The 72,089-nt window shown below is 39.4% G+C and overlaps 1 protein-coding gene across 2 annotated transcripts; it reads right to left on the bottom strand.

Moving 5' to 3' along the window:
• Positions 1 to 32,552: 32,552 nt before the first annotated feature.
• On the bottom strand, positions 32,553 to 59,266 carry CDC42EP3 (CDC42 effector protein 3). 2 transcript variants are annotated; one of them, XM_066547896.1, is made up of 2 exons: positions 59,120 to 59,266; positions 32,553 to 34,649 (listed from the first exon to the last, which is right to left on the bottom strand). In XM_066547896.1, exon 2 carries the CDS (start codon positions 34,369 to 34,371, stop codon positions 33,610 to 33,612), a length of 762 nt encoding a protein of 253 aa, XP_066403993.1. In that variant the 5' UTR covers positions 34,372 to 34,649; positions 59,120 to 59,266; the 3' UTR covers positions 32,553 to 33,609. The 2 variants fall into 2 exon arrangements, with proteins under 2 accessions (XP_066403993.1, XP_066403992.1); XM_066547895.1 differs by lacking the exon at positions 59,120 to 59,266 and adding an exon at positions 58,593 to 58,758.
• Positions 59,267 to 72,089: the final 12,823 nt, after the last annotated feature.

Genomic DNA, 72,089 nt, shown 5'->3' with positions numbered 1-72,089 from the left:
ATTTCTGCCTCCATTTCTGCCTTCTCCAGGTATTGTGGGATTTTATGGCTTTGGAAATGGAAAACTGAGAGAAGTGCATGACTGAACAATCGCTTAGAAAGCCCAGGGCATGCAGTTCATTATTGCACTAAATACAGTGACCACATCTCACAGCTTGCTTGAAAGAGCCATCCACAAGTGTAAAGTCAGAATGCTTTTAAAACAAGCAAAACCAAAATTGCAGTTTGGGTCAAGAAATGGTGCTATTAAAGAAGCAGGTGCTACTCATTTGTTGAGATTTAGACTGCTAGTGGGATCAACAGCCTTAGATCACAAATAATAAGAAAAAGTAAAATTTATGTCTATCTTGGAAGCCTACTCAGTAAAATATGTGCAATATATGTGAGGTTCTTATTCACAGATTTAGGATGATGCTTCTCATATCCCTTTTGCTTTTGTGGGCTATTCACAAAAGCCCTTCTTATGACCTTGGAAACATGAGAGGACATCCTATATTATGGCATGGAGAACAGGAGAGATTTCCATACATTTTTTTAGATACTATAACAAAACATTGCTTTGCATATTGTTAAATTTCCAAAGCAGAGCCTCTTTCTTACCTGAGATGAAGTTCATGTTTATCTCAAGGGAATGTATATCACAGTTACTGAGTAAAATCAATGACATAAGGCTTAGTAGGTACTAGATTTGACAGACTTAGTAAAATTATGAGACATATAATTATTAGGAGGCTACCTAAGATATGTTACAAATTTAGCATTACTGTGATTTAATTTGGAAAAAAGCAAACTGTTAGTGTCTGTCAGTTGATATCTACAATTGTAGTTGCCTTAAGGTCTGATAGAAAAGAGTTTTTTTGAAAGCTAGGCCAAAAAATATTCTTTATTTGAATAATGAAAAAGATCAGTATGCATGTATGCAGATGAGAATGCAAATGCCTTTATCTTGCTTAAATTGAGCGGGAAATGGCTTGAATGAAGAATGAAGTAATTCTGGAAATTTGATGAAAGCTTGCAGTACATAGGCAATGCCCTCATGAGAAGTAACACTGGATGGGTAATTGTGAAGAAATGGATATCTACAAAATTCTGGAAACAAACCCAGCAAATCAAACAGAGAATTTAAATCCTGCCATCTGTATCTGTTTATATATGGATTGAATCTATCCAGTGCCAAAGTAGTTAGGTCTACATGTTGCAGAGGAGCAGAGGCTACTTTATTTTCATGTTATAACTATTATCCCATTTTAACTCACTAAGAACAGCCCTCAGGGTGCTACTTCAGTGTGTAAAATACAGCACTAACATCAGGACTTCAGGGTTTGAAGTTTGCACACTTCTTGTGGAGTAGCTTTTACAAACAGGGAGTCCCCTCACACTCCATTCTGCCTGTCTCCCTACCAGGTGTCCAGTGCCCTTCATTCAGGCCACCTATTTGTTTAAAGCCAATGGTGATTTAAAGCACAAATTAAGGTTACAGAGGCAGTTGTTTAATCAGAATGCTAAAGAACACTTCTTTCCCCATTTCTGCTGGCAAGATCTGCAACAGCATTTTGTGATTGCGGTGTATTTCTCAGTGCTAAAAAAAATTAAACCTGTTTATTTCTGAAGCCAGTGTCACTTATTTGTAAATGGTCAGCAGAAAAGAAGTCAAAAATTAACCTGTATGAACAGCTGCTAAAATTCAATTCTACCTTCAGGAGGTGATTATTTTCAGTTCCTCAGGGAAAGGTCATCCTGTTGTCAGGCCTCTTCATCACTCTTATAGACCATCCCTAAAGATTCCAGTCACATGGAGTGTATACCAAGCTTGCTGCAGTGGTGCAGTCTGACACCTCCACAAGAGAGTGCAGTCCTGCTCATCAAGTATGATAGAAAATTTCTGCTGCACGTGATCAAGCTTTCACTGCTCCCATCTTTGTGACTAAAGGTGCTACTCATTGTGAACTATGTCTTTTTCAACCTACATTCCTGCAGTTGCTTCATTTAAAATGCTGGGGATAGAATTTTTTTACCAGGGGGAAAAAATTATCTTAGTAAACTGAAAGAATGCTGGAAAGGAATTTGCTCCATGTTTCTCCCCTCACAGCATATATACAGAGTATTAATCTTCAGACAGGCAGAGGATGATAACTGGTGTGAGCAGGCATGCACTACAATCAACAATGATTTAATTCCATTCCAGTTCTAACATTTAAAAACATAATCCCTTCCAAGTATCATTAATCAAGTCCTTGTTTAGGAAATACCAAATTAGTTGCTATTGCTAAAAGGTCATTGATAGATTTCATTTTTCAGAGGAATATTCCACTCCTGGCTTTTTGTTCAGATTTGCTTGTTGGCTACTAGATTTCAGCAGGAATGTTACAAAAGGCTTGTTCAGCACATCTCTATCTTCAAACTTGAGGCAGAAGGGAACCATCTGCAGAGCATAAGTATCCTTGCCACGACCGTGATCCTGCAGGCAGCTTCTATCCCATCCATGAGGGAGGGAGCTGTGATTTCCTCCTAAATTATTAGAAGCTAATGTAGGTTACATGAGTGACTGGGGTGGTTCTGGCATGTAAGTAATCTAATTAAGGTTTGATGGCTAACTGAATAATTGTGGTTTACTAAACAGTCTAGTGGGAAAAAATAAATGGGTTCCATGCTGAGAAAGAATGTGTAACAATAAGACATGATTCTTCAGTTAGGAACTCTACCTTGAGTTACCCCAGTGAGTTCAGTGCAGATTCTCAAGGAAAGGAAGGAAAATTTTGAGCCTGTTTTCTCTCTAATCCCATTTATAGTTAATATACTTACACTCAGTTTATAGTCATTTTCTTCCATTTCTCGTTTTGCAGCTTACTTTCAGAAGGTAATATTACCATGTTTGGACAGACTAGGTACCGCACAACTTTGCTGCCCACTTGGTGGCTTCCTACATAGTAAGTATCCTGCAGTGAATATCACGTGTTTGCACAGTTGAAGGAAAAATGGATTAAATACAAAGCATGGCCATTTGTAAGTGTGGTTCTGTATATGATCAGTAGAAAACTCTGAAGATTTGAATAATTTTGTTAAGATGAGTGAAACAGGAGTGTAAGCAGCTTGATAGCTGCTTCACTAAATGGCTGCTTCATTAAACTTATCTGAAATTGCACTGATTTCCTACAAAAATGTCTGGCACCTGTTTCAAGCTGCATTTTTTGTGGCCTGATCACAATGTTCAGAATGCAGTGGTTCACAGATAGCATCATATTTCTCTAAGTGAACGCTTCAGTCAAGCTTTAAGTTTCTGTCTAATTCATTGCCTGTTAAAGTCAATGTAGAGAACTTGAAAGATTTGAATAGACAGTGAATGTACAGAAATGTTAGAGAGTTCTTAGAAACTCTCCCTTTAACACTGCTCTTACTTAAAAGTTGAATTTTCTTATCTTGTTCCAGGATGAAGCTACTATTTAGGAAAATTTTGCAGCTTTCCTAAGAAATAGGTGGAAATCAAAATATACTGGGTAACCTGAAATGGAAAGTAACTTTCCTGGGGCAATGAATCCAATGGATGGTAAAATCATAATCTGAAGCAATAGAGACATCTGCCTAAATCTCTAGGCTACAATTAAATACCTTTGTCCTTGAACGCCTTTCTAAATCAATTCCTTAATCTGTAACACTGAGGATTACATTACATAGCAATGATTATGTCATGTTTATATCTCTGTCACCTCATATGAACATGCCAGCTCATGCTGGGTGTGTGATCAGGTAAGTTTGGGGAATGGTTTCCTGGAGTAGTTTATAGTGAAAAGGTTCTGACAAAGCAAGTGTCAGTGACTACAATTATAGTACTATTGTAAGGCTGACTAGGAGGCTAAATGGAAATTTTCTAATGCATTTGTGTGCACTTCTATTGATCCTTTGATACAGCTGTGCATCACAAAGTCATCTCTGCAGGAATAACCATGGACACCCAGAAGAGGATTATATTTGCAGCAGCATGCACTGGGGTAACTCTAGTTACTGTGCTGCTTCTGTACTTTGCCAACAGTGTAGAGCCTTTTTCAAAAGAAAAGATTATGTCAAAAATGGATAACTTCATCTCTTTCTCCTACCTTGACAGCTTAAGACAAGGAAGTTGTTAGGGGTTTTTTCTTGACTTATTTTGTCTATGAAGGTTTTTTTCATTATTTTTGCCTGTGCTACTCATCTGCTTTAGAGTATTCTTTACTATCTACTCTTCTTCCCTATGTCGTAATGTCTTCACATCCCTGTTTTCTTTATCATTCCCCAAATGTTTTCCTCATCCTGTGTTTCTGTTTTCTTTCCAACAATGGTTAATTTGAGTCTCCAGTAAAGTCTTCCTTCCTTGCCCATTCCTCATACTTAGTGATGTTTGCCTCGGTCTCTAATCTCTCATAGCTGCCTGTACTTCCTCTATAGTGGTTTTCTATTATGCTACTTCTAACATTGCTTTCATAGTCCTCTCACTCCCCTATGTCTTTTTTTTCCCAGGTTCTACGATCTGTGAATCCCTCCTTCGTATCCTAAACAGGGTGAATAGCTTCTATTCCCTGTTTTCAGTTTCCTACTCCTTGCCTGACATCATTGTTTCCATGGCTTTCCTCCCTTCTTTTGATGTGTCTTAAGGCTGTCATACCTTCTCTTCCCTGCTCTTCCTCACTGTCTCTTCTGGCCCCCCATTCCTCTTTCAAAACTCTGCGTGTCACACTTTTCTCTGCATGGCTGCCATCTCCTGTCAGTTCTGCTTAGGTATTGTGTGTTTTCACAATTGGCACAATGTGGCAAATGAGATATTTTGAAGAGACTGCTGCCATTCAGTTCTGAGACCAGGCACTGGAAAGACAGCACAGCTCTTTCAGTAGGTAAGAGTGGTGCTAGATGTGACAGTTTGATTTAATGAGATGAATATGAGCACATCCCATGAACACATCCCTGTCTTAGAGGTGGTTCTCTTTGTCCTGAACAGTTTCATTCATGTGTCAATATTAAAGAGCTTCCTAGTCTACCAACTTAACTCCAATCCTACAAAATTTCAGGCAGGTTTGAGCCTTGTGTGTGCTGAAATACTGCAATGGCTGCCCTCACACTTCCCATCCATAATTTGTGCTTCTGCATGTCTGATTTTTCTTCAAGCTTTTGAACTTGAAGTTGACAGATTTCTAGAATGAGACCAAGTTTTACACTCTTAATTCTGACAACCAGTTTTTTTTCTTGCAGTCACTAACTAAAGAAATTCAAGGAATGTTGAACCCTTGGTGAAGCATCACAATCCAATTTTAAAAGCAATGACAATCTGATGGCAGAGATTTATATATCTTCATTTTATGTTAAAGACTACAATGTAGCAACATGTACATCAAATTCTGCTCTGATCACCAGCCTCAGCCTGTGTGTTTTCCTGCCTTATGGCAGCAGCAATCTTCAATATACTTAAATACAATATACCTTATTCTGAATAACAGTATGGAGAGAATAATTCTGTTTCTCTTCTTTGAATAAGGTATTTCCCCAGTGACAGATCAGTGGAGCTTCCATAAAGAGAAATGCAAGAGTGTGTGTATGTGTGTGGGCTAAGCTGAAAATTTCCTTTTATCAGTTCATAAGGACAACATATTCCAACACATCTAGCAAAAAGCTGGAATGTTCACACAAAGGCTTGGAAACGCTGTCATCACTGAGTGGAATTAGCCACAAACTGCAGTTAGAGAAACAGTTGCTTGGGTTCTGTGTCCTTTGAATAAATTTAACACAACCTGCCACTGGAAAAAAACTTGGATTTCAGTTATCTTAACAAGGGAAAATTTTCTCAGCTGAAGGGCGCTTCAAAAGGTGAAGCATTTCCCTGCTGCTCATGATGCTTATGACTGCCAGAACTGTTCTTCCCTGAAGATGCTGCTGGCTGAAGTGCTGTTGTATCAGATCTGTGAAGCGTATTATGAGAAGAAAGGCCAAATAAGCACTGATACATTTTTCTAGTGTGCTTGAATGTATCAGTAATAACCATGAGATTGTAACCTGGCGAGCTAGATTTTGTGCAGCTGCCAGATACAGGAAAGTTTCTTCTGTTCAACTTTAGTTTCATTTCATTCTTCTCTCTAGTTTCTAATAAAATCAACACTGCTTTCTTTAACATAATCTTGTTTCACCAGTTGTTAAAGAAGCAGGCTGCTTCAATGCTCCAAATGAACTTTTGACCTCTGGGAGTGATAGCAGGGAGGTAAAAGATACTTGGCTGTTTGCAGCAGATATGAAGCCAGGATATCTCCAAGATGCTGGTGATAGTACACAAAGCAAGTCAAAAAAAGGGAGGGATATGTGAGCCACAGGACCAAATACTGACAGGTGTCAAGAAGAATTCTCTTTTTCAGTGTCAATATTCTTGGTTTACTTTGTAAAAACATTTGCCCACTGCTGTCCTACAAACAGCAATATTAAAAACACATTTTCACATGATACAAAGAATCACAGCCAGAGGTGGTTATTCAATAAAATGTATTTCATTTTATCTGGGCACACGAAATGAGGACAGATGTCTTATTGAAAAAGCTTCTAAAGAATCAATCCATGATAGTGCATAGAAAAATATGTAACTTCATTAGGACAGTAGTCTCAAGTTTTCCTTAATGAGGTGTATTTGGCCACTGCCATGGGTTTACATGGTGTTTAACCAGGTGTTAAACATGTGAAAAATTTAACTTCAATCTTTCCACAGAAAGATTGCCAAACAAAGATTCAAAGAAGCACAATAAATGAAGTTCAAGATTATTATTCTTGTTTCCTTTAGCACTTTATTTCATTCTGAGCCTGCTTCTCCCTTTTGTGTGTGTTTCAGTATCAGGTCTGGGAAACACTATGGATTTTCATTTGTATATGGGAATGTCAACATTATAAAAAATGGTCATTTCCTGAATAAGCTAGAGACCTGGAGGGCAGCAGGCTTCCAGATCTTGGAAAGAACATGTGTCATTCCATTTATATTACTTTAGCTTTAATGTCCCAGTTTCAAACCTCAAATCACTCTGGAGTCCAGAATGTGGAAGCCTGAATTATTCAAAGTTACTGAAACACCATTCAAACAGCTTTTTTCTATCAGTAGATGTTTTGGTATGAGGAATTGGACCACAGCTTTAATTGAAGGAAATTCAGCCCCTGAATTCCTCCCTGGTAACCAAAGAACATGGACACTTTTATTTCCTTCCATGGGAATTCCACCAGAAACTACAGACAGTGCTGGTGAAGTTCAGAGAAGTTCAAGGCCTTCCAAAATTTTAAGCAAGATTTCCCCAAACTGTGAGGTTTTAAAAATAAAGTATTTTAAAAATATTGCATGATATTTACATTCAGAGATCCTATCTACAAAAGAAAGGCATTTCTTCTGTACAGCTTGAGAAGTGAATTTAAAGTGATGTAAACAAAACTTATGCCTTCTGAACACATAATTTTTTCCAATTTCTAATGTGTTATTTATTTTGAGAACAGCTACCTGAAAAGGTGCTCTAAATTTCACTCTCTGTAAAGAAAACAAATATCTTTTGTTTTCAGTCTTGCAAAGGATAGCATGACAAGTTAAAACTTGAGTTCTTATATGTCCTGGTGGCAAAAGCAAGTAAGGTTTGAGAAAATAAAGGCTTTTTAGATGGGAGATGATTCTTCAGCTTTTTGCTTAAGTGCATAAATTTACATCTTTTGCTATCTCTATTCAGAACAGCTTCATTTTAAAGCATTTGGATATCTAAACATAGGGTGTCATTTCCTAAGATAGTTCTGCTGTTGTGTGCTCACCCACAGTGAAATCAGCCCTTGGAAACTGTAAGAGACAGTTAGAAAAAGTCTTTTAAACCCAACACAGTACTGAAGAATGTGACCACATTTACTAGCAAGAAACTAGACTTCCCCAGGTAAGAGCCCTGCTCAAGACATCCACAGAAGACAGCCTCTATCCCTGCCCCATGTAAAGCCCCATGTAGTCTCTACAGCCATCATGGTACACCCACAGAAGAGCCTTCTGTACACACGATTAGGAAGCCTACTCTCAAGGCCTCCCCTCCTCTTTGCTTTTACAAGTTAGATCTTCACCCCTCATCTCAGTTCATCTATAGAAAACACAGCCCTTAATGCCTCTCAAGCTAATACAGAAAACATTTCTATTTGGGCTGCAGCATAACTGCAGGAGTGTCCAACAAAGTGTGCCAGAAATCCATTCATATTTCCTATTTTAACAGTCTGTAATTTGAGTGTTTGTTCTCTCAAGTGCCTTCAAATTATGCCAATTTCTAGAGATTAGAGTCTAGGTTAAGTATTCTCCATGAACAGATAATACAGTGGATCTCTGTTTTAGTTGGAATAAGGTATATATTTGAACTGATTGCTCATTGCCTGAAAGAGCTATTCAGCTGGCTATAAAGATTGTGGTTTTGACATGGGAATGTTCCTGTGGCATTGTTTTACATAGCAGTGGCTGAATCTGAAATTTTAGATTCTCTTTGGACACTTCAACTGTGATGTGGTTTGAACTGGAGTACCCAAGGCTGTCTTTGATTCCCTACCAAGGGAGAAGTAAAATATTATTGCATGTTTTCAATGTCCAAAGAAGTCTACATTACTTTCTATACAGGATCATCTTGCTATGTTGCAGGTACACTTCCTTCCTGGTAAGTAATGATGAGTAATTGATATTTCTGCTTCAGGAAACTGAATTAAAGGAATCAAGCTTATAAACTTGAGCTTAGTCTAAATCACTCACTGGAAAATGTTTCTGTTTGCATACAGAGTAGTGACTAAGTTGGTAAAAGTCTCTTATTAATCTGGTGTTTCATATACTGACTCAAACCAGAATCATGGGAATATCCCAAGACCTCCTCAGCTTCAGGCAATGCAGCTTTCCTTACCTAGAAATTAGGGAAGGAAAAATGCATTGTGGGTGCTGAGTCCCATGTACCACCCAAGTGTACTTACAATAAGTAAAAGTCCTTGACAAACGTGGATGAAATGGGGATGTATTACAAAAGGTAATTTATGCACGTGGGTGGATTATTGCATTCCTTACAATATAATGATGTCTCCTGACAGAAGAAAGATATTAATGAAATTAGCTACTCATGTACATGACCATGCAGAACTAGAAAAACACCGAGGAAGCACACACAACAGAAGATTCCAGATTTTATTATTTAATTCTTTTGATAAATAGATATGTTTCTGATTCAGAGAGACTGGTGTGGTGCAACTGCTGCTGCAGTCACAAGGCACTGAGCACTTTTCAGACCATCTTATTTACTATTAATTGTTAACGAAAATTAGCTTAATTTCAGCTAGTGGGGAAGTTGAAGTTTACTAGGTTTCATCTCACATATAGTTGGAGCTTTATATTGAAAGAATTTCTGATGTATACTTTTTGCTGAGTTTTTGCATTTATAATGAATCAGACATTTTTGAATCATGAATGAGCAACAGCTGCAAAAAGGATTATTTGAGCTTTTCAGAGTACACTGTGAAAAATATGGAACTGCTAAAGTCCATTTCTGATTATTCTTAGATGAATTGAGGAAAAGTTTCTCTTGGAGTTTTGCTTGAGTGTGTGCTGCAGGATTTGGTCTAGTTTTGCTTGTCTTCAGTAAAAACAACAGTGCAACTTGTCTGTTCTTTGCCTGTCACAACACAAATGGCCCTTGAAACAAAGATCTACATTGTCAGCTTCAGTATGCTGTATGAATTAGTATTGACTGTAACTCTGCTTAGTCAAGAACATTATAAAAAGAAAATTCCACATAGATGGAAAAAAAAAGAAGAGACTTAGGAATGAAAAGATTCGGTTGTTTAAAAATAGGTTGGGTCCTACGTGACTATTTTTAAAAAGCTGTAACTGTAATACTTTAATGACTAAAATAGCTCTACTGTGCAACTTTTGCTTTATTCTGACAGAATGGTGTTGTGTTGAATTTCAAGGCTGACCCTGGAAAGCATCTTAGGTGGCAAAGCAGAGATCAAGGCAAATGTCAAATTTTTCTAATTTATATCTCTCCAATCATTTCAGAGTCTGGAGGCAAGATGAAGTCTGACTGGATTTAAGGTATTATTTTCCCACATATGTCTCATGAAGAAATTTTCTTGGAACTAAGATCATAGAAGAAAAATCCCTTATACTTTTTTGGCTTAGTGTAAAATGTGCATATGTGAAGTGTAACTCTGGTGAGGCTTTTCAAAATCTCTTGTTTCAGACAGATACTCATGACTGTGGCAGGTATCCTTAAACAGTGAAACTGCTATCAGCAAATGACCCTCTCTTCCAAGATCACAGGAATGCCACCGTGCTGTGCTGAAAGAAGGAAGTGAGGTTGTGTTTTATTTAAGGACAGAATGAAAGCTGGAACTGGTTTCATATTTTCCCCCATGTTTTCTTTTCCACTCTCAGTCATATCTGTATGGCTGATGGTTAACAGGGTGCTTTGCTTCTGTGTGAGGAAGCATTTGTTATTGCTTGCTTACTATTTTCCGTAGCAACAAAATGTCTCTGTTTAAGATCCACTGGAGATGAGCAAACAGAAAAACCTTTTAAAAGCAGTTTGTAAAAGAAGCTAAATTATACTTAACTCTTTCACTTTAACTGTGAAGTCAGTATTTTTTCTGGTATTAAATGTCTAATCAAGGGCCAGAGTGCCCTCAATCTTTAAGCTCAAGAATGGACATTTTGGGTCAGATCCACTGTCTCCTAAGCACAGAAAGCCATCTCTGCCAGCACAGGGTAGTAGACACCTACAGAAGAACACACAAACAGGAAAAGCATGACATGATAAATGCCCTACTTTACTCTTTTCCTCCTTCCCTCCCCAGCTTCCTTCAAGCTGCAACTGAGAAACTATCTTGACTAAAAGAGGTGTCTGTGTTTTTAAATGCAGGTGTGTAAGTGAGATTGAAAATAATTTTATCCTTTACTTACTCTATTAATAACAAGAGACAAATCACAGTCTCTGTGTTTGGTTACAACCTGCCCTCATGTAAGAAAAAGCAGACACAAATCTAAGATAGGAATCAGAGGCTATTCAAAAGGTCCAAATAATTTACTGAGCCTTTTAAAGCCACAAAATGAATATAAAGTACATAGCATTAAAACATCTATATTGAAGACACTATCTAGGTTCCAAATAACTAGATCAAGTAAATTAAGACTCATGTCAGGCTGCAAAAGATGAAGTTTCCTAGAGACATACTCAGTACATGGAAAAGGCTACAAAAACATGGCTAAGGATACACACAGCAAATGGTTGTGCCCCTGCCCATAAAGTGAAGTATGTATAGGACTTTGTGCACAGGTCCTGCTCTTGCAGTAACATTAGGTAGAAACAGCAGCCATTTACAACCTGCATTTCTTTAGAATCCTTTTCCCCACCATAGACATTACCTACTTGGTGATAGCAATAGCAGCTGAGAACTCAAGCCAGGTAAAGAGCACTACCTGCCCAGCATTTCCTGCAAAGGATTTGGAATTCAACAAACCATTCACCAGCACTGCCAACTCTCATAACTTTTATTGTAAGACCTTCCAAATATGAAGGGTGCTTCCAGCCCTAAGTCCCAGAGTAATTTCCTATATTGTATTAACTGCACTTTTACCTTCCTTTCCCATATGTTTATGTCTGTTATGACTGCAGAGAAAATCTTGAAAACACATACACTAAAGTCTGAGAACTTCACAAATGAAAATAATTACCAATTTCTAGCCCCCATGATTACCAACCCAATCCAGTTTGCATGAGCCTTGTTCAGGCAGGCCTGTCAACACCTCAGAGAGCTCTGACTCTCCATTAACCTGGTCTTTTTCTTCACAGTCTGTCCAGACAAGGGTGCTGTCACTACTTGGAAAACAGAAAATGCCCTAAAGTAGTCATGTTCTCACTCTTCAATTTAGAAAAATAAAAAATTGCTTTGAAATACCATTTAAAATAAATGTTAGCTAATCTCTGTTTGCTCACCAGCTGCTCCTGGGTTTATAATGCTCATTTTTCATTTAACAGAGATAGATTTGGATTTCAAGTATGATGGTCTGGTATTTATACTTTTAAAAATCATTACAAAACATATGGAGGTGGTTTGTAAATACTAGTGGAACATGCACTGTGAGAGCAGCAGTGCTCTGCAGCAAAGGGCACTGAGTACATTAGGATCCAAGGAAGGGTAAAAACTTCAGTCCATAAATAACACCCTATCTTTTTCTCATCTCAGCTGGCATGAGAAGTCTATTGTCTCTCATTTCTGGTTTTAGTCAGCTTTATTTCCATGGTTTGTTTCACCACCAGACCCACAGAGCTGAATAGCGGCCATTTTACACATGACTTAGAGCTACTGTACTGTATCAAAGTATCTATGTAGGATAATTAGGATTTTTCCTCTGCTGAAACAAAACTGTGTTAATAGACAGTTTTAAATATGCCCAGTGATTTATGAAAATATCAAGTGATAGTGAATGATAAGATAGGTTTTTTGCCTCAAAATCATCAAGTTTGTGAAAACAACAGACTGACAAAAAATAAGTAGTAGCACACAAAAAAGAGTAGGGAAGAAATGTAAAATGTCCAGGAATGTACATCTTCCATTTAAGCATACAACAGCAGCAGAACAAAAGCAAGAAGATCCACAGAATTCCACACTGCAATTTGTGTAAATATTTTCTATTTTCAATGTCCAATCCAACAGTCTTTCTGTAACAGCTACATGTATAGCCTGGGATGGTTTTGGAATCATTTATATTATACAACTATGTGTTTCTTGTACTAACTCCTATTTTTTTACCCAGCAGGTCAACATGATAAATATAAGATAAAAATAGCCACCTAAAGTCTGAATCAATTCCCAAAGTTTCTTTACATGTGGCTGGAATCTATCATTAAATCCAGACCCACTGCCCAAGTCCCTCAGATCCTGTGTGATGTTAGGGCTGCCAGCTTTACCACCCATGAGGCCTGAGCACCCTTCATGTCTCACGTGTCCTTTCACAGACCTGATGTGCCTGTGCACAGGAATTTTGGCTTTTTATCACGCAGTAAATCACAGCTTCCCACTGCTGGCACAGCTCAGCCAGGCCCTGGGGCTGCACCCACATGCACCCACATGCAGCTGGGCTGAGGGGGTGCCGGCGCCATGCAGGCCATGCCACAGCTCCTGGTGGCACACAGGACATGCCACAGCTCCTGGTGCCATGCAGGCCATGCCAGAGCCCCCAAGCCCTCCAGGATACCCAGATGCCACAGTGGGACCTGGTGCTTCAGCCCTGTGAGCCATTAGCAGCTGTGGCTCGTCAGCCATGCAGTGAGGTGTGGGCAGACAGCACTCAAAAGCAAATGAAGGAAAGAATGGAAATTCAAATTAATAAGTAAAAAATACCCCAAATCCTCAAACCATTACAATATTCTTACCACTGTGTGTGGGGCTGCTCTGGAGCTCCCTCTGCTTTGCTTGGGAAGAGGTGAGTGCTACAGCCGTGCCCTCACAGAAAGAGCGGGAACCCTGAGGGACACCCTCAGCTCTCCCTGTCTCCTCGCTTCGCACAGCCCTGGCTTCTCCAGGCTCCCACCATGCTGCTGCCTTCTGCATCATAACAGGTCCTTCCCTTTCAAGGTATTACATGTCTTTTTTACATTCTGATTAAAACTGAAGAGTATGGTTTCAAAAGCACAGTTGGTTGATCTATAGCTCAGCGCTGCCAAGGCGGGGTGTGTGTTCACCTGCCTCCTCCCCTCTCCTCACCAACATGCTGGTGCTGGCAATTGCCAGAGCTCTTCTTATGTGCCAACTCCATTAGCTAAAATGGCAAAAAAATCCCACCAGAAAAACACACAATGAAAAATTCAGTACTTCTCTGCCATTCTAGAATTAAATTAGATCACAGCTCCAAAGTGTGCCAGAGCAGGTGTAAGAAAAGGAGGTGTGTAGCCAACAACAGGACAAGTGGGAAGAGGGTGAAGAGATTGCCTCCTCTCAGTTTATTTATTGAATTTCAGTCTTTGTTCTACTTTAACTCTGAAACCCTGCTATATTAGCCTGGCACTGTCAGGCCTTTCCCCTCAGTCACCACTATGTGCCAACCAAGTACTGCTGGCATTTTGGAACCTGGCTCAAGCATCCATCCCTGTGCCTCTCCCTTCTCACAAGGAATACCAACAATGAGCTTCCTCCTCTATAAGACAAAAAAAAGTTCCTAGGACAGGAATTGCTTTAATAAAATTTAGGAACTGATTTTACCATTATGCTACAATGGCTTAAGTGAAGCCTGAGCCTCTTTTGTGAATGAAAACTAGAACCCGCTACAGTGTCTAGATGTGTACATCCCCAAGGTTTTGTTCTAAGAAACATCCTTCTGGAGAGGAATGTTAGCTTCCCCTGTACAAGGCAACACACTGATTTATATGTCAGTGACTTTTCTAATGTAGAATGTGAATATTTTTCTTTCAAATCACTCAAAAACCATCAGGGAAATGCTGTGCAGGAGAAAGCATTATAACCTGCATATGGATTAATCTAATAGAGTGTTCATATTGGCATAGTATCAGAAAGCTCTTTTGGGTGTGATAAAATTTAGCAACTAATTCAGCCTATCTTTTTATGCCTTTCCTGGAAAATTGGAGAAAGCAAGTACATTGCCTTTTAGCATTGCTCTTATCCTTCTTCCCACCCCACAGACAGAACAGGTTTTATCAGTGCTAAAGGCAGATTGAAGAGTTTCTAGTATAAAGGCATAGGGATAGCAAAATGCAGTGGTTGAAGTTTAAAGCAGCAAATTTACAACAGGAAATAAAATACATTTTTAACACTGAGTTATGTAACTACTGGAGCAGTTAACCACAGACATGTAAAACTCAGCATGTTTTGCACTCCTTAAATTTCAGCTGGTTGTCTTCTTAAAAAATATTTTCTTATGAAGTTTTTGGAGTAACCATGGAAATGGCCAGATAGGTTAGGCAGGAGGTCAAGTCAGGCCAAACCATTATAACCATCCCTTTATAGCACAAACTCTCCTCTGTACCTAACAAGCCATAGGCTGATTGCCTTGAATGACTATGAAAACCCATATGTTTTCTAACAAGCTGACTTGAAAACTGAAGCTGGAGTGTGCATTCCCTGATTCCACTGAAGAGCAGAAGGCCCAAAGCAGCCTGCAGAAAACTGTGAATTTGGAAGAAATTCTGCAGCTGAGGCAAAATACATTTAGTTCACCTTACACGACTATGGATTTGCAGAAAGTAATCAGCCCACAATAATGCAAGTGGTAATAGTTATAAATATTTTGCTTTCCAGTTTCATTTAGTATTGGCCACTTCCAAAAGAGTATTTGGAAAATCATTTTTTGCCTCTGTTGGCAATTTTCCCAAAGAGCAAGGACAGAGATGACATTGATTTTAATTTCATTAAGTTTATTCATTGTAATTATCCACTGTCAGAGTCAATGTTACCCAAAAAAAAAATAATGGAAACCTAAATTAAAAAGACCTGACAAGTGTCAAGTCCTATTACCAGTTGACTTGAATAGCTTCACCTGATATGGGGTATTTCTTTTTGTCTAATGTCGAGCTAGAAATAAATGTTCAAAGGGAAAATTTGATAAAACAGAAATAAGAAAATATAGTAAGCTGTAAACATCAATATATAATGTAAAACTATACCAGATCACTTAGCAACAGTAATGGAATTAAATCAATATTCTGGCATCAGCACTGTGTATTTCAGGACTATAAGTTTTGCTATTTTCCAGACTCTTCCACCTTATAGCTTCCCATTAATTACCTTCATTTATCAGCTGGCAGTACAAACAAGGTGCAAATGTTTAGTCTGCTGCTTGTGTTAATATCTAGGAGCTGCAGTAGACAGAAGGTTTCCAGAACTCTGCTGTATAATCACTCTATGAAATTGCTTAGCTCTGATGTTTGTTAGCACTGTTAGCATGTTTTCTTTTTCTTCAAATAAAGTAACAGATGAAAATTACTCAAGTCAACATTGGCTTGTTAGCATTCTTAACAAAACCATTTTAGTGCAGAGCAGTGATTCTGCCTCAATATCAGTTTTAGATGTTCTAACTTACAAGGTACATTTTAGCATGCAGTTTTAGGGCCAGACTGATTTACACAGTGCAAGATTTGCGTAAGCTGCCTTGTGTTCCCACCTCATGAATAATAACAGTGTAGGCAGAAATGGAGGTGAAAGCAGGTCCATAAACTAGACTGCTCTGTTGGTCTTCTCAGGCTGTGAAGCAACAGCATATTGAGACAAGAAGCACATTGAATGTTACTGCTGTGCTCCCACCAAGGGAAACAAACTTGATCCTAGGCATTGGCTCCCTCAGTCACTTGGTGGGGCAGAAAGCAAACCAGGGTAGCAATATCTATATGCACAAGAGCTTTCCATCAAGCCTGGCATTGGATCAGACTTCCTCATTGCCATGTAAACCAGCCAGTGCAATGCATCATCAAAACTGGAGATAGCATATTGTGCCATTCCTTTTCTGAAGTACCATTTATTAGCAGCAGACACTCCAACATTGAGGGAAATCCTAGCAAAAGGCATCAGCATGGACCCCCTCCTCTAAACTTCTACTGATACCTTGTTAGGAGCTACCTTCAGCCTGTTTGGTCACTCAGCCAGGACTGTAATCCTGTCAGCATTCCTTGGACTAGAGCTTTTCTTTGAGCAGCATCATCAACTGCTTTTAGTGCTACTTCTTATTTTTACCATCTGGAAGCTAACTAAATAGATACAGGTGAGATTCAGCCCTGCTCCTTAAAAGGCTTTCCCAGAGCATGACAGTGTGGCTATTTTGATTTACACTTGCTTTCTCAGGCTCTTTGTACACTGCAGCTGCAAAAAAAAAAAAAAAAAAAAAAAGAAAAAAAAAGGAAAAAAAAGGTGGAAATTCAATGACCTAGTAAATCTTTCCACATGAAAGCCAGTGCCAGAACTGGCATATTGACCTAGTTCCTCATGTTGCAGTAGGCTGATGTGGATGTAACAGGCAGATATGCTAGGTACCCTGATCTTGCAATGTTTTACAAATGTCACCTAGTATCAATAGTTAATATTTTCAGGACTGGTCTTGAAGCCAGGTCCAATAAAACGATAAGTCTTCAGAGAAGATAGAATGTAAGTGGCCTTTTCTGTCTGTCCATGTGGAAGTACGTACTTCATCTCATTTATGACAGCTCCTGAAGACAAGCAATATCGCCAGTTTACTTGTCTCTATACATCAAAGGAAAATGATGAAGATTTCTGTCTTCATCTGGCTCTTGCAGAGGCAGCTGGCAGGTTTATACAGCTGAGCTTTCCTCATTCATTTTATACATATTCTTTTTGTTAATATAAACACAGATCAAGGCTAAAATGTTTTACAAATGAAGCTAGAGACAAAAGAGGGCAGCTGGTCCCCAGAGGGAGGGTTCCAGCCTCCAGGTCAGACAGATGGAGAAATTTCCTTTTTGTGTCTCAAAGGTTGTTGCTAAGGAGACCAGTTTTGCTTCAACGAGGCTGTGGGATGGACTGGTTGACATATATGCAATATTTCTGCTACTAAGAAAAAAAGAAGCACAAGCTGTGAAGTCTTTATTGGGATAGAGGACAGAAAGCCACTTACAAGATTTTTTTTTACCGCTGTACTTATTCCTACTGACAAAAATTGGTAACTTTACTATTTGTCTCCTTCTCTTTGCAGTCAACTTCATTTCAGATGAGAAGGAAAGTGTTGCTGTGAATGGCAAGGTGAGACCTTACTACCAGCAGAAATCCAAGGTAAGCACAAACTTTCCCAGGGGCCAGCTCTCTAGGTAGGCACAGTCCTTCCTTTACAAGTTCAGCAGGTAATCATTCCAAACTTAGTTCCATCTGTATACCCTCTATCAATAGTACGCTTTTACAATGACAGGAGGTAGCGTAAATGAACATGAGCTTGTTTCACCCAGATAGTGCTCCTGTCTTACTGAATAGTTTCAACAGTGCTTTTAAGTAGCAGAAGTATTTGGCTTGGTTTAGAGCTTAAACTTTCTATTTTTACATTTAACCTTCCAGCATTCCCAGTCTTGATTTTATTGTTTCATGCTGACATTTGTATCAATAGATTTGACATTCACCTCAGTGTGACTGAGGTTGCAGGACCTCTATTGTCCAATTTATTTTTTCCCTGTGATGATCTTTCTATGAGATAAATTAATCTAGATGAACATTTCCTAAAAAGGAAAACAGAGGAGTTTCCACTGCAGCACTATTGAGAATTAAAAGGTCATTCAAATCTGATATCCTTTTAAAAGTTTTACTATTCTTACTGTTCTGATTAGAAGAGGACTGTTTCACTAAAAAAGTCAGATGCAGGAAAGGCTGTTGGGTGGACACCCAGTCTGTATGTAAATGCTGAGATACCTAACACAGCTTCTCAAATAAATTCTGCTTGAATAAGCATGTTCATCTGCACTAAGGAAATTCTGTCAAAGCTTGTAGCAGTAAAACTAGAGTAGATAAGGCTCCCCTAGCAATCTATGGCTCCTCTAGGAGTAATAAACCATCAGCCCTTCCCCTGTTCCCTGAACCTAACTTTACAAAAGAGTTGTAAAATATTGAGGAAGGGCATGCAGGTTTTATCAATGAGTTTCATTCTCCTACCAAGTGACGTGAGACTCCCTTCCCAGTGACAATGGTCTGTTACTTCCTTCATTTGGCTTTGGTCCTTAAAATTTGGACACACTTCTTGGTTTTAACCTTTAAAATATTATCTCCATCAGAAATATAAAGTGACTTACAATATACACTTAAATAGAACAGATCTTTCACATTTGAAGGAAAATTTAAGCATGGGAAGCAGACAGATGGCAAAAGAGGATTAAGGAGCCTTAATAATTTCTTTTCAGTTCATTTAAGCTCTTTTATTTCACCGTAATAGATAGATACATTGATTCTCAGTCTACAGGGAAGTAAAAATAGAAATGGAATATGGCAAGACCACATAGACTCAATGTGTTTCATTTCAATAATTGTCTATTTGTAATTCTTTTAATAGAGATTAACAAAACTTATCTAAATAACCAATTGATTAAATTATACAAATATATATATATTACATGTATTAATACATTTTACATGTATTTACATTTACATTTTACATATATTTACTGATTATATTGGAAGAATATAAGCATTATAACATTTGAATTACACAGGAGACATAAACTGTTTGGTTCCTTGATGGTCTTTTGCTTTGTACTTTTATGCTTGGAGGGAGGAAAACCTAAATACTAAAGATATGCTAAGAAGGGTGTCAAACTGTGAAAAATGTGTCAGTAGAGGTACTATTCCTACTGCTGAGAAGGAGTAAGTTCCAAAGAAGGCAGGTGAGTGAGGGCTTGTGACAGATGGAAAAAAGTAAGGCTTATGTAGCGTGGTTCTGGCTGTTTTCCTGTGGTTAAAAACTGAAGAAAGAAAACCTGGAAAGACTCTTGAAATCGCTTAATGTGCCAGAATTTACATGTCTTTTGTAAAATAAAAGGTAATTTTGTTGTTGTTGTTGTTACTTTTTATTTGGGGGGGGAGATATAATAATGTTCTGCAATGCATTGTATTTTTATGGAGCATTGTTTCATAAAATCATCACCTCCTCGATGCTGAGCTCGTAGGAAAGAATGGATTTCATTGTAATGTCACTTAGATCTATCACTAACCAGCTCTGGTTTCTTCTCACGTAATTACTCATCTCATCCTCAACTATTTATATCATAGAAATACTTGGTTTATTTTTCCCACTCAGAAAGAATGCAACAAGAACAAATTGAAAACAAAAGGAAAAACCCAAAGTTGCTTCAAAATGAGTGAGCATGGAGTTATTCTTCTGAAAACACTTTTAACTCTTGATAAATTATTAACACTTAAAAAAGAAAATGCCTAAATCATCAGAGATTTAACTACAGCCTTTTTGTGCTGAACCTTTTTTTCCTTTTTAAAGGTTTATAGAGAAAACACTGCTTTGTTCACAGTGCATGAATTCTTACTGCCTATAGAAATTATTTTGGAAGGTGTCATGTTTTAAATAGGAGTTTCCAGTAATTTTGCTGCATTACTTCTTTGCTTGTAGGACTGAGCTTGTAGTCAGTTATATACAACAGGGGCTTCAATTCTTTCAAAGCTGATGTGATTTACACCCTGAGTACGTTGTTCAGTTTCTCTGACAGTTTCTCTGGAGATCTTCTGCAATGCATGAAGCTGGGGCTTCTCAGGTCTCAACCAAAGTGAGTCATGAAGTTGCTTCACACACATTAAAGTTCCTTGCACCTTCCCTATTCATATATCCTAAATGTGTGGGGAACATTCTTTGCTAACAAAATAGTATTGCAACTGAGCCATGGCAGTTCTCAGCAGCTGAAGATCTCCTGCTCAGTCGTCACATATTGCTATAATTCACCTTCTCCATGATAATATTTGCATTGTAGCTATTAAAATCCATTATAATAAACCATGTGCAGAATTTTTTGCTTTACCAAAGAGGATTACAAAAGAAGCTGTGATATTATACTTTATGGTTAATATTGAGATCATCTGACCCCCAGGAAAATCAAAAGGAGTTTGGCCATTACTGTAAATATCAGTGATTTTCACCAGATTTTGCAACTTCATCTGCCTAGATACACTCAAGACAGGCTTTTTTCCCCCCTTCACAAAGGCATGAGAAATGAGAAATTTTGTCATGAAATTAAGATCTCTCAGAAAATGAGAATCATACCCACACAATATGTTCATAGCCACTGCAGAGAGGCTTCATCTCTGATGTATTTCCAGTTCCCCCAGTCCTGAGGAGGGCCATTTAGTGGTGGCTCAGCTGTATCAGATTCCAGCCTTCCCAGATCTCACAACACCTTATCAATAAAGGATGAGATGGAAACTGCATAAAAACTCTCTGAGATTTCATGCTCCCATGGATGTGCAGGTGGGATGTAGCTCAGGTTCATCCTTTTACTTCGTGAGGATTTACAGGAGACAACAGCTTCCATAACAGGAGAAGCAGAGAAGCAACTGCTGCTTCTCAGTCTGGGTCATAGTACCGGAGGGCGTGCAGCAGGGCAGCATCTGTACTAATAGCTGGTGGGTACTAGCCAGGTCTACAAGGTCTTCCTTTCAAATGCACTGCCCTCCAGCTTTCTATCAAAGTAAAATCAACCACTGCTTTGGGAACAGCCAGCTAGAAAAGAGGAGTGCACAAACATGGCTTTGTAGCAAGGAGAGGGAAGTGCTGTGGAAACAAATCTAATTCACATAAATGCTCAGCAACTTTTTGGTTCTTTCAAGCATTTCAGTGCTAGTAGGTTTCCACATAATGTCTCTGTAGGCCTGAGCCTTGACTTCCCTTTCAGAAGTAGGTCTGATCACAGAAATCTGCAAGTTCAGGAGTTCAGGAGCAAATAGGTAGGAAAAAACCCCACACCAGTTATTGTAGCCTCTAACTGGTTCACTACATGACACACTTTCTATTTTGCAACAAAAGTCAGCAGTAGCATCACACTTCACTGCTTTGCAGTCTGTAGAGCCTTCTCACTTCTTGCAAGATACAGGATAGCAAGCTCCAAGGCTCCAGCAGGCTCTACCAGTGCAAATTGGGAAGCTCAAACACTGGTGAAATCTCTTTTAGGAAATTGCATAGTCATCTGTGTACAGGAAGGATGAACTTAAACCGGAATGTTTGCAGAAAAGAGCTGGAAGGATCGTTAGGGAATGAAAGGCCTTTTAAGAGATTGAAATAGAGCAGCTTGTTTAGTCTAGCAAGACTAAGATCAAGGGAGAAGATGAAAACTGATGACAAATACACTGGTGAAGAGGGGTAAACACTAGGAGAAAAAGCTATTTAGGGTAAAAGACAGCACTGGCACAAGGGTACAAACTGAACCTTAATGATTTTAAAATAGAAAAACCAGAAAGCTTCTACAAGAGTGAAATGCTGGAGCTATGACAGCAGCAGTGGAAACAAAGGGTTTAAGATGGGGTTTGACCTGGCTATGAAAGGGACTACAACATGGGACTTTACTTTATTGCTGTTTTATCTTTTTAAGACCAGTCTACAAACAAACTTACTGAAGTAACTCCAACCACTGCCTCTCCAGCAGTGAGCAGAACCTTCACACAGCAGATGAATTCCACAAGAACAATGAAATGAGTCGAGGCTCCCTTGTGAGCAACAGAAAAATGGACTGGGCTTTACTGCATTTGGAATTCGTTACTTGTAGGACTAAGGAAAAGCTTCAGATCTCACTGCATTAATAACTAAATACAAAACTCATTTGCTTGATTTCCTACATTAAGAGTTATAGACACAAGGCAGATTGTGATTTTAATGACCTTTTTTTTATTTCTACAACTGATGAGAGAGAGAGTATGGGGGGAAAGTGTAGTTGGGGTTCTCATAACTGCTGTAAAATGTTAATTTAAAAAATTCTTTTGAGAAACATAAGCGGGTACCTACCTTTTATGAAGGATTTGTCATCATTTCCTGAGAGCAGTTTCTCCTAGGATATGTGTTCTTAGACATCATTGGAATATAGAAAAATAATTGCAAAGCTACATTGTTTTGCAGTGCTGTATTAATAAATAAATTGGCAAAAAAGGCTTTGCCTTTATATATGAGCAGGCTCATGGCTGTTCCTAGAATACTCATTCTGTTATTCTACACCCAGAGACTCTATCTTAGGCTTCTCTCATGGCCTAGTATTCTCATGCTATTGATGAAATTCCTTCCAACTCTCGAGTTAGAACAGATGAAAATGGTCTTTAAAGATAGTGTCTTTATCCTGTCCTGTTGCTGATCCAGAGGTGTCTGCCACATTTCCATGCAACATAGTGAGGCCTTGCTTGGATATGTTGCTTTTCTTAAAATGACTGGCTCTTCACAAATCTTTAACACAGAGAAGCAAAGCATTAGAGCCACATCTCTTTATGTTCAGGTTGAGATTTGCTGGTTTTAAATTCCTTGTTATATTTTGTCTGATCAGAAAAAGAAACTGTTCATCTGGTACAGTAAGTGATTGTAGGCCGACAGTAAAAATATCAGTTATTCTCTTTCAGTGTATTCAGCTAACGGGTAATCTTACCCAAAGATCTAAACTATTTATTTATACAACACAATTAAAAAATGATCTCTGGTGTAAACCACTTACTGTAGGAAGGATTTGGGCCAGTTGGATCCAGCAGTGCATAGAAGAGAAGGGGAAAACAATCCTATAAATGGATGAGATTAAGAAGACTTATGAGATCATCTTGAAATTTCCCCAAGACAAACATGAGGAATAAGTTACCAGAGAAAACAAGTGGTGATTATCTATGTATTCAAGAGATACCTGATTCTTTCTGAGGTGTGCTGAATGATGTTACTCCAGAGTAGGATCATGTCAAGGTTAAATTTCAGATGCATAGTCTAAACTGGGCCAAATGGGAAACTTCAAAGGCCACTTATGTATTACTGGAAATATAACTGTGAATTCTGTGAAGATTTCTCAACTCAGTGTTCATTTCTACAACCATTCCTTGTGCTCTAGACTGCTTAAAGGGTGGTGGCCAGAAGAAATACATGCTTAGTCCTTCACTATGGCCTTGATACAGGGAACTGGAGGAGAAAGGAAGGGGGCAAACCCAGAATCACTGGAACATTATAAGTTCATATGGCTTATAATTGAAATGTTAAGCTCATATGGCTTATATTGAAATGTTAATTCTTCCTTCATTTCACAGGAGGTAAATGCAATTTCACTGTAAAAATGAGTTCACACATAGTCAAAAGAAAATTCACAGAGCACTGTGGACGCATCTTATCCTGAGGCCATGTCTACAGTTTTCAGTTTGTCAAACATTTTCACATACAGTAGAGAAATCCTAATTTCCTCAAGCCTAACCGGTACTCTGAGAATATGTCACAAGTGTAAATTTTTGCAGCTTTATGGATGGATTTGATATATTTAATTGTTTCTTTTTTTCCTTATCTTTATCAAGTCTGGACATCTCTGAGTTTTACAGAATGCATGTGAAATGCTATTTAAAACAACATCTTACATTGTGGAGAGAAGGAAATCCAGCAAAATTATGTCATATTTTGCTTTTCAAAGTGTTCTTTGGCAGCTTAAGTTATGAACTCTTGCTTTATTCAGTTAGAATGTCTAAGGATGTTTCCCAGTAACACAGCTTTCTAAATGTGAAAAAAGCTTCTTACCTTTTTAACTCTCCTACACCATACGCACATTTGTAACTAGGAGCCCCTAAGTGGACATGAAAGCACACTCAAAATAAATGTAGATTTAATCAGGAGATGTGATTGAATTGATTATTGGGTGAGTTTCATAAAGAAAATGCCTAAGTTCAAAATTTCAGATTGGATGTCTTCCTTACTTTGACTCCTTCATGTGCAGATGTTTTGCATACAAAAATGAACAAACAAAGCTGGCTGACCTGAAAAGCTGGGACCTATCAATTAATAAAATTGTAATATAAATGTAATGCTGGTAGAAAGTATAATGGAACAAGCAGGTATAGAATGCCAATAAGAGTATATGTTCACCTCGCTTGAATGAAGACTAGTGGAAGTTTGCCGTGCCAATAGATTTACCCCTAAAAGGAAATAGTTCACAGAATCCAAAAAGTAGCCATGCACAAGCCCAATTGCACATATCTCTGCCTGACAGTGATGAACTTTTTATGAGATAGTTTAAATTACCTCTTTGAGACATTTCCTAAAAAGGAAGAGTAGAATTGTCCACAGCAGATTAAAAGATGTGTTAAGAAACAATGAACAAACAGTCCAAAATTGGACTCTGTAGTATTTTAATTTATTGGCACTTAGCACACATCTGAATATCAAAACAGTAAGTGAAGTTCAGCATCAATTTTCACTTTGCCTGAATTCCTAGACTTTCGTGTGGGTTGCAACACAGTACACAATTAGCCTGACTTTCTAAAGAAATGCAATTTTGAAATCTCAGTATGGATTCATATATGTATGGGATCCTGGAGCACTTTTGGAAACATTGGCTTGTTTCATTCAGAGTGAAAATAAGCAGCTAGACAACAGAGAGAGACCCTTCCAGTGTGCCTATACTCTCCCAATGCAGAAAAGGGTGTATTATAAAAGGAGCCCTTTTTAGACATGAGAGAATCTACACAGGATTCTGTTCTTTGGGAACAAAAATATAAAAGCTCTTAGAAACCCTAAAGCATTAGCAATGTCGGTATATTTGTATGAGAATGCATACTTATGTCTTAAAATGAATATGATGTTACAGGTTGGATTTTATTCTATACCAGAAAAAGCTGCATTATCCAGGGGATCTGACACTAATTCATGATCTTTTCTCAGATCTGCCCACTGGCACGATGCATCTTCCAACACACCAAGGGCTAAATGGCTGCAATTTATTGTAGTAAGGAAGCTTTCTGAAGGCACCTTGTAAATACAAGTTCACAGTGAAGAGGGGACATTTTAAAATCCATTTAATATTCCATTTTTAGAACTACAAGAGGAGCCCTACAAATGGGAAAGTGTGTAGTTTCACAGAAAGCAAGGCACACTTTCATCTGAAAATACTTCACAAAGTGCATAGCAAAAGAGGCAAAACCCACAATTCCAGCAGGGGAAAGCTTTAGGACTGTGCACAAACTGCTGTGCTTTTGGGCTTCTGTCTATGGGGGATGCCCAGGCAGAATCCTGCTTGAAATCAGAGCTGACATTCATGTTCCATTCCTATGCTCAGTTTTCAGTAGAAGAAACCAAACATATGTGGCAGAGGAGAGCTTGGCATGATTTAGCTTTGTTGTGATGTTGTTCCACTGAGGGCTCTTAACTTCCATGTGCACTGTCTCTGTTGCTCAATGCCTACTGAGTCTGAACAAATTTCTAAAGATAGTGGAAAAGCCTACGGGGTTTTAAGTTGGTTAAGGACATTAGGACTTCATTAGCAATGCCACAGCCTCCTACAGGTTATAGGACAGCTATGTCAGATCCAATTCTTTGTTGCGTGAAGTGCAAAGTAATCGCCTTTCTATATGACTGCCTCTCATCCTGATGAAATGATTTGGTGAAAGGATGCCACACCACACGCAAACTACTTACAGTTTTCCTCTTTTCATTCAATAACTATAGGAAAGGAAAATACCTTCTGGTTACTCCCACATCAGGGAGCAATCAACAATACTGACAAGATTACAAATACCATTAGGGTAGAGTGTCCCATGCCTCACTTAGAACAACTTAACCAGAGAGCCATTTCATGGTGGTCTGATTACACCTGTTCACACTTAACTGATTCTGCACAAATTTGACCTCTGCTAAGGTGTCATGGTGCAGTGAATATCCTCTCTGTTGCTGGCCACGTGTTGTATTATTTCTTGAACTGTGATGACAGCCAGGTTATTCTAACTGCTGTCCAGACATAGGATGGGATAGTCCTAGTTCCCCACCACAGTTCCAAAAAGACAAACAATAATAGTCAAACAATTAAGTTAAATGCCTTGCTTGTAATTCTTGACTATTAGATTTACTGAAACCATCACTATCTTTTTTTGCCCTCTTTCCCAAGTTATGTAATCATATTGCCTTGTGGTTGATTGTTGTTACAACTGAGAGCAAAGCCTAGATTTTTTCTTTCTTTAAATGATACATTTTTTCATGGGAGTTTAGAGAAAATATGAATTTAAGGTGTTTATCATTGAAATCTTACACAGTCTTTTAAACACAGGTATTTATAATACCATGTTGTATATAGTCTAGTAAAGCACTGCAGTTCCATATAGCAGTACTCCTTAGCTATCCCAGCTAATGCTCTTAGGCTAAGCATTGCCCTCCAAACATTTTACCTGCAAATATTTTCACCTAATGTGACAGAATTTCACCCAGTTAGAAGAACAGTGTTCTTATTCTAGTGATGTCAGTCTCAGCTGAGAGACATCATTTGCCCAAATTCATGGCACAGACCAAGTCTGTGCTAGAGCCAAGAGAGTCTAAAGAGTCTAGAAGTTCAGGTTAATGCTGTAGTCAGAGAAATCTTCCTCTTTTCCTTTGTTCTTTCCACTGCCCTGCAGTGCCAGGGGAAATTCCCTTCACTGTGCCAGTGCACTCACAACTATCAGTGTGCTGGAAAAGTGCTGGAAAGCACATTATTGTCAGTATGAGAAATAGTGTTCCTCAGTATGCACTTCTTTAGTGTGGCTGGGACCTCCACAACTCTGCCACAGAGTATAGGACTTACTATAGAACCTCAACTGAAATGTAGCATATTTGAGGCTTACATTCAAATAATTTCATATGTCAAATGCAACACCAGCTCTTACAACCCTGTGGATGCAGAAGATCAACCTCTACAGTTGGTTTGTTAATTTGCTCTCTCCATCTGCATTTTTCTAGTGAGAGCAGTTTGGACACTGTAGCAGGTGATGTAAAGCTTTTCCAAATTTAGAAAATATTTGATGATTAACCATAAGTACATGAACCATGAACTGCAGATATGTGCATCTGCCAGGAGAGGAAATAGAAACATTATGATTAAATATATTCCCACAATTTTTCCACCACATGAAATGTAGTAGAAATTAGGGAGAAACAGTGGAGAAACAGTGAATATATCCCCAGAAATTCTTCTGTACTGCAGCACAGCGCTTCAGCAAAACCAAATAGGTGGAAGCCCTGAGACGATGATAACATGCTACAGTATCACTCAGAAGTTGAAAGTACTGGGTGGCACTCTGTTTCCTACAAAGAGAATAAATATTAGGAAACAAACCATCCAGTTATTACATTATAAAGTAGATGTTAGAAATATCTGGTTGGGACTCCAAGCATTTAAAACAATTTCTTTTATTCTGATACTGCTTTTAGACAGGTTTCTAAGGAGCCTGGCATAAATGTTTTCAGTTCTGGAAATGTTTTTTCCTTCCAGCTGTCTAAACATAGTGACAGTGAGCACGTTTCATAACGTCATTCTTAACATACATTTTTCTTTTTAGCTGTGCACTGTATCTGTAGGCAGCTAATGAGTAACCTAGAGCTCATCCTACGCTATAATATAGAATGCATTTTTAGTCCATGTGGAACACGGCCTGTTGGGGATTTCAAGATTAGGGGACAAACTTGGTTGTAGTGCATAAAGAGAGATGGTTAAATTCTGGATCTCGAGAGGAGAGGCAAAAGCAAGATCACAACCCTAAACTTCAGAAGAGCAGACTCTAACCTGTCAGGGATATGCTCAGAAGAAGCCCCAGGGATACAATTTAGGAGAGAAGAGGCATCCACGGGAGAGTTTTTATTTTCAAGGACCATCTCCTCCAAGCTCAAGAAAGGTGACTTTTCTGAGAGTGAATCATGAAGGACTTGTCATGGCTCTTACTGGGTCTAGATCCTCAGGATATGTGCTTGGCACACTAGATGGCATTGCACTTCCCATTCCTAATGATGGGCCCATTCCTGGTGTCTCTTCCCACAAGTCCCCACTGATCTAGCTGACTCTAGTTGATGTTCCAACAGATAGCTCCCGAGGACCAAATGATGGTGAGCAGTTCCCACTATGGCTGGTTGTGGCTCTGGGTTGCGTCTGGGCCTTTCTTTCACTAGATGCAACCAAGCTGACAGTATATATGGAGAAGTCTGGCAAAAAAAGCAAAGAAAGGCCCAGGCCCACTTGCCTTTCACAAGTGCATGAGACCATCTTATAGTGTAATGTGACAATATCTAGGGAATATCTGGGGACTGTGACCTCAAAGCACTTAGAGCTGAAATGATGCCACAAGGGACTGGTAAAAAATCTACTTGACTAAGTGCTGACATATGGTATCTAAGTGGGTGTGAATTTTACCTTTCCAATATGTGGATGCAACTTTCTTCTTGAGTAGTATTATCATCTAGCAGTTTGTCTGCTGTCTGTTAAAAGTTTTAGCAGGGCAGTTAAGTGCTCTGGAATAGCAATGGCAATTTGCTAAGTGAGCAAAAGGCTCAAAAGACTTTTTGACTGATGGCCATCCTACATAGCAAACAGCAAATGGCCCAAGGCTCTTTCATTTGTACTGAACCAAAATCTAATCGTGTGTCAGATGGCTTTTGTGACTCTGACTCACTGAAGATAAAATTAAACTTCATCTCCAGATCAAAAGGATTACCCACAAAATTCTGGCAGAGGTTGTCAGGGTTCTTAAGTCAGATTCCATCCATCCACTGGCTCAGGAGGCCCATTTCATCTCAGCCCAGGGCCCTCAGTCCCTGCCCCACTGGTGTCTGGTCACACATCTAGAAACCTGAAGTTCTAGTTTCTCTGAGCACAAACTAGAAATATCTTAGACAATGAGGAAGATAAATAGCTTGAACAATATGTAGGGTCATACTACAAGATACCCATGAAAAAGAACATTATCTCTGCTGTAAATATTCTGGGAAATTTATTTCTCTCTGGGAATACCCTGGTATAAATCTGGATCTCTGATTTTATTGGAGCAATGTTAATTTATACTAGGAGACAATCAGTCCATTTATAACTGTTATAGGGGAGAACATAACTTACAAGATTCAAAAGTAAACAGAAAGCATTAGGTACTTCCTTGATTTTCTAGCACTTGTAAAATGCTCATTAGAGAGCAGCAGTTAGTGATGGATCCAGTCTCATATTTGGAGCCAGGAAACCTCTTTAAAAACACATAAAATGAAAGCGTTATAGGAAACAGATGTATTGCCATACTTTGTATTCATAGGGAAAAGCAAATAGATGCAAGCAGACCAGCTGGGTCACTAATTTATTAAATGTACAGCAACGACTTCTTTCTCTCCTTGGGATGAAGTCCACCATGTCTCTTAGCTTCTTCTTGCATCATTCAAACTTTATTTGGTCTCACGATGCCTTATTTACATTAGACATCTCAGCTGCTTCTGATTCTGGTCATGAATGACATCTTCAAAAAGGCAGACACCCTAACTGTCTCTTCTCCCACTAATTTTAGCAAGAAGAAAAAAAAAATTGAGCCAGTATCTCCCATGCTTTCCTGAAACTTGGCCATAGTCTATTCCTGTTGTTGAGAATTTCCTACACAAATCAGGTAACATCCTTCAGGCTCTAACCTTCTTAACTAGCCTCCTTATTAACACCAAAAAATGCAAAAAGGAAAAAGAACGAAAAAGTAAAATCATCCTTAAACAAGGTTTTGACTTATGATAGCCTTTGGATTTATTTTTTTAGATTTTCTCCCCTTTTCTGTCATGTTAACATAACATACAGTTATTTACACCTATTTGGCAGCAAATCCAGATGGTGCTGTCTTGTACACACTCCATACTGTTGTGGGTAAGCAGGTGAAATGAGATAGACACCTTCAGTATACTGAAGTTTCAAGAGAATGAATTCAAGTTCAGGGTTTCTGCTAGCCTCCTTGTCAAACCACTTTCCATCCTTCAGTTGAGACTTGTTTTGCTTCTCAGTGTCTGGATGTGGTCCTTCTTAGAAACTGACAGATATCCATGTGGGGCTGTGTACTTCCCAGTATTTTACCAGCTCGCTACCTCCCACTGACACCCTCAGCCCAATACTGATCACCTCAGGCTGGCAAGGGAACAGGGACAGGACTTCCAAGGTTCTTGAATTGAATGATTATTGGACTTTCAGGCACATTTTTCTATTGTATTGTGTATAGCTCAGCTTGCAGAACTACACAGATGTGAAACTTGGGTAGGAAGCAGGCATATGCCTCTGCTTTCTTCTTTGGCAGCTTTAGGTTACATCTCTAGGCCTCCACTGTACATCTGCAGTTAGAAGTGATGGGAAAGAGCTTTCTGACATAACAGAAGGCTTTGTGAAGCATCTGTGGAACTTTCTGTGCAGTGGTACAGTTAGCACACTTTTCCCATGGACACAGAAAATTGATGTAATAGCAAGGCAACTTGGAGATATCTCTCTCTCTTCCTGTATATATATATAGATATACATAAATATATATATTTATATCCAATTGATACAATAACCACAAGGCCAATTTGCAGCAGGGGAAAACTGACATGTAGCTCCTCCTTGAAAGTCTAATTTCAGAATTGAGGCTTCAGGAGGGCAGAATCCTTAATTTTTTTTTGGAATTTAGATTTTGATCTGAAAAATTTAGATTTTGACAGATGAGATGCCAGATCAGATTACACAAAGCAGTATTTCAAAGAAGACCATGTCAGAACAGAAGCTGGGCACATTTTGACTTTTCATCTTCTAGGTCTTGACATGTAAGACTGAGGAGATCTGAACAATTCAGGGACCCAACTTCTTAGTGAAGTAACAAGAAAGCTTTAAAGAAATATGCAATCTGCTTTGCCAGCGCAAAGGTCCTATTCTTGACATGAGGAAAGGTTCTCCTCCACAACGCAGTTTTTTTGCCTGGAGCAATGGCTATTCTTTTAGTTCAGACCACCCACCCTCATCACAAGACTTAAGGATTTACAAATTTAGAAGAGCAATGACATAGAAAGGATAATACAGACCAAAAAATCCTGTAATAGTGGGACACTTTTCAGCAGCCTAAGCCAGGAAATAAAGTATAAAACAGGACAGAGCAAAAACTACATGACTGCAACAGCTGCTAATATAATCTGGTTTTGCTTTCTAGAGAATACTTTCTTGGAAAGCCCTAAAAGATAATGACTTTCCATTCAGCAAATACTTCAATGTTCTAATCATGGTATTTGAAGCTGGTTTACACAGAAAATGTCTCATTCCCATTTCACCCAAACTTCCCCTATGTTAATGAGTGACAGATTTTTCCACTGAACATTTTGGCCTAAATTCTCCTTAGGTTCTAAATCCCCAGGTCCCATAAGAAATGTGGCCAAGCAGAGCTTTGAACCTGCTTTCTAAAACAGAAAAAGCACCACAATCATCACCATTCGTCTTGGATTATGAATACATTGGAAATTCGATATGGGCTTACACACAGAGAATATGAAGTTAAAGGCAATTAAACATTATCTTAAAAATAAACAGTTCCTGGCCATTCTACATCTCATTTCCTCACTTATAGGAATAATATGGGGGAGAATGTGCATTAATGAGACATGCAGCTACAATAACAGATGTGTTTAACAGGGGTTAAGGTTGTGTTCCTAAAACATGCTGAAGGAACATTATTATTTGGCATTAATGTCCTAGAAATTTTAAGGATAAATAATATATACTAACTAATCCATGAGGTGCATGTTCTTATAGGAAGATACAGATAAATAAAGTTGTCTAATGAAGAACAGTCTACAAACTGTGTTGGGATTTTACCTAAAGGCTTCAGTGAAAGCTACTGGAACTCTGCCACTAACTTCACTGGGCCCAAAGTATTACTCTCTTATCTCCCATTACTTTAAATGAGTATATATATATTCCAGAGGGTCCTATCTGCTTGGAGTTTGCCCTTAAAACCTCAGGAACTAAACTGGAGAAATCAACGGAATTTGGTTAGAATTGATTTGCCCGTTGGTCTCATATTTCTGCAACTAGTCTGCTTCCTTATAGCAGAAAGCAAAACTTTGTGTTTTGGTGAGGCTGTGTAGTGAATCACAGAGACATAGCAATTTAAAGGGGTTTTTATTGTATTGCACAAGGTATTTATGCAATCCATGTAGGTACTGTATTGAAGGATCCACATTTTGCAAACATTGGCTGCTGCTGCACACATCACTAGCATTGTGAATAACCAGTGCCTTCTTCAAAAAGTAAAATAACCACTTGCAAGTTTAAGCATGTTGTGGAAATAAATGAAGAAAAAAGCAAGGACTATTAATACATATTTCTCTTCAAACACACAAATATACAATTTTCAGAAGAGCACCAATAATGCCAAGCAAGTATTTTGATGAGATACTGTATGTGTAGGCTCTGCAGTAAAAAGCCAATATGCACACAGAAAATATATTTCAACTTTTAAAATAATTTAACCATAATATCTTGCATGTGTCACCTGTTTACAACATAACATTTCATATACAATGTCAGGCCCAAGCCTCAACATGTGTAAATTTGTGCATACTCATTTAAAGCAACTGAGACTCTGGACCAGGTTATTCAAGCCAAAAAAGCCTTCAAACTGTTCACAACTGAATTCAGAGCTGTAGTATAAGACCAAGAAAGTAGTTATGGTGAATTTATAACAGAAATGGTACTATGGAAAATGAAGAAAAACACTATAAAACCCTCAAACACAAGGTTCTAGAAAGAGGCCTACACGTAAAGTGATATTGTAATAACTTATAAAAGTGAATAATTAGTATAAGTCTCCTTTCTGACATTAAGAGACTCTCACATGTTCAGAAGCCTGTAGAAGTGAACTAAGCGAATATCACAATCAGTATCATCCTCAAACACTGTTTCTTAAGTTTCTGATCATTAATACTGGTACTTAAAAACATTTTGTATTTGCTGAAACTGATTATTAAAATTTGCCTTCCTGATATGAGAATTTAGTGTAATAAAAATCATGAAAAACAATAGGTAAAAAAATAGTATTTTAAGAATATTTTTAGAAAACTCATCGTACAACTGCAAATACAGCTGATTTTTAAGCATCTGCTTTTGAACTGTGGTCTTTTTAAGTGAATCACTTATGAAGAAGCAAGGGAGTACCAGTTCTAAGATTTATTCTTGTCCATTACATTGAGGACCTCATCCAAAAGTGAGGGCCCCAAGTCAAGTTGTAATGAGAGAAGGGAGCCTGCAAGATCTGAAAGGGATTCTTCTGACTTTGTCTTGGTTAGTTCACATGAAAGCCGACTGTCATCCAGTAAATCCACTGTTTGCCAATCCGTGCATCGTTCAGAAAAGCTGGATGAGTGACTGTCGCTACCGTTGGTAAAATGTGAAGAAGAACCATTTTGCCCCCATATGTCATCTTTGTACGTTTCTTCATCCTCCATCTCTTTACCTTTCTCCTGCAGTTTTTCTTCTATTACTGGCTCACAGCTAAGCCTAGGATTTCTGGATGACCTGATGGATTCTTGCTTTGAATTAAATGTCACTGGTGACAATAAAGGCAATGTAAGGGCTTGAGAACCCCCAATGGCAGGAAGGGAAATAGCATTTTTGAGCACTGGTGATGGAGTTTCTGTAAACATGGATTCAGAAGTGCTGTTTGCCCTTAAGAATTCATTGTGGATACCAGACTGGCTAACTCTGGTTTCACCTTCATTTCCAGGCAACAGCTCATAGTTGCCCTGCAAAAATGAGATGTCTCCGAAAACATCATGCTGTCCCTCTTTTCCAATGTGTATGGTATGACGAAAATCTCCAAGTGGAGGACTGATCATATCAGGAGATAAGATATCCCTTAGTTTGAATTTCTTTCCTTTCTTATTGTTAGCAGCTTTCAAGTAGATGGGTGTCTTGGCTGGCATCTTGCTTGTAGTTTCTGAGAGAAGTAGTTAAAAAAAAAAAAAAAAGGAAAGGAGAAGCCTCTTACAAAGCCAGTTCTTCTCAGGAGACCTTCAGTGTTAGCAATGTTACATCGTCATCTTGAACCACCCTTGCACACAAACTCTTATTCTTCTGATGCAGAGAACTGTGGAGTATGTGAAGGTAAATGACTCCCACATCAGCTCTTTGCAAGGTGGAGCACAGGTTTTGGGGTCAGGTACCAACCAAATGCTCTGCTACTTCTTCCACTTGAGAAAACCTGCATGGGATACAAAATAAGGTTATCATTAACTTTTCATGGTTCATTCAGTCTTGTTTTTAACCAAACCCCAAAATTAGTAATGGTACTGACAGTTCCAGCCTACAGATTTGCTTTATGATGTTGCTTCCCTTCATTAGGCAGGATAAAAGAGTTCAGATTAACAAGGGCCACCTAACCTTTCTCTGACTCCATAGCTTTTTTTTGAAGTCAGACTTTTTAGACACAGTTGCTGAGCACAATTCATTTGATAAATATCACTATCTCAATCTTTCCTCTCCTTATTGTGGCATTCAAAATGCTGACCTTTAAGAACACATGAAGAAACACATTTATAACATTCAACGACATGACGTTTTTGGTAGATCCAGGAAGACTGACAGTCATTCAGAAAACTGTTTTAGATACGGAGTAGACGCCCTCAATTTACATAACTGGTAATCAGATTACCATTCAGATACTTCCAATTAGTGCTGGAACACTCACAAACTGTAACATTTCCAGTAATTGTGCCCATTTAAATAGATAGCTTTAGGAACTAGAAAAAAGAGCTCTTCCAGGTCTTTACAATTTGTTGCAAACATCCAAACTCACATGCTTTAAAGGAGACTGGTTCTTGTGACTATACTCTTTAGGCTACATGAATTCTTCATAGCAACTAGTTATAGACTAGCTCATGAATTATGCAGACCACAAGGCCACAGTGATTTAGAGTTGCTCTGTGCAACCAATTTTAACAGTCTCTGCAAACCATGTTGTCCTACTAGAATGTGGTCTTCGAAAGGTCTGATAGAGATAACAAGTGCTAACAGGCCATTAAGTCAAAAAGCTATTGAAAAACACTCTTTTTTAATACTTTAATGGCATATTTCTTCCTTATAGTGTCAGTTCCTAACTCTTGGACACTCTCAATATTAACACATTTTTTCTCCTGGACATTTTTATACATTCTTCTATTAAGTCCATGCACCACAGATCCCTCTCTCTCATTAGAATACTCAGCTACAAATCCGTCACCCTATGTCCATCATCACCCCCACTGTGCAAAGGAGATTACAGCTTTTACACAGCAAGACTGTTCTATATCATAAGAGGAGGGAGCTGGCTGTAACAAGGGCTACTTTTGCTGCCTTTTACTTATGCCCTGGCAGGGTCTTTCCCTCACCAAATTAAGCCCAGTACAAATCACCAGGTCTAAAACTTAGCACTGTATGGCTACACACCCAGGTTGTCAAGAAGCATTTATGCATTTTAACAAATCCTTTAACCACAGTAATTAGTTCCTACAGTTGGGTACTTAACTGTGCATCACAAGGGAAGCTGGGAGTCTAGTCAGCTCAGTGCTTTGGTTTTTTTGATTCCCACCAGGTATCTACTGCACTTTGATGATGTTGAAGAGCCCTCCCCCACAAAATATATCAGATGTAAACATGTTAAAGCTGAAATACAAAAGAAGGTCAATAATTTGATGTTGGGGAAGATGAAACAGGAAAGCCTTATAAATATGATTGCCCGGCCTTCAATTTATGAGGGCATTTTATACTTTTAAGATCAATTTTGAAAATACAATTGATTGCATCAATCAATTAAAAGCACTTCAAAGCTTTCTCCTACACAACAAAATGGTAATTCATTAGGATCTACAATATACTAGGAGATTCACATTACTCCATGGCAGTACTGCAAGATACAAAAGTAATTCCTGAGTAAGATCTCTGCATGTGCCACCTGGAATAGGAACAGAACTGATCAGTCAAATCAACCCTGCAGTTTTAAGGTCTAAAATTCACTGCATTGTTTCCCCCCATTTATCACTCTGCCCAAGCAACCCATTTAACTAAACAAAATGTCCTCAACTCTACAGAGAAGACTATTATCAAAGATGAATGGTGAGGTTGTTTTACAGTTATCTAAGGGTCTCAGCTCTATCTCACTTCCTAGAAATAACAGGCCAAACTCCCTCTGATTTTAATTTCTCATTCTTTAAGGTCTTTTAATTTGAATTAATGACAATGTAATGACAATGTGGTCCAAAGCCATGCCTGTTGGTCACTAGTTTAAAAATGAAAGATAAATGGTAGTTCATTCAAAGCTTTCAAGGCTCCCACCACTTAGGATCTGTATCAAAAATCATTATCACCAAATTCCACAGGGAGGTTTAAAAAAAACTTGAAGGACACAATGAAACATCTGAACATCAGGAAACATTAAAAAGAAAATGTAAAATAACTCCTAGGTATAAATAGGCCATTTTAACATACAAGAAAAGCATTCTATTTTATTTAGCTCATAACTCAGGGGGAAAAAATACAAAAACTCTGAAAGCAGCACAGACTTTGGAGATCCAAATCTCCTTTAGTTCTTGCACTACGAGACAACCCCAGTAAGGGGCAGTGTAAAACCACACTACCTGAGATGATGCTGCAAGAGACTCCACTATCAAGAATTCTAAACCCTCTCTATACAGCACTCCCTTTAATTGTGAAGGCCTTGCCTTCCATTTGGCCAGTGCAAGAGGCTTTACATTTGAAGAGAAGAAATTTCACAATTACATGCTTTGTGCATTTTCTCTTCTGAAAACAAACGCTACTCTTACTGCAGATTTCAGTACCCACAGTACTGGAAATCTGCAAACTGCACCTTTTAAATAAAAGAAAAGGGCTCCCTTCTCAATGGACAGGCCTTCCATGTACAACATAACACAGCTTCAGAGCAACTGTATTTTGTTTCTGCATACCTATCTGCTTTGTCAACTACTACCTAAAGGAGTGCAGATTTTTAGATACTTTAAACAAATAAATCTGGATGTATTCACTAAATCTACAATACTATTTTTATTCATACTTAATTTGCAATTAAATAAGGAATAATCCATATAAATAATTAACATATAGCATATCTATACACACACACATATATATTCTTCTAGTAAGAAAAAAAAAATCTATAAATCAGACTTTGGCAAATGAAGAAAAACCTAACAAGACTAAGCTTCCAGCTCAAATCCTAGAAGACAAAAATCAGTCCACAAAATTTTCACTCCAACACCTCAACACCTGCACTCAACAAGATTTAATGGAATCTCAAGGGCACATGGGCTAATGGAAGGGACACAACACAACCCAGTCTTGATGTCAGGCTACACAATAAATTTCTCCTTGTCTTAAAATGAGACCTTTTTCAGATCTTACTGCTAAAAAGGTTTCTTGTTTTGACTAATTTCAGCTCAGTAATCAAGTGATTGTATAGCTAAATTGGAAAGCTGAGTGAGAAATTACCAGAAAACCAGAAGTCTGCAATCCTGGACTGCCAGCCTACAGTGGAAGACCTTAATTTAAGAGAAAAACAACATGAAAGGGTTTTCATTCCAGTTGAAAAGATATCCCCTCTCCTAACAAGATCCAAGCATGAGCCAAACCAGAGGAATTTCAGCCCAGTGAAAATTAAAGTTTTAGTATGGCTGTAGCACTTGCTCATTTTCATTCCTACCACTTCACACTCTCAGATAAGTATTTTGCTTGGTAACAAAGACCAATATTTTTAGAGGTGCTTCTCAATCTGCCTTCTGTCCACTTAGCAATCATCACCTTCCACACAGCTCAAAGTTTTCCATGGATGCCTTAGCTTATTACACGGTCCATTTTAAAAAAACAGACTATCAGCAAATATCTCAACAGCTAAGCTTGCAAAGCCAGAGACAAATAAGGGTCAAGGTGCAAACTTTTATTTGTGCACACATCCCTAGAAACCTAGATCCTTCAGCAAAGAAATTAGAGAAAGAAAATCACATTTCCACAGAGCAGAGCCAGAAGTGACTGTGTGTGCTGGAAAGCCTCTGGGCTTTCTCCAGGGCAATCCCTGGCAAAGGCTCTGCCTTACACATCACTGACTAGAAGCATGTGAAACTCAGAGAAAGGCCTTTCCAAAGCATAATTTAAAATATAAATTAATTACCTAGTGGAGCAAGTCAATAAGAGAAAACTGAGTCTGTACATCATCTAAATAGGCAAGTGAAAGCACAGCAACATAACCAAAGACAGACAAAACTATGCAACAAGCAGCTGCAACTTTTCTACATGATGAAGTATCTGCAAGCATAGAAGAATTAGACCTTAGGGCTTCATTTTGGGTTTTAGATATCAGCAGCTTTCAGCAGTACAAACAAACTCTTAAGAACATCCTGGTCAATTACTTTCACTATGTCTAAAACAGCATCAAGTGTAAAACACATTTTTACTGGTTTTATAACAGGGGCCTGAAGTAATGCAGTCACAATTCCTGAATGCTAGTGAAATACACTCCCAGTTAACCAAGTCCTCAGGTACAAGGAAAGCATCAGATGATGCACCACAGAGCTTACCTTTTATGTTTCTGGGGACTCAGGTGTCCTTATCAACCTTATCAGGCTCTGAAGACAAGAGGCCACAAGTCTGTCCACTTCTAGACCAGACCACCAGCTCTCCACTTATAAAGCCACTACCTTCTAAGTAGCTTAACCCACATCAGGTGCTAACACTTCTCCCTCCAGATTGTTTATCTAAATTTACATTGTTTGTAAGAGGCAGAGCCTTCGAATTCATCTGTATTAAAGTCAACTTCCGTTGATCAAGTTAGAAGTCCTTAGCTCCTTTGCTTCTCCTTTCACCAAAGAATTGGCACCTTCCTGATTAAAGCTACAGATTTAATTACTTTATAAAAACAATCAGGCTAAACGCACTTCAGTTCAACTAATTTTCTCAACTGCACTCAACTGACTCTCCTCGATCAAGTCTTACCTATTTCATTGTGCCATCACATATACTATTTAGAAAATGAAGGAAAAAAATCCCAAATAATTTCCACAGCTACAGAAGCACAGGTCAAGAGAAGACCTGACTCTATGTTGCAGTTGATTCATTTCTACATTGCCCTAAAAAGACAGAGATGCCATATGCCAGCTGTGAAGGTATTTGTCCACCCTTCTCTTAAAATTCCCCATACATGCAGACTGCATCCATTAATTTACTTCACAGAGGTCAGTTGTCAGAGAATATGCACCTAAATTATTCCCTGTTCCAATCTGGGTCCTGATTAATAGAATAAATTATTTTATCTATTTTAGCTGTGGATAAAAAAAAAAAAACCAACTTTTTTTAAAAGGCAAAAAAAATCACATAAGCACATAATTTGACTTCCCTTGTCACAAAACAATTTTTTTCCCCCTAAATCAAAGACAAATAGTACACTAGCTGTGAGCTGTCCACTCGAAGAAGGATTAATTGCCACTAAGTGTAAGCACAGACAGGGACAGGCTGCATACAGTGCCTTTCTCTCTAGATATCTTCCATTTCTCCAGCAGCTTCCTCTTTCCCCCCTCTCCCTAAAACCTAGATTTACAAACAAAGGAAAAACAAGTTTTTGATTTGTAATTATTGTATTATTATATTGTATATTATATCTCATTTAACTCTTGCTACCCTGCTCAGCACTCTTTCAAACAGATCAACCTTGTGTAAATCATGTTAACCAAACCAGGGAACACTTTCAACTAATTTTAAACCATTAAAGTACTCATATATTATATGGAAATTAATGAAGTATTTGATCTATTTAAGTATTTAGCTTGTAGGAAAAAGAAACAAAGGAGAGCAAAGCTGATTTGGAGGGAAGGGAAAAAAAAAAAAAAAGAGGTCTAATTTGAGCAACTGGCCTCAGTCTCCAGTTATTATTTTGTTCTTTATCAGTCTGAGATAACAAATTCCCTTTATCAACCAGAAACCTTCATCCTTGTTAAGGTACTTGAACACTAACCAAGTTGTTTCTCAGTCATCATTTTTGAACAAAGTGAACAGGGGGAATTCCTCATGTGGTGATAGTGGGGGAATAATTTTAAGCCTTCTGGTGTCTCTCTCTCTCTCTTTTGAACCACCTCCAATTTTTCAACATTGTCTTCCAAGCAGATCAGAATTAATGACAATATTTCAATAAAATTCTTCCTAACAGCATATATGAAGATAAAAATCACTTCTTCCCAGCATCACTGCCTTGTTTATAAACAAGATCATACTTCTGCTCTGATTCTCACCCTCTTACAACAGGAATTTTCCTGTATTTACAGGGTAGAATTATATTACAAACCATTTAATAATTCTTGTGCTGGTATAATAAAAACAAGTTCTCCAGGCAAAATAAACTATACTGGAAAAAGTAGAATTTGTTATCCTTGCCTTTTATTAGTTCAGAGTGGGCATCTCAATTTAGTTTTTTTTAGGATCAATATACAAATTATTAATTTAATAAACAAATTTTGGCAGAACAGCCAGTGGCAGCGCTCATATTACACTGTTTGTCCAGTAAGACTCTACTCCTTTCCTTGGGGGGAGGAAAGCTAAAAAGCTTTCCAAATTATCATTCTCCAGCAAATAAACTGGATTTACATTCTACAGGATAAAAAGCAATGCCATACTTCAGAAAGAGAAACATTTTATTTCAATGTGCTCAAGCTGCAAATCAATAAATAGTTGAGCTTTCTCTGTCTCCCTCACCAATATACTTCACCAATATCCATCACCTGCAAATTTGTACTACAACAATTTTGTACTTATTTGCAAGATGCTCATAAAAATACTATGCAACCCATACCATATAAATAAATCTCTGTATTGTATCAGTAGCAATACACCCCTCTTTGATGTTGACTTATTTTTGACATTTACTCTGAGATTCTAAATATTTTTAATACATGCTTTGTTAACACTGTAGAGGACTAACATTTTTAAAATCTGGTTGTGATGCAATAAGAAAATAAATGCCTTACACAGTCTGGTTTTGCAACTGTGCTTACAACCACTCGTTAGAATATTAATTAATAACTCTTTTTTATCAAGTTTTTTCTTTTTTACTTTTCAGCAGGTTTGAATCACAGCTTACTTTCAGCTTTGAAAAGTTAGCATCTTTTCTAGAACAATAAAAACCTTCCTTTCTTTTCTCCTCTTCTCCAGAGAAAAGGATTTAATGAGCTCACTGTATTCTGTTGTTCATGGAAACAGGTCCCTTTTCACTACCTTCTCCTTAGCTTTGCTGGCTGGTACATTCATACATACAGATTTAATACCATATATTTCATTGGCTTCCAAAAACTGGATGAGCACAAGCCCATGCAGATTTAGGCAGAGGTGCATGTCAGTACAAGGTGCAGCAGAGCACGTTAATAATGCAGCCAGCGATGGTGAGGTTGTGCTATGTCAAACAGACTGCACGCTCAAGCACTGTCACACATCTCCTCCTACAGAGTCACACACCAGATGAGCAAATAGCTGGGTACCATAAACCCATAAGCCACCAGATGGACTGGTGGCTTAAAAGGCTTAAAAACTTGTCCATCAGTTCTCTTCAGCTACAGGGAAAAACATGAAATGGGACAAAAGAATGACCCCTACAACCCTAGCCGATGTGCCACCTAAAAGCTGGCAAACTGCTCTGGTTGAAATCTCAACTGTCCCCTGCCATGTCAGCCAGCACTCAGATCAGTTTAAGTGGATTAGGAATCCACACTCCACACCCTTTGTGATTCTGAGCAGGTTAGCATAGATGGCTTTCTCTTTTGACACAGAGGGTATAGTTCCACAGCCCAACTCTGCTCTCAAAGCCGGTTTAAGAAGTTCCCACCTTGGATTCCTCACTGCTCATTGCTGGTTCCTGGTTCTGCACCGCAGTTCCTTGTAGCCTTCACAGGCAGACAGATCTACCAGTCACACTTCAAACTGGTCACAGCCGCAGTCCTCTCCACTGACTCACTTTACAGGACGGGCTTAGCAACAGCTGCAGCTGCCCGATGGCAGTGCTTCAAGAGAGTTCAAGCCCAATATAACTTGCTGTCAGAAAGGCATTCTCTCCTTCCCCCTACCGTGTGCACACATTTGACCCCTTACAGGCCAGTTCAGCACACAACAAGGTGAAAACTAACTAGGAAAGAAGTCTAAAATCACTAGGCTTGGTGTGAGACTGCTTCTCTCTGCTGTAAAAGTCCTTTCATTAGCTAAGCTATCTCTTGAGACACCACTCTTAGAAAGCAAGGAGTTGGGGCAGAAGGGCTGAGGAATCCTTAACCATCTCTCCTGCAAGGAAAAGCGTCCAAGGAATTACATCTAGACTTTATGCACTCCTGATGCAAAAATGGCTTTGTAGCTCCACTTGTTTCTGCCTTAGGGTTCCCAAGACTGCTGTCATACTGAAATTAAGTTTTTCTAACTTTATTTAATATATTCATACTATTCTTGGAAAAGACGCTTAGTTTAAAATTTCCATAATTGCTAAGCTACTGACAAAAGGCAACCTAAAATATAAGTATCCTGCAAGGTTTCAAGAAAAAAAACCCAACAACCCAACCACCAAACCCACAAAACCCTACTCTGAACTCCTGACCTCCAATTCTTAAATATGCTTCATCTCTAAGTCAAATACTCCTTATCATCTCCTTAAAACACAGAAGTGACATAGGCATATCACAATCACCAGTTCTATTATTCATTTTTCAGAGTGTTTAAATAAGTATTGACCATCTTTAAGTGGCTGATAAACTAGTTTTAAAACAAACTTGAAAGCCAGAGAGCCCTCTATAAGCAAAGACTAACAATGAGGTTGAGATATATAGATACAGAAAAATCCAAAGTTGCACAGGACTTATTTTTTTAATTACACAAAAGAAGGATGAATCTTGTGCTCTGTTGCAGTTCTGCCTCCTTCAGAGAGTTGAATGGTCATCAAGATGAGAGCTAAGTTGATGGCATTGGGGTAGATGGGAAAAAGGAAATGCTTCAATAGATTAAAAAAAATCCTCACTGAATTACTTTTTTGGTCCAACTCATGCCCCCTTTAAAAAATGGGGCTGAAATCACACAGCAAATAGGGCTTCTAAAATTTTATTATCTACATGCAGTTTCAAGTATATTGTTAGTACAGCTAAGGTTTATCACCCTTATATGAAACAAAAGGGAAAACCCAGAAATTACATCTTCACAGTGAGTTTATACTCTACTTCTAACAAAAGAACTCCACTATTTGGAGGCACCATTTGAGCAGAGGTAAGAATCTGGAAGAATAAGTGACAACTGGAAGACATGTCATATTCTGGTGCTGCTCTGCAGCATGTCAGTGACACCTGCAACGTGCCCCAACTCACAGGGATGCACCACACTGGACAGCAGTGAAGGGGTCCCCACTTTCTCTCAAGACATTTGGTTCTCTGCCTTGAGTTGCTTTGTACTCAACTGATCAGATGTCCTTTTTTCTGGAATATATCAAGTAGTATCAGGGTGAATTCACACTTTGTGCCAATAGTTGTATTTCACATACTGCTCTTAAAACCGGTCAGAGCAAATGACTCTAATTTGAAAGAAATTCATATACCCAGCACTAGTACAGAGGTGTACTGTCTGAATATCCAGAGTGCACAGTGGCAATTCGGTGGTAAAGCTAGTTTACTGATTAGCAGCTGATATTTCTTTCAAACTCTAAATCCCACGTAGTTAATTAAACTGTCCAAAATATTGTTGTCTCAAATCCCACTAAAGCCACCTTCTCAACACTCAGGGTTTACATCAGCCAGCACTCAGCACCTATCTTCCCATTATTGTAGCCATATTTCAAAAGATAAGTACAAATCTAAGACAAAGCTTAAGCCAAATGGTGAATGAGATGACAGCCCTTGTACAGACTGGACTTGGAGCGTGCATGTGCAGGCAACATAAGAGGATAAGTAAATGGGTCAGGGAAGCATGTGGGATCCAAGCAGACCCAGTGTACTGCAAGTTAAGTCCTGTCTTTGCGAACTTCTGGAAAAGTGTTTTGCAGACATTCGTTTTCTCTCAGCTCTCTGCAGGGGCTCCTGCTTAGAGCTTTGCCTTGAGACTGCAAGAGAACATAAATCTCTCTGTTCAAAGGTCAATATTTCAAAGTGCCCCAAAATGGACGTTTTGTTTTCAAAAGTAGTGTCAAGGGAAGGCGTATTGGCGGCAAAAGGAAAACTTCTAGTGGGCAGTCACATTAGGGTAATGTAATCATGACTCATGCTCCTCACCCATTTCCTGACTAGGGCTGTGCATGATCAAAAGAAAGCCAGCCACAGCAATGCTGCCGCTCGTTAATGTTAGCTGGCCTGAAAGGATTACAAACTACCAGAAAACAAACTCATTGCAGAGCATCCTATTTAAAGCCTGACATAAATCGACACTGACAAACACAGTGGCGCAACATCGAGCAAAGCAACTTGTCTTTGTTGCAAGAAACAAGTTACAACCTTTATGATGAGTTCTCCTACCCGAACCAACCCTCTCGCACACCTTTAAAATACTGTAAATCCTTGGGAGGATGCCTGGGGAGAAGGAGGAGAATGTCTAGTCGCTAGTTAGTATCTAAAGAAATGCAAAATGCAAGGACCTTTTGGAGAGAGGATCACGCCGAACTCAGACTGCCGTAAAACACCTACCACCTCTCCAAAAAGGCTGTAAAAGAACATACAGATGGGACAAAGCACGAATTGGGTTGAAGTGTCTCCCACCTTATAAGGAAAGCACTGCACGAGGCAATTTCTGTCTCAGTGCTCCCCTGTTGAGCATCCTGAGTGAAGCGTATGCTTAATGATGCAAATTGCTCTTCATTTGTATATAGACTTCTTCAGCAGAAAACAGATTTCAGATCCTTGTTGGGACCTCGGTCACATTTAATTTGTTCCAAAACCCACATTAATGAAAACCCCCAAATTAATCAGATATTTCAACAGAAACTAGGCTAGACATTAAGTAACAGATGCCAACACCCAGCTGCACCTCTCTGCAGCCCTCACAGGCCAGATAGAATCATAGAATCATTCAGGCTGGAAAAGACCTTTAAGATCATCAAGTTAACCAGACAACTCCTTTCCCTTCCTCCTACCTCAGAAGCAGAGCTAGGAGCCTATGTTTGCAGGTCCCTCTCACTCCTTTACAAATGCCAAGTAAGTGCTAAACATGCTCCTCAGCACCAGTTACTGTGTTCCTTATGGTACTTCCAACAAGGGAGATCAAAGGGGAGAGAGATTCTGAAGGTGAACATCACATACATAATCCATTGTCAAAATCACTGTCCATAGATTTAAGACTGATCAGCAGTGGCATTCCACTCTCAGGATACTGAAGAGACCTCTACCAGGTATCTGACAACCAAATTCAACCCAAATTTAACAACTGTCTTTTTAGCAATGCCTCAGCTCACCGTTTAGCAATCTTACCCTTTTGCCCCTCACATTAAACAGAGATGGGAGAAGCAAAGTGTTGCACAAGGCAAAAGTTATGTTTAGGTCTGACTAAACCAATACCAGCTAAGTGTACTGAGTCTATACTTTATCCAGGTTGCAGTAATTACTTCAGAGTTGAGAGAAGCTGGTTCTGAAATGGAGCACTCACACATGTACCAGGGCTTTATATTGCATTGTGACACTTGCTGCTGGACTGTTAAAGCTCTGTTCATCTTGTTCATACGACTCTAGCAGCACAGAAATGAGGTGTAGCAATCCCTTTGGGCATGGATGCACCTCGGTATTGACCAAGAACAAGCTGTTACCACATGCTGCAAGTTCTTAGTGTACCAATACATACAACCGGTATGGAAAGCAGTGGTGTGTAGGCAGAAAAAAAAAGAACAATTCTGGGACCTACTTTCCCATGTAAAGGGCATATTTATTTACTTAATCCTCTAATAAGTAGGTAAGATGAAATGCTACCTTTACTGCAGGCTATTTAAAGCAAATTTCTAATGGTTCTTTCAAGCTCCAGGGAGTCAAAATTCAAGACATGGGAGAAGCACTACATTACTTAGTGTGGTTTACCATCTTTAAAAATTTAAGAAAAGATGACATGTTTTAGAGTCCAGGGCAACACAGCTACAGTGCTGACAAAAACTTCTGCTGGGGGAGAAGGGAAATCAAGCAAAATAAAACACAACAATAACAAAAGAAACACTGCAACACTAACTCAGAAAACAAAAGCAGTGTAAAGATGGTCAGAAACCAAGCCACCTACATAAGTGGACAGGTATTCCTGATTTTCTTACTGCAGGCAAAGGAAGAAAAACTGAAGTAAATTTCCTCGTCCTGGGCTCACATCTAAACCATACCCGGCAAAAAAACCCCACAACATATAATAGTGTAACAATGCATTAGGATTGCATTCATTTAAGGCACAGTGTAGGCCTCTCTTCTCTTGTCCATATGGTTCTTTTAACAGAGATAGCATCTGTGGAAACAAAGGCAAGGAACAAACTATAACTCCCTGAATTACACAACAGCAGAGACACTGTACTTGAGAAGTTTAAGAGGGAACTTGCATTCAAATAGGGCATCAACATCTCAGTGTTGCTGCTTCAGTACTGGACCAAAAGAAATTATTGGATAACGTAGGGCCTGTTCCACAGGCTCTCTGGATATAGCTCCCTTGGAAAGGAAGAGAAAAACCATAAGCAAAAGACTCAAACACAGTTCCATCAAAAGGTATGTACAGTAACTTCTAAAAGGAAGATTATCACCCAAGGGGCATTCTTTCTTTCCCTGTGCACATGCCTGCTAACCTGGATTCACCAGAGGTATGCTCCTTCTGGCTGCTGAAGCAGTGGGCAGCATACCTGGGCTTCTTCCTTGGAGCCCAAGGAAATCCTTACTGGAGGAAAGTATTAAATAGTTCACCAACAGCTACTTAGACCAATGTAAAAAGTAGTTCAGCAACACCCCTGTTGCTATAGTCATAGGCTTCCTAAGTTAAACCAAGTTAAACCACATCCTTGAGCAAAATGGGATTTTGTTGTTCTTTTGTTTGTTCCCTCAGAACACAGCACAAAATAGGGTTCATCCCACAATAATTAAAATTAAATATATATCTTCTTAAATAAAAATCCAGCCACGGATATACTGCTGTTAAACTTCTTCTATTCCTGGAGAGACCATAACCCATTCACTTGAAAGGACAAAAATGGGAAGAGACAATTTATCGTGGGAAAGGAAAAAGGCACAAACACAATGAAAGAAAAAAATCTGCACCTAGTCAGTAAACTAAAACTCTCCAAGTACAACACATTAGCAGCTTGCAGGAAAGCAGTTAACTTTTTATAGTCACCAGGTTCCCAGATTAATGGCTGTGATTGAGTTCACACCTCCCAAAGTGAGTGTTTCAAATTGTCTGAAACAAGTCAGGCAATTTCACTCAGGGCGCCAAGAGGCTGAAAAAGCATTACTTCTTAAAGCAAAATCTCAACTTTAAAAGCAAAAAATCACGAATACCTGAAAAATCCAGAGACTCTTAACCTGACTTGCATTTGGACTTTTATGTTCCCAGTGACTTATTATCCAACAGACAAACTGAGTGCTGTTTTAGAACTTGATTAAGGCTAATAAATAATAAAACTCCCTTAATACCTCTTGCTAGTTACCTTTCTTATCCAGAAGATACAGAAAATTTTTTCACTTGTTTTATCAGACACCAAAATATTCTTCTTGAGCTTTCCACTTTCTGTAATTTCCTATGTACCCAGAAATACCCATGTGCTCCTGGGTCAAACACTTTGCTGATAGCTTTGAAAACAACTAAGATAACAACTTTTTGAGTCACTAGTTTACATCTTTTCTCCTTCAACAGTAATTGAATCAGTGTAATTCTTGGAGGCTATACTGCAAACTAGATCAGAATCAAAACTCTTGTTTTATTAAATCGATTACAAGATACAAAACTGGTACATCTCAGTGGAAGGACAACTTGCAATATATATACAGGTCTTCTTTTAGCCCAGTACATCCACTGAAAATCACAAATATTCTTTTTTATGCTGTCACAGGATCTTAGGTAAATTATGAGTTCTTACACAGCAGATTAACATGCCTGATGTCATAGGAGTTTCTCTCCATTTGCAGGCCCTAAAAGGTACTGCCACTCCCAAGTCAGACTAATGATAAAAAGAAAAATTGTAGCTTTTTTTCTAAGGGCATTTGGAGTCGTGTGGGCTTTCTGCTCAGCAAGACTTGAAGCCTGCATAACCAGTGAGTGCTCTTTAAACTCTTTGCCTTGAATTGATCCATTTCAGTTTGAAAACTACCCTAAGATGATCTGTACTGGAACACTTAGAATCAAAGGGAAAAATCAACAGGTAGATAATGAAATTGAGGGATAGAGTGGCCTTGATCAACTGTGTCCTGATTTCAGCTAGGATAGAGTTAATTTTTATCCTGGTAGCTGGTACAGTGTTGTGCTGTGTTTTAGATTTAGAGTGAGAATAATGTTGATAACACTGATGGTTCAGATGTTTCTAAGCAGTGCTTACACAAAGTCACTGCCTTTTCAGCTTCTTACTCCACCCCAGCAGTGAGAAGGCTGGGGAGAAGCTGAGAGGTGACATGGCCAGGACAGCTGACCCTCACTGTCCAAAGGGATGTCCCACAGCATATGGTATCATGGTCAGGATACAAACCAGGGGAAAGGTGGCCACAGGCCACTGCTCAGGAATTGGCTGGGCACTGGTCAGCAGGTGGTGAGCAATTGCACTGTGCATCCCTTGTTTTGTACATTTGAATTGTTTTATGATTATCCATTCCTTTTCTGTCCTATTAAATTGTCTTTATCTCAACCTATGAATTTTACCTTTTTTCCCTTAATTCTCTCCAAATCCCACTGGGTGGGGAAGGAGTGGGCAAGCAGCTGTGTGCTGTTCAGTTTCCTGTCAGGTTAAACCACCTCAAGCTGGTATCTGAACCCCAGGCAAGCCACTTGAGTTTTAACAGCAGCCCAAATCATGCACTCAAGTTTAAAATGGAAGACTAAATCACAAAGGCCACAGTTTCAGGAAGGAAGACTGTGCTCAGAAACAGAAATAAGAGGTCAGAAGAGTTAACCAGGCTGAACCTCATCCTCTTGAACTGTAGTCATAAGGGGCTAGTGCAATTCCCTGCTGCATGCGAGGGCACTGAAAGGAAAGATTCAGTATTTCTGTATTTGGCTATCATCATGTCCAGTTCCTGTAGCCACAATTCCAAGAGGATTCATGAAACAAAAGAAAGTTCCAGGAGAGCCACAAGACTGACATTATCACTTACATTTCATAGAAGGATAGAAACATTAAGGTTGGAAAACACCTTTAAGATCATAAAGTCCAACTATTTAGCTTCAGTTTGCTAGACTGAAGCTAGTCAAAGCAATTACAAAGGAAACATACATTTTTGGAACAGCAAGAACAATTTACTCAGGCTTATGGTAGATTCTCTGTTATTTGAATATTTGTTAATTTTTTGTTTGTTTTTTAAGAAATTACTATTGTTTAATTCAAACAATTCAGGGAGAGCCAGGAGTCATACTGACACAGAACTGGATAATGATTCAGGAAAGGCCTACAGCTTGTCATAATCAAGTTCCCAGTGGTCTGGTCTGACTTTTATCATTCAAGATATGAACAGTATTCTTCCCTAAATTCATGGCATTTCTCTTAAGAATCAAGTATTTGGAACAGTATTTTTATCTCAGTAACGCCACACTACATTTTTAGAGCATTTCTGCCCACAGATTTTGTTTCTTTGGCCATCAAGATGATTATGAAGGTTGAAAGGACAAATCTCCTGGTAGTTATCAGAATAGACTTCTCATCAAAACTGTTGTGTTTGTAAAGTTCTCATCTTTCAGCACAAAATAGAAAAAAAAATTAGTAGATCTCTGTTTTGGACATTACTTCAAATCCTGCATGGAGAACCAAATAAATTCTATCCTGTCAAATTGCCATCAACAGTTTGAGATCTTGCAAGCTTTAAAAGCTGTTCCTCCTTTGACACTGTGCAAGCAGAAGGGCACCCATTTCACAGCAACTTAGGCCTCTTTAAAATGTTAAGTTTTTCCTGTTTGTTTTGAAGTACAATGTCCAAGAGGGGTATCTAAGATCCATGATCAAGTGGAATCCATGTCCAACTACGGATACCCAGTTTTGAAGAAAAACACAACTAAAAATATTCTATGTGGCTTCATTCACTTTTACTCAAAAAAAAAAAAAAATCACACAGTTCTTGAATTTGAAAGTACAACTCTAACTTCTTTTCAAGTCACATCTCCTGTGTACTGTTACTACTGCAAAACTTGACTTTAGGACCATATTTGTACTTTCAGGATACTTATCCCAAAATGACAAACTTTGAAATTTGGAAAGCCCAATAACTACTACCAGCTACCTCAGCAGATGGATTGAAAGAACACACTGAATCAGAACACCTGAAAAATCATCTGGTACCATTTCAGTCATGGATCTTAAATGTACCCACACACACAAACAGCTGCTCCTACTTCTACAGATACCAGTTTTATTACAGAAAGAATACACACAATTTCTCAGCTGATGCCTTTTTAACACGTCCACCTACACTTCAGCTGTCTTGAAAGCTTCCATTTTAAGGCTTATTTTCAGAGTTGTTTATCAATTTCTGGCACTGCCATTCAACATTTTCTGTCCTCTTCTGCAGCCATCTGTATGTGTTTATTGGGAGGAATAGGAGGTGGGAGAATTTTAACCAAAGTTTTTAAACTGTTTCTCTAATGAGATAAAACAAAATGATCTAATTCTATTCCCCAGCTGTATCATAAGGTCCTTTACTTCTACAGATACAAACCATCAAAATCCACAACATTGCTAACAGGATCTGGCACTTCTGTACTTTTAAATGTGTCTTTTCCTGTCATTCTGAATTAGCAGGACAGGCAATGTCAAGGTGTTAAAGTGTGTAATTTTTTACAAGATTCAGTAGCTTTCGTGTCTGACACCTAGGATCTTCTGAAATCCAGTCTATTGAAAATATTAGCCCTCATTGCTTACATTGCTCTATCCCCACAAACAACTCAGCTGGCAGGAATAGCCATCAACCCAAATTCAGATCAGTGATAGAACCTCTGCATAAAAACCAGGGATGTGGAACCAGGAGATGGAGGACAGTGGATGTGGGGAAGGAATTAAGGTTTATTCACAGATGCAAGGAAGACATTTAGACAGGCTTGATGCAGGAAAATTGGTTGGAATTCAGCAACAGGAGTAATTTGCATGTTTAGACTGCTCATCTGCGATTGAAGCCTGCTTCTTTCCTTGCAGATTTTTCAGTTATATGCAGATTATATATTTGTATTTTCAGAGATTATTTGGATACACTTAAAGATGTACACTTGAATGGATATACTGTTCATACCAAAGGCAATGTCAAAAAACCTCCAATTTCTCTGTTGTTGCTTCATTAGATAACAATTCTGTCACTTCCTCCTATACAGCTGTCAGAGCATCTCCCAGTAGTCAAAATGTTATACCATGCCACAAAATACCTTATTTACAATTTTTATTTCTCTGCCAAGGTAGAGGCAGGTTGTACTCTCAAGGCAAAATAACTACTGCAACTAACAGTGAAATTAATTCTCAGACAAAAACGTGAAAACTGCCCACAGCATAAATTGCATGATTGTTCAGCGCTTCCATTTGGAGAGGCAGGTTTTATTTTTGTCCTCACAAATTCCTTTAGGAACTCCTACAGATTAATAACCTTCTTGGACTCTTGCTATTATAACTTTTTTCTTGGGGACCAGAAGCATGCATTTTTAAGAGAGCTGTACAGTCCACTGCTATCAAATGGATTACTTTGTTGTCCTTGCTGCTGACCTCAGGGGATCTTATCTGAAAGACTCCAGAGGCTGAGATGGGTATTCATACTGCATGAAGGTACACGAAGAGAAAACCAGAAGAAACACAGCCTCTCTTTCCACCAAAATCACAGCAGGCAAGTGGGGAGGGACATGCAAAACAGAGCAGCAGCCATACAAATTACTGGTCTGCTCAGTCCACTATCTTTGTTCCCAACAACAGATTTTCCATTCAGTCTTGAGGATTTCTGTGTGCCACTGATTATTTTGCTGTTACTAATAAGAAACAGGTTAAGCAGAAATGCTAAAAGTAATGAGCAAACCTTTGCATTTAAGTCTTTCATCAAACTGACTAGATGCCACTCCTGCCTTCTAGGCAGCATGACCAAAGTGAGAAGTGAATTACTACAAATTTGTACTACTGCAGCATCACACCCCTAACCACAAGCCAGGTATGTAGTATATTAAGAATTACACACACATAAAATGACAGCAATAACATCTCACAGAAGACAGTTCTTCACCTGTTGTGTCTTTTGGGGCAAGGAATACCAACAGAATTGTAGCTGCTGTGAGCATCACCTTCCTCCTATTTCACCTTTTCACTCCAACTGTTTGGACTGAAGCAAAGTACAATCCTGTATGCCATATATACAGCCTATGCATGGACATGCTACTCCATTCTTCACTTCTATATTCCCATCTGGTTTGCAAAGAATCAAACAGAAGAGACCCCCAGATGCATTACATCTTACCCTCCTATGAACCATGGTTATTATTCCAAGGTCATCTGCTACAGGAGCCATGAGCAAGCAAAGAATCTGCCTAAACTTGATCAAGAGCAGTAATCTATGGTATCCAGAGCAGAAACACTGAGCTGCATCTGACCTGCAGGACAATTCATGGCACTACTCCTTCCTTGTCCCTCTTTCACTCACAATGTAGTTCTTCTACTGTTCAAACCTTCCTTAAATTGGGCCAACCCCTAACATTATTTCTAGGAGCAACGTATCCTTCAAAGGGAAACACCAAAGACTACACAGCCACAAACCATCCTCCAGTGAATAGAGACAAATCATGGAAAAGCCAAAGAAAAGTGCCTTGGCAAGGACCACAGTGCTGGGGAGAAATGGCATGGCTGGCCTTTACATGGCATTACAAAAGGCAGAATCTGCACCTTCTTTTCTCTTCACCCTCACTGTGGCATGTGCAACTTCCAGTTTCAAGGATGCTTTTGTTTTTATTCTTCGTGGTTACAGAAACATGTACTCTCAAAGAATCAATGAGTCATATTAATGCTTCAAATCACGTGGACCTCATAAAACTCCAACTGATTAGGCTATCATTTGAAATCTGAACATGAGAGTACTAATCTAACCATCCTCTGGAAACATATTTTAACCAAACTGAAACAATGCTTTAGTTCCCAAAAGATAGTTTATCAAATAATCCAAAAACAACTACAAAAAAATAAGAAAACATTAGCCTCTTCTTAATTAAGATTTATTATTCATACTCTTACAGGGATTAGGATTTCTCCTGGTGATGATGGTGACTGAGAGCTCTGCTGGCTAGGGAGCTGGTTTCACCAGCTCTCTGCAGAAAGGCTTCAGAGATGCTGACTGTGGTAGCAGCAAAGCACCTTTGATCTTCCTTGCAGAGTATCACTGAGAATTACGAACCCCATAATTAGAAATACCATATGTAGAGCACTAAGGTTACAAACTCAAAGAACACAAAGTTAGAAAATCCCAAGATTGTATTATTTGTGGAATCATTGGATTCCTTCATCATCTGCACCACGCAAAACAACTATGACAGAGCAGGGGCTTCAGCTTTAGCCCAGAATTTCAAACAGATCTTCCTTTTTTCCTATGTCTCACCTAATTCACCCCACATACTATGTAAGGCAAGAGAACTATGAAAAATAACGTGACCTTAATGCACTTATATATGCATCACCATTTTTACAGGCTTTTGCCAACTTATGGATACTTGCTTTTACCAGAAAAACAGGCTTTAGAGTTTTGGGTTTGCTTGACTTGAATGTTATAATGTATAGATTTCTTAGCAGGGAGGGAAAAAAGGAAATTTCAGACTAACAGTTTGCTTTTATTTACTATTTTTATGCTAGTGGCTAATATTCATAAAGCAAAAAGCCCCACATTTGGAATGAAGACTCAACACCTGTTTCCTTTGTTTTAGGCACAACACAAATCCTCAGATACATATAAAGTTTCTACAGCAAAATAGTGAGAAAGGGACTTGAAACACCTGGTATTTCAAAGGGATAAAAAAAATACACCAAGCCCTACATTTTAGATCTTCCAAGCAAAGATATGAAGTAGTATTTATTTTTAGAAAGTTCTTACAGATGCCTTAAAAAAATTAATTGCCATGTAAATGTACCTAAACAAGCTTGCAGACCTGATTAAGCAAGTCATACCTAGTCTCAGCTTGTCATCAGCTCTTGTCTCTCTACAGAAGGTCAGCTGCTGTTTACATGTAATCATAGAAAAGTTCACTTAACTCATTCAGAATGAGACCCAGCACAAAAACTCACAGTATCAGTCCATTTAATTTCTTATCTAACATGCTCCCCGTCGACCTTTCTGATAGAAATCAAAGCAGTGTATCAGATTTGGTGAGCTTTTCTCTATTATTCCATGCAAGTAAAAACAGCATGAACACAACATTTACATAGTTAAGTTGTATGTTGTTGCTTTACCACACATAGTGGGGGTTGAAACCTTAATGTGGCTCCCTGGCATTCATGAGATACTAGGTCATCAAGTTTTAAGAGTATTGCAAGACTCGCTAATTTCAAAGATAAGAATAACTGTAATTCAAATTACTTGTGCTATATATACATTTCAGTAAAATGGTCTTGCATTGAAACCTACCAAGATCATGACGATACAATTTAGTATGAGCATTCAAAAACGACTCTCACATTTTCAGAGTTTTAGGCACTAAAAGTGCTACTTGGCTGTAGGCTCAGCCGGTAAATGGCCTGCAAATGGCTTACCTTTCCTCTTTAAAAAACAAAAGCACAGCACAAAAAGGAGTAAAATACATTCAGCATTCACTAGCCTCTCAAAAGAAAAATCTCAGTTGCTTACCAAGATTATTGACTAGCTGTGCTCCTGCAGACTTGTCTAGTGGTAAAACCATAAGACAAATATTTGTTTCTATATTTGACTATTTATTCCACAAATATCAATGAAACTAAGTAAAGGTAAAAATACATCTTGTCACCCTGGCCAACTTTGTCCTCTTGTAATCATCCCATTTTATCTTGGCAGTGTGCTTTCTAAGGCTTTACTGGGTCTTGATTTAACCCCTGAACTATGAGGAAGTTAGTCTTGTCAGCCAGTTCCAGCTGCTCCCATCAGACTCACCTTCCCAGCAGTCATCATGCTGGATCAACATTGTTGCTCAATAACATTAGGAATGTCAATTATGAGTGTAAATACAGAACACTGTAAAATATTGTAAGCAATGCTTATCTGCATGAATGTCAACTAGAAATTTTAACACTCACTGGAAGCATGTCTCTTCTTCAGCATAAGCTTTACTTGAGCTCATGAGTTGTTGCACCTTTTTCTGTCATCCTGCTTCACACAGGATGTACTGAACTCGGCAGAAGAGCCAGAACTCTGTTATCACACTCCACCCAGACACATCCCTTAGCACCCCGAGCCGCTTTCACTGCCTACTAACCCGTCTGCTTCTTAGCAAGAGGAAACCATTGAAAAACAGTCCTCTACCCAACAGCTGAACACAATTCTTCCCACATCCTCGTTTAAATTCAGACTTCAGGTTGTTAGGGAAATTCACCTTGCTATCCCACAAACAAACAACAGCTTCAGCCAACTGCCTTCCCTACAAGCACTGCACCCATGGAGATACCGTGGCTTTTAGGTACAGACCACCCAATTAGTTCAGTTTAATCACTGGGGGAGGGAGAGTTCTTCATGAGATGGTTCAGGTCTTGAGAAAATATATTTACTCTGATGCGATCATAAGAGGGGAAAAGAAAAAAAAAACACCAAAAAAGATGGTTTTATTTGTTTGTTTCCAAAAAGTAAAAATTGCAGGGAGGAGGGTAAAAGCCTGTGGTGGTTTACATCATTATGAAAGGCCAAACAGGCATCAGGTGACCTGATCCACAGCAATTCTGTTAACTAGGGTGAGGAAGAAGAGGAAGAACTGGTCAGAGAGCATTGCTAAGCCACTGGGACATACATGGTCTCACTGGCAAGAAGTAAAGGAGAAACTGACAATAAATTCTGCATGGCAGAAAGAATTTTTTTAAAATGCAAGTTCCCTTTTCTTCCCCTAACTATTTGGCAAAACTTGGGCAGAGGACCAGAATTTCTTCTAGAAGAAGCCATCTAGGTCAGAAGACTATAAATCAAAGCAGCCTCCCTAATTATGAAAAGCTGAGAGCAAAGCATGTTCTGCCATGAACTGTGGCTTTTGTTGGTTACAGTAAAGCTGATACAAGTGGTTTGGAACAGTTTTAGATGCCTCTTTTAAGTCAATGTGACATCTAGCCACAGCAGGCAAACAGGGATGGTGCAGACCCACGCTGCCGCTGCCTCAGGGAAAGAGTGGCTCAGGGCTGCCTCTTAGGTGATATCCATCTCTTTCTTTTCTGAAATTCACCCAGGCCACCTCCTGGTGATTCAGGCTGGCTTTACCAATCAGAGAAGAGGGGCAGAGGTAGTTTCTGCAGCCTGGTTTTTACCTCCGTGGATATACAAGGTGCTGCCCAGACAAGAGTTAACTGTGATTACCTTTAATCTAAGGAGAATATAGGCCCTATTGTTTCCTTCCCAGATACCGCTGGCTTATGCGGAGGCCAGGAAAAATCATTCCCTTCTGTACTATCATACCGACCAAAGAACCTGCTCACCTCCTCTCCTTCGCATGCTGTAATGCAAAACAAATGTTTAACAAAGAGTGCCTCGAACATAGGAGTTTTCTCTTGCTTTTCTGAATGTTTCTGCTGAAAGGCTATTTGTAACACACCACAGAGTGCAACTAAATCTTACTGCTAATGCTAAAACAGGCTGAAACCTTTCAGTACAAGACACTTTAAAAATAAATCCTTGCAACAGTAATCACCTGCTGATACATGCTTTTATGTTTAGCCAGCTGCCAAGATGCCACATCTGTCACTTCTTGCTTCCAGAAATGTGCTTTCCTTTTCTGTAGGGAACGAGAAAATTCTGCTTCTAGAATTGCGCTGAGTATCATGATGCCTTTTTTGGTATCTCTGTCATTCCTCTAAACATCTGAGCCATGGCACATGGATTATAAGATTTCTGGTAGTGTGTATCTAAAGAATTGTTCAGCTTTAGATTTTCATGCCTTAAACCGTCTGATTTTTTTCATCTACATTTTCCTGAACAATGTTACATCCTTACAACCTATATATAACTGAAATTAATGATCCACGCATGAGTCCTTGCCTCACCCCCAGATATTTTTCAAAGGAAAGTAAGAGATCAAGATCATATTTGTTGCATTAAACATTTCATAATAAGCCTTCTTCCTATTTTTAAAACATAGCAACAATCTACAGTGACGCAAGTCCTAAATTAATTGCTTCCTCTATTTTGGTCTCTTTTAAATTTCAACTGAAAATAAATCAAGTCCTTTCTATTAATCTGCAGACCGCATTTCTTCATCAGCAGCCCAACCCAAATTCTCAAATTTGACTTCCCGACTTGAACTCTTAGCTCGACAACCAGCATCACACCGGGTACCGACTTGCCCCAGCGCAGAGCTTGCCCTCGGTGCAGCCCCAGGCGGGCAGGGAGCAGCGCACTCAAGCGCACGGTTATTCTCAGCCCCACGCAGGAAGGCGCGGCGCAAGGGGACACACCGCACAAAAAGGGGCGCAGCCTGTTTCGGGGGGGTGTAGGCTGGGTATGCCTTCTTGCCTCCAAAGCAAGGGCATAAAATCAGGTATGCCAAAATACACTGGGATGGAAATTTAAACCGATACAGGGGCGAATTTCAGCTCGGAATTTCAGTGATGTAGAAACACCCCGAGTCCTTCTAAGCGATAGCTCGGGCATGAACCTCCTGAGCTCAGCCAAACACGATCATTAATAGGTACTTTCTCTGGTTACCCCGAAATGCATAGCCTCCCTCCCAGCCCCCGAGCGGGCGCGCAGTGGCCCCGCCGCCGCCCCGCAGGTCAGGAGAGGCAGCGCCGCGTCCCGGTCGCGCAGCCCGGCGGCGGCGGCCCTCCCGCTCCGCGCCCCGCTCCCCGACTTACGGCGCTGCCGCTGCTCCCGCGCCGCTCCTCCCTCCCGAGCTATCTCCCTCCCGCCGCTGCGGAGCCGGGAGGGCAGCAGGGCCGCCCCTCCGCGACTCGGGCCGAGCGCGGCACCTGCGAGCGTCTGTCAGTGCGCGGGCAGCGGCGCCCCGTGTGCCGGGGGCGCGGCGCGGGGCCGCGGGCGGCGAGCGGCTGCCGCGGGAGGCGGCGCTGCCGGCGGCGCTGCGGGCGGGGAGGGCGGGCTGCAGGGAAATCCTGGCACCGCGGAGCGCCGGCGGGGAGGCGGGCAGGGACGCCGGGAACAACCACAGTAACAATAAAAGGTTCCCCCCGCTCTTGTTTTTTTCAGCTGTTTTGCGGGGGTGGGGGCGTTGCGGGCAGTCCGGGAGGCCCCCCCTACACACTGGTAGTGCCCCGGTGAAGCCCTCGGGTGGGCAACCCTCCTTCCCCCTGTCCCCCGAGCACGGTCAGCTCCGAGGTGTGCTTTAAAGCTAATGATTTCTCACCCAAACCTTCTTGCCCCTCACCTCTTTGGCGCCCTCGATCCGTCAGAGCTCAGCCCGCTCTCCGCCCGCCGCACTCATTCATCCTGCCCGTCCTCCATTATTTACGCGTTGTTAAGGAGCGCTCGGGCTTTCAGGATTCGGCGGTCTGTGATTTACAGGTAACCGGCAAATACTGCGAGAGCGGCGCGGCGCAGGGGCGTCTCCTCCCGCCCAGCGGCGGGGCCGGAGCGGGGCAGTGGCGCGGAGGTACTGCGCGGATCACTCAGCCTCGGCCAAGAGCCCTTTAAGGACAGATTTAAGGGCACCTGCCCGTCTGTTTTATACAAGTGAAACTGCCTTGCCCAGACGGGAAAGGGATCAAAATAGCTGTTGGCAGTCCAGCAGATTACTGACTAGGAAGCCAAATAAATACTGTGCTGATGTTAAATTTTTTACAAGTTCTCTGGTTAATCCAGATAGAGAACCCGGCATTGGTCCACCTCTCGCAGTGACATCCTCCCAAAGGTTTCTGTTGGCGGCTACCTGGACTCAACACTCTGTGCCTGACAGTTTTACCGAAGGGCCATTTTTCAAAATGTTACTTTTGGCACTGCCATACAAGCACTGCATGTGCCCTTATTGAAATATTAAGTGTGGTATATACCTTACCCAGGATAAGATATTTTTCTAAATATTTACATAATTTTCATTACATATGGTGTTTTAAAATCACCGTAAACAGTGGATGCATTGTATGTAAACGTGTATACTTAGTTTAAATTATGTTTACATACCCACATCTGGGTGAGAGAATTTTCCCCTTTGCTCTCTTTGCATTGCAGCACTCTGACCCTAAAGCACTTTACCACAGGGTAATTGCATTTTTTTTTTTTTTGTAAATACAGTACCCAAATTCAGAGAACATGTTGCTTTCAAGGTGTTGAGACTGTAATATTCAGCATGCCCACAGACCGCCGTGCCCTTATGCATACAGGATGATGTCTCTGGGCAGGAAGCATCATGCCATGCATGGCCCAATCCTGCTATCTGAAATGAAACTTACAGAGGAAGTAGTGTCCTTTCACATTTTTCACAGTTTCTCATTGCTGAAATATTTTCAATTCTGTGAAAATCTTTTTAACCATTTGATTTACATATCACAATGATAAAAACCCCCTCAAGCCCTCCATATGTCATTGAACAGCCAAGGATGAAGTTGCTTGCTCCATGGGAGCAAGGGCTTTGTGCAAAGAGTCCTGCCCAGTGCACGGCCTCCCAGGTGGGTGCAGGCAGTGACACAGCAGGTGGTTGGAGGCTGCTGCCCAGGGGATTGGGATGGCTCTGTGCCCTGGCCTCCGACAGTTCTGGAGCCATGGCCAGAGACTGCACAGTTCCAGTAATTCTTAAGTGCTATTGCAGAAGCCAAAGTAAATTTGAGAGCAGCCCAGAGGCTGCTCCCAGTTTATACAAAAGGACAGTCAGAGAAAACAGCTATTATAAAGTTTGTGTAAGCAAAAGAAGAAAGAATTCTGTAATAATTCCTGGCTTCTTTGGGTACATTTCCAACTTAGCAATTATTCAATTATTTATCCTATGTGAATGCACTCCATGTTACCTTTCATCTACCAACTCTATGCTTGAGACTAAGTTCTCGTTTAGGAACCTAATTTAAGTGGTTTAAAACTTTTTAAAAGGGACACTGAAGGGGGGACATTGCTCTTACTTCCTTTTAGTTCAGAAAGGACATCTGTGTGGGCATGCATGTGTGTGGCACCATGTGCTGCAGCTGAAGAAAATCCACACAACTGTTTCTGAGGACAAAAGAAACAGACACATGGATTCATTTGCTATAATAACAGGCTGGCAACACTTGACAGTAGCTCAGTCAAAAGCTTGTTCCAGTCATGTTACACATTCCTGCCTCTTCTGAATATTTCCTTGGTTCTTCTTTCCAGAGCTGGGTTTCAAACCTGAGGGCCACCGTACTGTGCCACAGTCGATTTTACTCAAGTTTCTCTCTTGTGCCCTTTCATGTTGTGACGTCTTGCACCTCTGATCTGTGGCACCTGTTCCAGCTTTTCATTCTTCCTTCCTTCTTTTCTGCTTGTCTTTACCCCATCTGAGATTCATGCACATTTTCACTGCTTTGCTCCAGCCCTAAAAGGCAATTTGAAGACACAGCCATGCCATTTCTGGTGTCTTGTATCATTGCTCTTACCTTTTTATATTCCATGTTAGCCATCCCAAGGACATCAAAGCCAGGCTGCAGCCCTCTGCACTGCACCTAAGTGTGCCATCATAGGCTACAATGATACTGGTTTGTTCTCTTAGGTAGGAGCAAAGGACATATTATATTATTGATGTGTACACATCAATAGCATTTGTGTTTTAAGGCAGTAATGGTTTAGAGTGAAGTTGTAGTTTCTCTGCAGAAAAAACACCAATCCCTCTCGCAGCTAAGCATGTTATGGGAAGCACTGAAGCACATGTAGGGGTCAGAGGCAGAACCAAGGTTCCTAGGAGAACTTCAATTATGAATTTCTTCAACTTCTTAACAGCTAAAGTATCAAAATTATTAAAAACATGCAAATTTTTAATTGAGCACCGGAAAGGCGTGATGGGATCCTTTGTTGTTAAGTCTCTTTTGACCACAGATTTATTCTTCTCTCCTTTAAATTTCAAACCTCTTTTATTAGGAATTAAAACTGGAGTTTAAAGTAAGTATCTGTTTAAGTGCTCTGCTGAATCAGGAGAACTTCTATTCATCATAATATTGGGCTTATTTATATATGCCAAGTGTGTGGTGCTTTTACTCTTCTTTCAGCTAGAGCTAGACCATGAGTTTAGTGAGGATTGTTAAGCAGTCTGTTCTGCTTTGAAATTATCTGTTTAAAAGGTTTTATGATCTCTAAAGTACACATGATTAACATAAACTCTGGAAGCTAATAAGTTAAATTATTTAGTGTAAAAAACTTCATACTACCAACACAAACAAGAAAATGTGACTAAAACCTTTTTCAAAAACTCCATTTTCCAGGGTTCCTGAAGAATCCATTCTGAAACACTCTTGCTAAATAGCATTTAGCAATACTATCTAGGAATAGTCTAAATATTTGGCTCTGTTTTAGTAACTCATGTGGATTACCAATGTACACATATCCAAGTATACTACATTTCTGATAAGTTACTTCAGAGAGTGACTATACTATAGACTACTATAGAACTGTAGGGTCAGAACTGAAGGGACTTTGGCGTCATCTACTCCACATTGTGCCCTGATGGAGGATCAAGCACTTATTGCCATGTTCTTTTCCAGGGCAGATGCAGCCCCTTTAGAGTTCCCTAAAATGGGCTGCTGCATAGTGTATACAAATCTCACTTTTCACAGCCTCTCCCAGATGGCACTGTGGGCAAATTGGTCAACTACATACCCAGGATATTCCCACACATCTTCATTTATCCTCTGTTCCTGAATTCATCCACTGGTAGAAAATCCACAACCTCCTGAGGTAGACCCATAGGCTCATTTTTTCACTATCCATATTTTTTCTGTTTTCCCAACAGATACACAACTTACATCTTTCTTGGCTGCAATTCAGTCTAATTTCTTCTCTCAATGACCCCAGAGAACAGTGTGACGATCTTTATAACAATCCTATTAGGAGGCTGTTATTTTCCCCAACTTTATGTTCACTGTTTGCTCTTACCAAGTGAAAACAATGATCAGTACTACATAATAAAGCTTCTTTTCATGGAGATTCTTACACAGCATTGGAAAGCAAGGGAAAAAGTCTGAGGGAAAAAGTCTTCTGCAGCTTGTTTGCCACAGATTATTTCTGTAACTGTCACTTTGGGAATTTCTATAAATAAAATCACTATCACTCTTCTGAGAAGTGAGCATTTACTACCATGCTTTAAACAATGAAAAAATACAGATCTGTTTTTCATCTAAATTCTTTATATATTTGAAATCATTCAGAGAAGAGAGTCCAAAGAAATGTGGTTTAGTTTGACGAAAAGAAGCCTCCCAGTGGGATATTTAACAGAATACCTAGAAAACAGTGTTGAAAGAGTTATAATATTTGGAACCCTTTTTTTCAACTCTTGTTCCATGACCTCTGATTTCCAGAGGACCATACTTGGCTTTAACTCATTGTCCTCTGTGGTGATAACACAGGGGAGAAAAGAAGACTAATTGACCCACAGTTTGAGCAAGGGCTTTGCCTAACCTTGCACTAACATTAGTGATGGATGTTTAACTTTCAACTCTTTTTGATATTCAAACCCTGCACAAGATTTGGCTTCCCTATTCTGCATTTTCCTACTGCATTGTAAAATGCCAAGTGGAAGGATGGATGTGTGCAGGTAGCAATCTTCCCCCACCTCCCCAGTCTTCCCAGGCTGCCCAGTAATGCCTGGAGGAGTGCATGGAGTGATTCAGCCAGTGAAAGAAGGTGGTAGTTCACTGATTGCCTCAAAGAGCTTTTCCTTTCTCTTTTCATCTGCTCTCTTGGAGCTCTAAGCTCAGAGCACTTTTCCTTGCAGAACACCTCAGAGAGATGAGGACAAAAATTCCGCTGTGTTTGGCAGGAGGGCATGCAAACAAGTGTCTAGTGCCAGACGTGTGCCACTGCCTCTGATCAACAGCAGCTTCAAATACCTCACTAAGTAATTTTCAATAAAAGGACATTAATGCTTGTTTTAAACTTATAAGGGGAAAAGTAAACCACAAGTCATTTGAAAGGATATGGCAGTAGCTCACATAAATGTAATAAGTGTATAGAATAAATAGAATAAACAATACTTTTAGCAATGAATACTCACAAAGAAAAAGAAGAGTAGAAGAACATCAGCTCTGCAAATCATCTTGCTTAATATGAAAATCTGAGCATCACTATCAGCATTTAGGGACTAATTCTGAAACTGCTGAGTAGTCTTCCATTAACTGCTGTGGGAGTTGAGAGCACCTGGCATCTTGAGAAATTGGGCTCTTTGGCAGTTTTAATTTAGTCTGACAATAACGCTGAATAAAAATATTCTTGGGGATAGCCCACAATTATATAGCATGAGCTCACTTCTTCATTATAAAATGTGAGCTGAAGCCATTCATAACTGCCAGCCAATATTACAACAGGCAATTCCAGTTTGTCATTGCATGGGAAAAGCTCTAGCAAGCTTTAATGAGTTTCAAAAATAGCTGCCACATCAGAAAATTGTAATGGTGCTTGCTTTTCTAATGTGAATACCTGTTCAGCAGACACCACTTAAACAATGGCATCCAAATAGACCAGGGCATGTAAAATAGCTACTTCTATTTGTCAGCTGCACACCCATTGTTTTCAGTCAGAGCCTGCAGAGCAGCTTCAGCTGTACATTCCTGGGAAGTGAATAATATCAGTTGAGATTACACTACAGTACTACATCTATTACAAGCACATTATAAAGAATGAATATAACCTAATTAGGAAATGCTGAAGTCGGCTGGGTGTGGATGTGGGCTAGGAAAGAGTCATTTTACATGACCTTCGCTTACTGAAAATGAGAGTTCACAGAGGATAAAGCAAAGGTAACAGTGTAGATTTCAGTCTCAAATCCAGATATCACGTGCACATCCCATATTCTTCATACCCTTCCTACTAAGCTAAATAATTGCTCCCCAAGTTTTACTTCCATGAAACTCTGTTATAAACACTTTGCAAATCCAGCAGGACAACCCAAATTGGGTTATATTCCTTATTTTCACGCGGATTAGATGTAGAGCTTTACTCTGGTTTATAGTGCTGGAAGGAAGAGGTTGCAGAGAGGGGTAGGGAGTTTCATCTTAACTAGATAAGTAAAGAGGAAAGCTCTTCCAACAGCTTCATGGAACCTTCCTCTTCTTGTAAAGCTGATTCTTCTGACACCCTTTCTAGCCTGCAGCATAGGGTTGTTTCATTGCTTTCTGCTTGCTGCCTTACCACAGCATCACTGATCAGCAGGATGGGGTTTCACAGCTATGGAAATCTGCATCAGCTGCCCCCGTGTCTGCATGTTGTTAGCCAGGCGTGCTGCTGGCTAACAAGTCACTGAGAAAATGCCTTCAAACATGTCTCATGTCTTGCATTTACCTCTTGGTTCCAAAATGAAGGTTGCATTAATGCCAACAGCTGGAACAGATCAGTGCTCCAAGTTGGATTCCTGCCTTACCACTGATTGGAACAGAGGTTGCAGAGAGAAAACTGCAGCATGCCAAGCTGAAAGTAGTTTACTGTGTTTATGGGACAAAGTCTCATCTGTACAGGTACTCACAAAGGCCAGAGCAGTTTTCCCACAGCACACCACAGAATGGTGCAATTGAGCACGCAGTTAAAACCAGTAAATACAACCTCAGACATCGTGGTCTGCCCATAACTGAATACAGTACCAGAGTGGATACACTTGGGCAGAGCTCTGCTGTTCATGTGCTTAGAACTGACTAAAAATCAACAAATATCCATCTTGTTTGCCATTAATATATTTTTGAGATCCTGTTCCTACCAGAAACAAGGAATGATTCATGTTTTCTTGTGTTGCCTTTTGCACATTGTTTAAGGACTATGAAATTGATTCTCTGTTGATTTTACAGTAAATTGAGAATAACTGTTCATATCAGTGACATAATGCTGGTGTGAAATTATATGCAGTTATCACTTAAAGAAATGCATTTCATAAGGTTGACTTTTCCATGTATTTACTCCAGTGTGCACTTCTGCATGTCCTGATGTTACCATAGGTGTGCAGCTCCTGTCCCCTGCATTGTAGACTGGAACCAAGTATGCCTCTACTTATTTCTCCCCACAAATGGGATTAGGTATATATAAAAATCTGCATTTAAAATGCAAGATAAAATTACCTATTCCACAGTTCCACAAATATTCTCTAATTCACAATTTACACAATCCGCAAACCAAGCCTGAAACCACCAAGACCCGCAAAGTTGTAAAGATCTGACTTTTTTCCTGTTCTCCAGTGTCCCCAAAGTGGTGAAGAGAAGTGAGTTGCTACCTTGCTTTTGAAGCACTTCTTTTGAACCTGTTATCTGTAGGCTCCTGGTGTCCAATTCTGAGGGTCTTATGATTATAATTAAGAAAAGAATGCTTATTGTCAGTAGGTGTGGATCTGCACAGGAAAATTTTTAGGAGTTTGCAATTTGAGAAAGATGGAAGTAGCTAAGCCAGGACACACGTTTTTCTTACACACTGTAAAGATTTATTATTTATTTTAGATTGAAAAGTTTGAGTAGAATCAAAATACAAAAAAAGCTTTAAAATTGTTAGCATGGCAAAATCTGAAATATCTTTTCTAAAGGTACCTCACTTCATAAGATACCTAGTACATTTGCAGAAAAATGTCTGGAAACCTAATAATAAATATAACTGGTATGTGTGTTTTAATTTTCATAATCTTCACATCAGTTATGGTAATATTTTTTGCAATGCTTCTGTTATATAATTAGATGCCCTGACGTCTGGCTAAACAAACAGTGTGCCTACCATATGTGATTAAAACACTGATCAAATGGAATCAGATAAAAATATGACAGTGCTGGAAAAATTCATTTGATGGTGATAAATAGTGTTGGGTTTTGATCCTCAGACAAAAATCCTTTCATCTGAAGAATTTAACTATCATTAACTCTTTCTCTCCTTTCCTTGCCATCCTGCACGTACATAAATATGTTGCCATCCTGGAATATCATTTGGGAAGCAAAGGGACTAATCTTTTTAAATGTGTAAACAGCCTACAAACTGGCCATTAACTACATGCCAATGGTGCATTGTTAGTGTAATAAGAAAACACCCACTTAATTCAGGTAGGAATTTTGTCTGCACTAGCTTAGTCCAGAATCAGGTGCTTATGTTTCAATGGAATTTTGTCACTTAGCTAATATTTTAAATCCCATTCTGTTTTAGCTAAATTATTGGGTTCTTAAGAGTAACCTCTTAAGAAAACTGATATGACAGGAATACATATTTGATTGAAGAAGATGTGTACCAAACCTTAATCTACATCTTTCTGCTGAATGATGTAGGTTTTTTTTCTTAAGTAACCACAACACTTAGAGGTTTTTATTTGGGACCTGGTATGTTAAATGTTGACCTTTTTTTTTTTCTCTCTATGTCATTTACTGTAGGTGTATTAAACTTAATTCTGTCTGTCAGAACTTAGGGAATGGAACAAATAATCAGTTAGTAACATCTGCCAGTTTACTAGAAACACACAGAGTGTTTTTGTTACAAAATTTTCATTACTTGCAGTTGCCAGTGCTCTGAAACCTCCAAAAACAGCCCTCAGATTACTACACAGAGCTATGCCTTAACCCAAACTAGGTTATAGGTTTGAATTGATAATGTCTGATGAATTTTTTAAAAGTGCAGAAATTTGTTACAAGCCCTACAATGCAGCCAATATGAAATATAATGAACCTTCTCAGATCTGAGCTAGCACTCCATAGAGAACAGAAAACCACCCTGCTCTGCAACCATTTGTTTACTCAGTCTCTCTGAATACTTATAAAATTTATTGCATGAATTATTGTATTTGACTTCTGTGTGTCTGTTTAAGGCTACAAATCAGAAAAAAAATGAAATTGCTTCCAGTACCTAATTCTCTTCAAGTTTGATCTGATTTTTAAGAAGTGGGAGTGCCTTTATTTCCCATTATTTTGAGTTTCTTACAAATATTTCAAGTAGATTCATTAATCTTCAGATAATGGTTGAGATACATCAACTGAAAGCTAGGGTGTTAGTGCTCAGCTTTGGATTTCCAGCCATGTGTGGTTGTCTTGTATTTCTGTCCTTGAAGAGATGACTTTTCTACTCAGTCTGTTCCATTTTTATCTGGACTACTAACTGATGTGCAAATCTCAGTTGTATATTTTATGCTGTTTTGGAAAACAAGACCTTGGAACCATGGAAAAATGTCATGTGATGACTCTCTCATGACACATCCTGCTTAAAAAATGCATCATCGAAGAAAAATGCCAGAGCTGATTACAATAAATTCCTTAGTGAATTCCATCAAGAAAGGAAGTGGTCTTACTCAGCGTTTGCTCACAGCCAACCAGTTCCTGAAGTCCTGAGCACAGATTTACTCAGGCTCCACTTTGGTTGGATGTGCACATGGAGGTGCAGAAACAATCCTTCCTGAAGGGGTGTGGAGCTCTCAGCGACTCAGTGGCTGGGAGAAGGGAGGAAGGTATCAGCTGGGAGGAGACATGGTGGGATCCTATTTCTGCATTTCAGTGCTTTCATATTTACCTTTGTTTGGTTTGCTTGCTATTGTCTTGTGTTTATTTTAAAAATGAGTCAGAATTTATGGAGCCTTTCAGGAGGATGTCCTGCAACCTGTGATTCATGACATCCTGCAGAAATTGTGTGCTGAGTAGTAATGCCCTCTCTGCGTGGAACTGCACTTCCAAGCTGTGAAACAGAACAAGTGCTGACAAATCCTTCTAATGTAATTCTGTCAAAGACCTGTGTTGTGATGTGCAGCCTGTGAGAGTGTGGGTCTACCCCCCACAAGGCTTCCAGAATGTTTGGGGGTGCTCTCAGGCCTCACAGCGCCCATCCCTCCACACACACTGACCAACAAGAAATAAGGGGTCATTTTTATCTGAAAAACTGTTGGATATTTAAAATGCAGACTTTGAAATTAACGTTTTTGTCTGTAAAGTCAGTCACCAGGTCTAGCACTCCCTTCTGTGGAACAGTCCCAGAGATTTTGCCTGGGAGAGGCAATCTAATGCCCCACTTGAGCTCAAAGGAAAATTGATGATTTAATGTAGCCCTCTGCCTGGCAATATATCTAAGAAGATTTACAAGTTTGGAGCACATTGGCTAGCAAGCTTTTTATAACTAATTTTAAATTACACTGTTATTTACAATAAATAAACTCCAATCATATCAACAAATTAACAGTATTAACAATTAGGGAAATAAATTTTGAAATACGCAGTCTCTTCAAAGTAAACTAGAAATAAAAATGTAGAAAGGAAAATGTCATTAAAACCAAGCTGCTAAAATGATGCAGCATGCAAGCAGTGGCTTAATAGTTCATTATTAACTTCTGTGTAATGTGCTGATACTTCGCTGCTGAGATTTGGCAAAATGGGCTCTAAACAGAAAGTTCTGACTGGGCATCAAATTCTCTTACCAAAACATAGTAGCAATGGCATTATTATACATGCCTTGCTGTTGTGGGAATTCCTTTTCTGCAAGGTATAAGAGTTTTATGCTCCTCAACAAGAATTACCTGAAAGGAAATTATTGACCAGAGAGATAAATACTGATCTGAACTGAATCACCTTCCAGCTAAGGAGTAATTTCTGTGGGTGCGGACATGACAATCTACACTAGGGAAGAATCGAGAAACACTGAACTTCTACATTCCAGCCTTTGTAGTATTTCCATGTGCTGTAAATAGCTGTGGCTTCAGCAGCATAGGACAGGATGTTGTAAACTGAAACACTTCCTAAAAAACACAATGCCTGCACAGGTGCAGTGAGCCAGCAGGATGACATAAAGTGTTACTCTGTGACGCTCATCCTCACAAATATATGTGATCCTGATCCCTGTGGCTATAAGAAACCCTTTGGCCACCTTTTCTCTTAGCATTGAAAACTCCAACATGCGAAGAATGTTTTCAAACAGGATGACAAGGCTACATCCTGCACAGATTTGAAAGGAATTGGTTGCAAAAAGCAGGCAACAGCCCATAATATCCTTCCTGCTCAGTTGGTCCTCCTATCACTGCTGATATCAATATGGGAAGTCCCAAATAAATAGAAGCTTTAAATTTCCCCTGTTGGGCCACATTCCTATTTGGCATCTAAACCCCTATTATTTGCTATCCAATGGGGAGACAAATGGATCATCGATTAGCTCATGGTGTGTTTGAATTGAGGAATGTGAGTACGTGAAATTGCAGCGCCATTAGGTCACCCTGGGCTCTAAGCTGCTATAAACCAACCTCACCCCACCGATTTTCAAGGATCTTTCCCATTCCCTGTGGAACACAATATCCATGATAAATGATCTGATACATCTAGGCTGTGTCCAGGCTGAGAGCAGATGCCTGCTTTGGTATCCAGAGAGGATCCTGATTCTCCCCACAGTGCTGTCGTCTTGCCCTGAGCTCATGGCAGCTCTCTGCTCATTTTCCATGTTGCTTCCAGCAGAAACCAGGGCAGGGCGGAGACACCGAGTTTATCTCCCATACACAGCTGGGAAGTGCCTGGGCTGCCCTGACCCAGGGGATTGGAAGTGTTTCTGGATCCACCAGTTCAGACAGGCCTGAGGCTGGTTCTACGACAACTGTTTGGTTTGACAGTGAGAGTCACCCCTCTGTAGGTTCAAAACACAAGCCACACCTCACCCTTGTTTGCATCTCTCTCAAGACATCCAAGCTCTTTCCAGCATCCTTATGGTGTTTCTTGAGCTTCCAGCAGAAATGACCCTCTAGTACCAGCCTTTCTCTCTCTCTGCAGCTTCTGCCTGTGACTGGGGGTAGACTGGGACAGTGGGTGGGTAGGAACAGGGCACTGCCTGATTGCTGCACAAGGACTCCTTGCAGTGATGATGTGCAACCCTGGGGGTTTGGAGCAGAACAGGAGTCCCCCTCATGTGCTGGCATCCCTATGGCCATGTGCTAAGGGTCTGCCAGGAGTGAAGTGAGGGATCTGCTGCAGTGATCAGGGGTAGGTTTGGCATCGGCCCCACCAGGGCTCTGCTGTGGGCACCTCAGAGGGGAAGCGGGGACTGGATTAAATTTGTGGCTGACTGCAGAGATTTATGTGTTCCCTCTTAAATGTCTCTGCAGTTACACAATAATTGTGTAACTTTTATCAGGTCATCTATGTCTTATGTTTTCTCTGTTTGTTTTTCCGAGTTTTGAAGAGTGAAAAGATAATTTCCTGTGATTTCCTGGGACAAGACTTCAACAGTAACTGTATCTTTCACTAATATGCTTTTTGTCAGCAATCAAATATGACTATCAGAATTCATTTCCACAACACAGGTCTCATAAAGAAAATGGCATAATCAAATAATGCAGCATTTTGTATTGTTTAATTGATAGAAGGGAAAAGCTGAGATAATTTACCATTTCTCATCCTTCAAATTAAAAATCTTGTGCTTTAAGCCTCCACCCAGAGCTCTTCTTTGTTACTATTAGGTTAAGGAGAAAAGGAGTAAGTATAGGGACAGGCCAAATTCTGATTTAATTATGATCTTTTAAAGGGCTGATTCTGCTTTCATTAAGCATAGTGCAAATTAGAAGAAAACTCCACAGGCTTCAAGGGAGCTGAAATATAAAAACATCAGTGATAATATCAGGATTGTAGATATTTATAAGAAACAGTGTTTGTGTCTGCCCTATCTCAGTTTAGTTTGAAGAAGAAGGTGCAGACCAAAATCTCAGACTGATGGTGATCACTTAATTCCTGTTTTCTTTTACATATATATTTTTTTTTCCTTCCTTATATTAATCTACCTTATATTTGGACAATTGCACAAAGTAATGAATAAAAAAGGAAATGAAAGAGTCTGCACTAAGTAGATAACATTGTACTTTAAAAGCAAGTCCTTATTGTAGCACACTAAACTAAGGCACTGACATGAAAATCAACTTTTAAGTGAAGATTAATCTACTTTTAAAGTGTTCTCTTTAAAACATCTGAATCTCCATGTATATCAGAGGAAATAACTAATTGTTTAGCTGTGGCCAAGTGGTTCTGGATAAAAGGCTTAAAACTGGACTTTGCAGCTATTATTTTTTTTTTCATTAATTGGAGCGGTGAGCAGGATCAGAGCTGAGGAGTCATTGCAGGAGCCTGCTGGAATGTTGCTCCAGCTGTGTATTGGGATCTGCAGGTGCACATTTCTTGGCCCAGATATTCAAAAGTGGTGGGGAGGCACTCAACATGCAGCAAATTCTTACTAGATGGAGAATGTTTTCTCCAAAGGAGAAGGGCATGGTAGCTAAACTAGCCATG

The sequence above is a fragment of the Molothrus aeneus genome, chromosome 3, assembly GCF_037042795.1.
Source record: "Molothrus aeneus isolate 106 chromosome 3, BPBGC_Maene_1.0, whole genome shotgun sequence".
NCBI lineage: Eukaryota > Metazoa > Chordata > Aves > Passeriformes > Icteridae > Molothrus > Molothrus aeneus.
Note: the sequence above shows the minus strand (reverse complement) of the source record. Positions and strands in the feature narration are given on the sequence as shown.

Coding starts and splice junctions, on each gene's coding strand:
- CDC42EP3 (XM_066547896.1), bottom strand. CDS start 34,371: ATGCCAGCCAAGACACCCATCTACTTGAAAGCTGCTAACAATAAGAAA.